Source organism: Rosa rugosa, chromosome 2, assembly GCF_958449725.1.
Source record: "Rosa rugosa chromosome 2, drRosRugo1.1, whole genome shotgun sequence".
Lineage (NCBI taxonomy): Eukaryota > Viridiplantae > Streptophyta > Magnoliopsida > Rosales > Rosaceae > Rosa > Rosa rugosa.
In genome coordinates, this window is record NC_084821.1 from 61,193,274 (window position 1) to 61,263,062 (window position 69,789).

At 37.9% G+C, this 69,789-nt stretch overlaps 9 protein-coding genes and 1 long non-coding RNA gene across 12 annotated transcripts in view; 5 read left to right on the plus strand and 5 right to left on the minus strand.

The window, feature by feature from the left end:
- Positions 1-1,413: 1,413 nt before the first annotated feature.
- On the minus strand, positions 1,414-3,668 carry LOC133729052 (patellin-4). The gene is made up of 4 exons (XM_062156530.1): positions 2,466-3,668; positions 2,257-2,381; positions 2,009-2,156; positions 1,414-1,917 (listed from the first exon to the last, which is right to left on the minus strand). The coding sequence occupies exons 1-4, from the start codon at positions 3,576-3,578 to the stop codon at positions 1,663-1,665; spliced, it is 1,641 nt and encodes a 546-aa protein (XP_062012514.1). The 5' UTR covers positions 3,579-3,668; the 3' UTR covers positions 1,414-1,662.
- Positions 3,669-4,854: 1,186 nt separating this feature from the next.
- Positions 4,855-16,817, minus strand: LOC133729053 (twinkle homolog protein, chloroplastic/mitochondrial). Its single transcript, XM_062156531.1, has 21 exons — positions 16,402-16,817; positions 16,188-16,306; positions 15,428-15,483; positions 15,286-15,343; positions 15,065-15,175; positions 14,847-14,936; positions 13,937-14,017; positions 13,546-13,611; positions 13,334-13,456; positions 12,659-12,706; positions 12,484-12,569; positions 12,328-12,391; positions 11,174-11,356; positions 10,036-10,167; positions 9,520-9,581; positions 8,515-8,598; positions 7,023-7,154; positions 6,431-6,527; positions 6,221-6,355; positions 5,950-6,017; positions 4,855-5,328 (listed from the first exon to the last, which is right to left on the minus strand). Exons 1-21 carry the CDS (start codon positions 16,670-16,672, stop codon positions 5,280-5,282), a joined length of 2,115 nt encoding a protein of 704 aa, XP_062012515.1. The 5' UTR covers positions 16,673-16,817; the 3' UTR covers positions 4,855-5,279.
- Positions 16,818-18,044: 1,227 nt separating this feature from the next.
- LOC133729054 (ATP-dependent Clp protease proteolytic subunit 4, chloroplastic) lies at positions 18,045-20,331 on the minus strand. The gene is made up of 2 exons (XM_062156532.1): positions 19,844-20,331; positions 18,045-18,785 (listed from the first exon to the last, which is right to left on the minus strand). Exons 1-2 carry the CDS (start codon positions 20,248-20,250, stop codon positions 18,302-18,304), a joined length of 891 nt encoding a protein of 296 aa, XP_062012516.1. The 5' UTR covers positions 20,251-20,331; the 3' UTR covers positions 18,045-18,301.
- Positions 20,332-29,449: 9,118 nt separating this feature from the next.
- Positions 29,450-31,224, plus strand: LOC133734069 (uncharacterized). Of its 3 annotated transcripts, none has more exons than XR_009858034.1 (4): positions 29,450-29,602; positions 29,686-29,752; positions 30,340-30,417; positions 30,932-31,224. It is a non-coding gene; the product is annotated as an uncharacterized LOC133734069 (long non-coding RNA). The 3 variants fall into 3 exon arrangements; XR_009858032.1 differs by having other exon boundaries at positions 30,348-30,417; XR_009858033.1 differs by having other exon boundaries at positions 29,450-29,598; positions 30,348-30,417.
- Positions 31,225-32,853: 1,629 nt separating this feature from the next.
- LOC133733024 (disease resistance protein RPM1-like) lies at positions 32,854-35,646 on the plus strand. Its single transcript, XM_062160632.1, has one exon. It carries the CDS (start codon positions 32,872-32,874, stop codon positions 35,626-35,628), a length of 2,757 nt encoding a protein of 918 aa, XP_062016616.1. The 5' UTR covers positions 32,854-32,871; the 3' UTR covers positions 35,629-35,646.
- A 1,051-nt stretch (positions 35,647-36,697) lies between these two features.
- Positions 36,698-42,067, minus strand: LOC133732729 (primase homolog protein-like). The gene is made up of 13 exons (XM_062160314.1): positions 41,714-42,067; positions 41,497-41,633; positions 41,297-41,352; positions 41,153-41,204; positions 40,936-41,043; positions 40,287-40,382; positions 39,494-39,574; positions 39,313-39,378; positions 39,113-39,226; positions 37,987-38,034; positions 37,832-37,917; positions 37,310-37,370; positions 36,698-37,051 (listed from the first exon to the last, which is right to left on the minus strand). Exons 1-13 carry the CDS (start codon positions 41,871-41,873, stop codon positions 36,959-36,961), a joined length of 1,158 nt encoding a protein of 385 aa, XP_062016298.1. The 5' UTR covers positions 41,874-42,067; the 3' UTR covers positions 36,698-36,958.
- A 12,048-nt stretch (positions 42,068-54,115) lies between these two features.
- LOC133729154 (transcription factor bHLH53-like) lies at positions 54,116-55,584 on the plus strand. Its single transcript, XM_062156638.1, has 3 exons — positions 54,116-54,217; positions 54,323-55,011; positions 55,098-55,584. Exons 2-3 carry the CDS (start codon positions 54,340-54,342, stop codon positions 55,281-55,283), a joined length of 858 nt encoding a protein of 285 aa, XP_062012622.1. The 5' UTR covers positions 54,116-54,217; positions 54,323-54,339; the 3' UTR covers positions 55,284-55,584.
- An 8,266-nt stretch (positions 55,585-63,850) lies between these two features.
- Positions 63,851-65,922, plus strand: LOC133728094 (probable LRR receptor-like serine/threonine-protein kinase At2g23950). The gene is made up of 2 exons (XM_062155502.1): positions 63,851-65,317; positions 65,402-65,922. Exons 1-2 carry the CDS (start codon positions 64,081-64,083, stop codon positions 65,767-65,769), a joined length of 1,605 nt encoding a protein of 534 aa, XP_062011486.1. The 5' UTR covers positions 63,851-64,080; the 3' UTR covers positions 65,770-65,922.
- A 173-nt stretch (positions 65,923-66,095) lies between these two features.
- Positions 66,096-69,367, minus strand: LOC133729056 (alpha N-terminal protein methyltransferase 1). Its single transcript, XM_062156534.1, has 8 exons — positions 69,015-69,367; positions 68,762-68,909; positions 68,470-68,528; positions 68,189-68,308; positions 67,911-68,012; positions 66,841-66,895; positions 66,568-66,668; positions 66,096-66,436 (listed from the first exon to the last, which is right to left on the minus strand). Exons 1-8 carry the CDS (start codon positions 69,240-69,242, stop codon positions 66,311-66,313), a joined length of 939 nt encoding a protein of 312 aa, XP_062012518.1. The 5' UTR covers positions 69,243-69,367; the 3' UTR covers positions 66,096-66,310.
- The window catches only part of LOC133729055 (pentatricopeptide repeat-containing protein At4g20770), a 3,348-nt gene continuing 2,925 nt past the window's right edge, over positions 69,367-69,789 (plus strand). Inside the window, exon 1 of the mRNA XM_062156533.1 lies at positions 69,367-69,789. This exon is cut by the window's right edge and continues 2,474 nt beyond it. Coding sequence (XP_062012517.1) covers positions 69,370-69,789 — 420 coding nt within the window. The 5' untranslated portion in view covers positions 69,367-69,369.

The window sequence follows — 69,789 nt, forward strand, 5'->3', positions numbered from 1 at the left end:
GCTAAATAAAAGACTAAATTAATTTATTATCGTTTAATGTTCAGATAAACATCTTATATACATACGGTTAAGGGTGTGAAATAATATTAACAAACCAATCTTTTAGATTTAGTTTATCCAATTTAAAAATTAATCTTCCCTTATTTGCAGAGTATTGCAAAATACCTATAAATTCCTTTTTTTTCTATTTAAAAATTTATTTGAGCTTTTCCTATCGATAATTAATCTTGCAAAATTACTCAATACACTGCCATTTTGTGCACAGCTGCACACTGATATCCGTATTCATTGTTCATTAGGCATGGATTTCTGTATGAAGGCAAAACAAAATCGATTTGACTACTTCTGCTATTTTAAGATAATAAAATCACTTTTACATATATTCCGTATAAAAAACAGACAAAATAAAATAAAATCAGGAAATTATAGTGATCATGTGTGTGTGAGTATGTTGTGTTGTATAACCGTATAATGATGGCCTTCCATTTGCTAGGAGAGATTTTCATCCAAGTTATGAAAACTGTTTTTCGTCTTTCACTTTCAGATTTGGCTTATTTCTCTCAAAACAAAAATGATGAAGATATGGCTTCATTCTTTGATCTAATTTGGCAAGGCGAGACAACAGGGCTGCATTCTCCTCAACTATACAATTGGTTCTCAATGTCAAGGGTATGTTCTGCTGCAGCCTATTTTCATTTTACCTTTTTCTTCCAAAGCATTCCTATTGCAGTCTACATATACAGCTTTGTGGTTAAGTTTTAGACTTTTAATATAAAAGAAGGAAAAAAGAAAAAAACGTGATTGTCTTCTTTGGTTCACCTCAAACGAAATTCTGCAAAAACTCGAATACATAATTTCCAGCAATATATCAATCCAGGTCTCTATCAAATTATTAGTAAACTGCTTACTTAATTGGATCAGGCACTTTGTTTACCTCCCCAAGATGATGACTTAATTAGGTAGGGTTATCACCAACTATATAATTTAGAAGATTGTATTGGTAACCATCGGTGGAGTGCCAGTTTGAATGATTGCATCTCTCTTTGATAAGGTCGCCAAGTCATCAACCCTTTCTTCTTGAAAATTCTCCTCTTAAGCAAAACTTTCAGTCAATCAGATAAGGAGTTCTCTCATACCTTCATACTCATAACAACATTCCTTTTTCTTTTCTTCTTTTCATAACTTAAAATGAGGCCCAAGTGTGTTGTAACTCAATTCTTGCCCTTACTTTCCAAAACATCAAATGAGGCCCAAGTGGGCTTAACTCATCTCAATGGAGGAATTTTCAAGTTTTGAATTTGTGATGGTATCTTAGGATTTGATTAATTCAGAGCTCATCTTCAAATCCTGTTAAGCAAATCAAATGGTATTCAACTAAAGAAAGAAAATCTTGAGTCTCCAAATGAATAAACCAATATATATATATATATATTTCACTCTCAAAGTCTGCAGGATGAAAATCCCAAATGAAGGAAATGATACACTTCAAAACATATCAAACACAGGACCATAGTGATTCTGCAAAGAATGAACTATTAATTTCTCTATCTTCTCACACTCGCTTATTGTTCCCAATCTGCAAAAGAATCAATTCTAATATGTATATATATAATGCTCTCCCACTATGTCCCATGTTTCTTCCTCAACCCTCTGCTCCAATTCTCAAAAGCACTTGTTGGACTTGTGCCGGTACAGCACCCTCTTCTTCTTGCTCGAAGTGTTCTCGATTGTCAGGACAACCTTTCCAGGCTCATTGCTTCGGAAAGTGTTGCGAATAGGCCCTTCATTAGCTCCGATCTTCTTCTTCTTCTGAACAATAATGGTGTATGACCCTTCATCACTAGGAACAAACTCCTCCTTGTAATTCACTTCCCATCCCAAAACACTCACATCCCAAACCAATGTGCTATTATCAACCTGTCAACATCAAAAACAGCATTTCAATCAATCAATCTGTTGAAACCCTAATAGGACTAGTAATCAAACAAATAAAAAAAATTACTAGTACCTCAGCTACATCAATCTCTATCGTTTGGGTTGATCCGGCCTTGAGAGTTAGCTCAGAAACAGAACCATCTTCGGAGAAGAAGAACTCGGTGTCATTTTCTCTCTTGAAGCCACCATACTGAATTGGTATCTCCTCAGCTGGAATGTACCTGAAAATATACACAATTTTAGTTCATTTCTCAAATTTCAAGCTTATAATGGAGTCAAAATCAGATCTTTAATGGCTAATAATGGAAGAAAATGACTTACTTGAGAAGGGTCTCGGTGACCTTAGCGGGGCGAGCCACCACAAACTTGCTCTTGGTTCTTTGAGTCAAGAATGGAGACAACAGAGCATTGAGTGCATAGTACCAGAATGGAACATTGATGAAAATCTACAATCAAACAAAACCCATCAATTTAGAACCAACTATCAAAATTGGTAAAGTAAATATGTTAGAAAAGTCGAAAAAGCTTACATTTTTGGCAACCAATTCAGGGTAATTGTCCTGCAGGAGCCCAACAGCTTGCTTTGTTGCAACCCTAAGCTCCTTCTTGATTGGCCCAGGCGAGTTCTTGAGGTCATTGATCTGAAGCAGAGAAGTAGCACCACCGGGCCTCAATTCAAGCTTCTGGATACTCTTCTCCATCAATTGAACCCTCCACCTCAAGAATTGGCCTCTCTTCTCTTCATTTCCGAACGTCTTCTGGTAAAGCTCTTCGTTGTCAAAAACTCCGAAGATGTTGTAGCAAACAGGGTGGCCTTCGCGATCCACGCCGTTCAAGTAAGCAGCAGAGCTCAGATCAGAGCAGATCTCCTCATCCAAAATTGAATCAATTTTCGACTCCTTCCTCCACTGCAGAGTCTTCTTCAGCATCTCGAACGCTTCGTTCACCTTGAACTCCCTAGCCCTCAAGAATTTCAAGAGCACCACATCAGTTCCCTCAGATCCTTTTCCAGGGAACAGAGGCACACCCCAGAGTGAGATATCTGTGTCGACGACTTCGCTGGATTCGGGTTTCGCTTCTTCCTCGCATACCGGAACTGCTACTTCTTCTTTCTTCTCAGCCAATTCTGGTGCCTTTTCTCCTTCCTCTGTTTTTTCAGAGCACTCTTTTTTCACAGCAGGCTCTGTTTCCTCTGCTTTCACAGCAGGCTCTGTTTCCTCTGATTTCACAGCAGACTCTGTTTTCTCTGTTGTTTTCACAGCAGCCTCTGTTTTCTCTGTTGTTTTCACAGCAGCCTCTGTTTTCTCCTCCTTCTTCTCCTTGACCTCAGCTACGGCCTTCTCCTTCTCCTCAACCTTGTTGGGCTCATCTCTCTTGAAAATGTTGTTGCCCAAAATCGCTTCTTCGAGCTTCGATTTGAGCTCAACCAAAGCCTTCTTCTCAAACTCCTTGAGATCAGAGAGATAGTTGCTCTCCTCCTTATAAGAAGTGCTCTTCTCAACAGTGGTTGGCTTGGACTCGGATTCCTCCACCAAACCCTCAACAACAGCCTTCTCGCACTCCTTCACCTCCTTCACCGGCTCCTCAACCTCCACGACCTCAGCCGCCACCGCCACCGCCACCTGGGTCTCCTCCACAGTCATTTTCTCAATCAACCCAAAAAGCTAAACACAAATTGGATTGCAGAGAGAGAGAGTTGCTTGCTTTGCTTTGGTGTGAGAGAGAGAGAGAGAGAGAGAGGAGAGGAGAGGTTGTGAGTTTAAGGGTGAGGATGGTAACGGCTATATACTTCGAAAGGGGTTGGGGCCCACTAACGGTCACTTAGCTGGAGTCCACCGCAGAGGAGGGAGGGAGGAGGAGCCGTTGAGGAAACAACTGGGGGGCCCACATTTTGCCAGGGAGAGAATGATTGTGTATGGTCGAGCTCCAGTGCCTTTAAGCCTTTTAACTTCATGCGGAGCATCTCATTGGTTGTGAAAGAACGAATATTTGCTTGGTTTTTTGACCAAGTCTTCGTTGTGCCAATGGGGACATTGATATTGTTGCACTGGCAAATATTAATTTTTGATTTCTCTTTGTTTGTTTTTTAATTGTACAGCTAGATTTTCCTTTAAATTTCGTTTATAACCGTCATTAGCGTTCCCAACAAGAATAATACCTAGACTGAATGGCAAGGCAAGAATAATGAGAGATAATTTGGCAAGGCAAGAATAATGAGAGATAATTTGACAGCTTGGAGCCTCGGAATGTCATCTCTGTACAAGTCGGTTTGAGAGAGGTTATTCGTATTTTAATTATCAGAGTGATACTCTTTTTATCTAGCGAATAGTTAACTCAATGTCATTCAAATGTGCTGATAAAACACAATAGGCTTAAGGGTCTTTTAAGCTTGGTTGATTACTCGCATAGGTCAACTTTGTGTAGAATCCACAAAATAATGAATTGTGATCATTGAACTAAAGGAGAAAGTGCACAAAAATGAAGATTCACTATGGATTTCACTATCTTTGCATCAAATTTAATATAAGAAAATGACAGATATTCCATGCTCACAATCCTGCTTTGTGATCATTAGACATCTCATATGCTTAGGTTCTATTGTCTTTTAAATTCATAGACAAAAAGGAATGCAACGTCCCAGTTCTTTATGAAACCAGCTACTACCCATGAAAAACGGTCCAATTCTTTTTGGTTCTTTATAGAAAGAAAAAATTATATTCGTCTGTAGGGTCCAATTATCTAATTCCCTTTTTTCTCAGAAAAATAAAATAAATTCCTGATTTCCCGGATGCCCTGGCAAAGTAAATTGGCTGATGAGGTGCACCAACTCTGTTTTTGACTTGGGCCTTAAGCAACTGATTATTGGGTTAACCTGTAGCAGCATGTGAATTAGATAAGAGATTATGGTCCACTAATTGATCGTCAATCTAGCCGTTTTTGTATACCCACCTCCAATTATGCTGTGTCCACCAACTACACAGCAAAGGTGAAATCCCCATTGATTGAGAGTTTAATACAAATTGAGAGAGCCTGGTGCAATAATAGTTTGATCCTATTACATTGTTTGAGTACCACCTAATAAATCAGTAAAACTCACATCTCCCATAGTTGGGAAGAAACTAATATACAAAATTTCAAGGTAACCCCCCGCTCAATCATCTACCGTTAATCATGGCCAAAGCTGTTGTTCGGTTGTTGTCACCCTCATGGTGTTTCATCAAATGAAGATGAGCTTACCATAGGGCATAAGTAAGCTCACCAGACACCCCAGATGCTAGAATATTCCCACTGTACAAGCATTGATCACGTAATTTGCTATTTCCCCTCATTGGTTTCGGAATAAGCTATTTCCCCCCATTTGGTTTCGGAATATCCACGTATCGACCAGTTGCCCTGCTCAAGCACAACAATGAAAACATCACGCATATTCCAAGGATGCTCATACCGTTAAATTTCACATGTAAAGCTGACGGAGAGCAAGAACAATATAATTGCATAAGAAGAAAACTAAACAAATGGCTTGACAATAAAATAACAATCTAGTAGCATCAAAGTATGTGTTGGAATCACTTTTTTCGGATAGCTATTTGTCTATTTTCTTTAATCTTTTCCTCTTTTTTTCTTTCAGGTGATGATACAAGTTTGACATATAATTGACACAAATGGGATCCAGAAAGCAGGTTCTTGCCCTCACAGAAAAGACTGGAGTAGTTCCCATGTTTCCCCTTTTGATCATAAAACAATATTCAAAATCTACAATCTCAACAGAAGTATTTAGCTAGAAGACTTTTATACCGAAAGAAACTTTGTATTACAAAGTCTTTCTTTTTTGATTGAAAATTAAGGAGTCTTTCAAAATGGTTGCTTCCAACCAAAAAAAAAAAAGTACAACTGGTGTGCTACTATAGATATTTCAAAGCTGGATAACATATAGCAATTATGTTTCATGAGTATAATTCATCCTTGGAATCAAACATGAATCTATAAAACCACAATCTTAACGTTTTACCATACCTATCATATGACAAATAGGCGTCACCTATGGTTCCTGCGACTTTATTCCGTACCTTACGAACACAGACCTGTGAATTGCAGTTTATAAATTAGATAGCAACACTTAGCATCAATCACACCAATTAGGAAAAAAGAAGAAGATAAAATTAGGATCACAATTCACAAGTGATGGCCATGGTTTGTTAAATGCCAGGGGTGGGATTTTATGGGAACAGAGGAAGAATTGAATTGTGTATGTGTAATTGCCCGTGGAAAATTTAGGTATACTCACCTGTACTTGATCAAGGGCCCCAGCCTCTGGATCCCGATTACGATGAATTACAATTCCATTGTCACATTTGTTTATGAAATGTGCACTTCCACTTATATCATAAAGATTAGGAGGACCCCCTACCCAATGGTGCAACTGTTACAAGGTACATAATTAGAGAAATAACATGAAAAAGAAAATTGAGCATGGTCATGGTCAAAGTAGCCCAACCTGTCTGGGATGTGCTACAAACCAAACATGACAAGCATGATGCTGAGCAAACCGTTTGACATTGGTAAGCATCTGACTTACATACTCTGTTTCTGTCCTGTTACAAGTATTGGTAATAATCTCGTTAAGCTAACCATAAAAATTGTTCAAAAAAGAAAATACAGTAGAGTTATGGCATGCAGCTAAAGTAAAAGGAACTTGATGAGCACCATAGTAAGCATGGTAAGAGGTACCTCCTAAATTATGTGAATATGATGGCTATTCCCAATTTCCTATTTCTTTCCCAATTAATCAATAAAGACAAATACCAATGCTTAGCTGTACTTATAATCAATGCAAAACAGTTGGAAAGAGTCCGTATATAAATACAAGATTTGGCTAATCACCAATGCATACAGGTCCATAACTCAATTCTTTGAATGTCCAATGGTTTATACCAGCAAAAATTCCACCAATACTAGGAAGACTGAAGAATAGAGTAAAAACTTTAAAGTATGAAATTCAGCATTATTCCTGGCTTGTTCACGTGTACATATATAAAACAGCAACATATTAGAAAACACAAGACACACAATGTATTGAAAAGACTCACTGGTTTGGTGGACGTTGATGATCAAGCTCGTTGTAAGGATCAATTACAAGTCCACGCACCCCATGCCTAAGTACTGCTGCTCGTGCAAGATCAAGAACCCATTTGATATTTGGAAGGGAATCATCCTCACACCTGTAACATGATAGGAGTAAAATCAAAAGCGCCCCAATATGATCAGAACTCAGAAAAAAGGAATCATAGACTTTTAATCCAGAAGGTAATTTTTTGCATGAAGTCTACAATTTATAATTGATTGGTAAATCAGAGATATAACCTCATGGTTCTCAAAGAAGACCCAATGCATAAACATTCTACGCTCATTCAGTAGTTCTTGTATCATTGCAGCCATTCAAACATGATAGCAATCTCAAAATTTTGTTCTAGTAACCAATAGAGTAAATTCTTCCCAAAAGAAATTAAAAGACTGAACAAAGTTTCTCAACCATAGCACCAAAAGATGTGAATGAAGCCAAATAGAATAGATCAGATCACCAAGCCGTTGCCAAAAAAAATAAATTGTGATTTCATTTTTCACCTTTTCCAGGTCCCTGTCAGCTAATTTCCATTTCTATTTTTATTTGAAGTTCCTCATGGTTACTGTTGTTGTAGACCACGAGGATAACTTGCCCCATGCAAAAGCAGCTGTGGAATTTGGATCTGTAGGTGGACCAAAGGGATTCTAAGAACATGACAGAAAACTAACTAGTCTAGGGATGGCACCTCCCAATTCCTAAGCCCAAAAGTGATGGTTGATAGACGACTAAGCCCAAGATATGAGATAAATCTAGTGCAATTGTTAACCTCTTGATAAGTATGATCACAGTTCAACCTCCCATGCCCTGTTCCAAAAAAAACTACAGTAAGCAAGGATTGGAACTCCATTTGCATGGAAACTGTGTTTACAATTTAATTTCTTTGTCCAATTGTGTTGGCAATTTTTAAAAAGGTGATGACAGTCATTGATTTTATGCTAACACAACTCCTTTGAATCCATGATCTCAAGCTAGCTGCAGCCCATTGAAGACTCCACAAAATTAAGCCAGAGTACAACCGAACTGAAACCAAGCCAAACCATTACTAGTGTTCCACACAGGAAGAGAAGAAAAACAAAAGGTCAGAAAGTAGAAAGTTACTAGATCCAAATGGGTAGATAAATTGCATCGAGTTGTCTTAACAAAAAAAACCCATTTAAAAGTAACTGTGCGGATAATTTTTTAGTTTAAGGAAAGAAGTGTTAAGTAATTTAGATTCTGATAAAGTCGATCTTCCCCAAAATAATAGCTTGGTTTTAACAACAGTGAGATAACAAACTTATGTTGACCCTTCTAATGCTTGCATTGCAATACAGAAGCCCTAACAACAGTACAAACAGCAGAACAATGATACAATCTAGGCTAAATTAGGCACAACTCATGAGGTACATTTTCCAGAACAATAATTGATCATAAAATCATGCAAGGTCCAAAACAGTTGACTTGATACCGCAGCCTACCTTATGAGGTGAAATGTGTCATTTAACCATTGTTTCCCACGCTCAAATTCTTCAACACTCATTCGTTCAGCAGGACCACCATAGCTATAGTCAACCAATGCAAAATTGAAATTGACAATGCATTAGAAAAATAATCTTAAGCTACTGGAAAAGCACCATAGCACCGATTTACACAAATAAAGGCAACTTATAAACTGTGAAAATACTAGAAGATGTAGATTGATGAGTTGCAATAAATGACAAAAAATAATAATAATAAGAATAACAATAATAAAAATTCAAGAAAGAATCACTGTTAGATAATCAATTTGTAACTATCTAGGCAGACCCACCAGGACAGAATATTCATACTATATATATATATATATAAGTCAAATTTATTGACCAAAAGAGAAAATCATCATTTTATAGATCATATGTTCACATCTGCATGCAGAAGTTCTTAATGCTTCACTTGCTTTCGGTTTTTTTAAGGAATTGGATGCTTGGGAATAAAAAAAGCCAGACATTTATATCGGATTAGTTTCGTTTTTGGCCATGCCAAACCTAACCAAAGTGTTTGGTTGGTGTAAAACTGCAAAAACTGATCAGAACTTGTCAGCATGAAGAGAGGTTCTAAATCATTTTTCAGACCTTTGTCATTGAGGACAAAACAGATGACAATTCATGAGATATTTTTTTCTTTCCACCCTTTGTTTATGCTATTTTTTTTGTTTTAAATGTCAGTCCAGCTTTACTCCCAACTTTATTTTTCAAAATGTTGAAGAACATAGTCTAAATAAAAAATAGCTTGCCATATGGGATATGACAAGTCTAATAAACTGAAATAGAATAAACCTCTTGTAACCAATAGCAAGCTGAAAGCATAAGAACTGAAATCAGTAAGTTCTTGGCTCCACTCCTAAACATGCCCTTCTCGGTTAATATTGTCCATTAGTAAAATAGACAACAATCACACCCCTACAACATCTAGAGCAATAACAAAGAATGTTGACAAAAACTCACCGTCCATCAAAGAAAGGCTTCTGTATGTGTTTCTCCAGCAGCTTTCGTGCATGCTCCCTAACCTTTAAATCATTAATGAAAAAGATTGATATGAAAGAGTAACCAAAAAAAAAAAAGCTGCAACTATGACTTGAGAGAATATGGTTAGAAAGAAATGCAATTACACCTAAAATAGCTCGCACAGGAAGACACCCCTAGGTGGTCTAAAGAATAAGCCTCAGACATAATTAGGATCACAAGGTCACAAAACCAGTTCCAATTTTACCTTGTTATCGGACAATGAAGGATACACACTTTATATGCAGGTTAGAAGACAAATTTAGAGTTCTTGGAAAAGGCCACCAGACAAAAAAAATCCAGAATTTCTTACTGTTCTCAATTCAAAAAGTTTTAACATCTTTCAAATTAAAAGCATGTCTAAGCGATTATTTTCTCTACAAATCACATATCCAAATCAGAAGGAATAAGTTCCATATAGGAGAAAACAGAAAGTTCAAATATTTAAATAAGCTTTACCTTGTTTTCCATGGAACAAAGTGCAAATTTCCAACCATATCCTTCATAGAGATTGCACAAGAGAGCATCAATCCACTCACTCTTGCCTGAATTAGGAACTCCTGTTACTATAGTCAACTCACCCGGGACAACCTTAAAATCACAACATAAACATTAGGAACAAAAATATATTATATACATTTAAAATGTATGGGTGTGTGTATTTGTGCGCGCTTTCTACACTAGTCCTCAACTCCTGGCCAGCATAATTTTCAAAATATAAGATAACAAAAGAACAAAAATGTAGTACTGACTATATAAATATATTCTTGACAACTAACGATAATACTAAGAAATATAAAAAGAGTACCCTTTATCAGTTTGCCATCTATTGAGAGAGAGAGAGAGAGAGAGAGAGAGAGAGATTCTGCTTTAGGATTACCGCATCACATAAGACAATTATAAGTATGTTATCTAAGAGGACATCTTCACTTAATTTATCAAATTAAAATATGGTCAGTGCACATTTTTATTTTATAGTTTCATCTGCTTTACAATGACTATGCTTCGGTCATTGGATGCGCACTATGCCTAAATTGTGAAGCACACAAATAATATATTTATGGGCCTGATTTTTGTTATACAGTTGCACAGTCATAAGTTCGAAAAAGATCCTAACTCAGATCTGCAAAGTGTACTTTTACCCACCGGCTACTTCAAAGAAAACAAAAATTAAGAGAAGGAGCAGGGAATCTGTTTAAGTTTGTGTTTTAAAGCTATTGAAAGCATTGATAAATTGTCAAAAGCAATTTCGTTCTCAAAAGGAGATGGAATAACCAAGACAAAATTGTATTTCTAATAAGTATACAAATCAAACTTAAGTTTGTGTTTTAAAGCTAAATTTAAGTCATTTTAACCGACAGAAAAGGCAAATTAAATTAGTAAAACAATAGATCATATGATTTAAGTGCAATAAAGTAAGATTAGCATGTCTTCCAGGAAAAAAAAAAGCGAAGTTTAACAACTGGAGCAAGTTCATCTGATATTTATAAATTCTAATGTAGTCATGTTCTCGTACATTTTAGTATCACCTCAACTTAAACAAGAATTATGTGTCCAGTATTACATATCACTTAGAAATGCATAAGTGTATCCTTACATTGTATAAATCATCCAGATCTCTCCACCCAGTTTTGACACCGCAATCATGTTTATATGTCCGATGGTAATATGCATTAATTTCATCAAAGTAATCTTGAAATCTGAACAATCCACGTATCGGATATAATTCAGCATTCTCAATTACTTCCTTCAATACAGCAGGTCCCAAATACATGAGAACCTGCACAGAAAAATTATGAGGGATGGTAAGGATTGCTACAGTGATCTCAAAGTAAAATATCAAATAATATGTCGGATGGATGTTCAGAAAAAAACATTGACATGGCAATGATAAGATCATTTTCAGTTCCAGAAGAAGATGCATATAATACAAATCTTCGCATAATATGTTTCGCCAGATTTGGATACTTAATCTGTTGCCTCTACAGCATGTTGATTGAGGATTTGTATCATGCATATTAGAGATAATATCACAACTCACAAGAATATGCTATTATGAAACCAGAATTGCACCAGCTTCATATGAATACATATATGTTGGAACATGCACATGTTTGCATATTGAATGTTAGAAACTATTCTAAAATGATCTTCTCTTAATCATTATACTTGTATATCAAACAACAAATTAGAGAAAATAGCCTTAAATGTTCATTTTCCCGCTAAATTCTCACTCAGTTATCAATTTACCCCCTCACAAAAACATTTTGTTCAATTGCACCCTAACTTTCTAATTCTGCCACTGTCCCCCTAACCATCAATTTTGATGATGTCATCCAATTTCTGAATTTCACCATCTATTTCACTTCATCTAAGACTATTTTTGTATTTTACATATTGCCTAGGCCCAACATGTGAGAAAATTGAATAATAAAAAATAAATGTTTGATTCATAAAACTTGAGGCCTTATGTCTTTTTTTTCAGCTTTCCCTTGGAGGTTGACCTTTGGTGAAATGAAATGGACAAAAGTACCTTCTAGTGTAAGGCACATGAGGTCAGCTTAGTGGCAAAATTGGATGAAGCCATCAGAAAATGATAGCTAAGGGGAATAATGACAGAAATTAGAATAGCTAAGGTGCAATTGAACGATTTTATTGTCAGGGGAGAAATTGGCCACTAGAACGAGATAATATTAAACAAAAAATGATATTAAACTAAATCTGCATCAGTATATATGCTATGTCTCGGACCTCGTTTGCATCTTTGAAGTGTTCAACCTGATCATTTTTCTTTGGCCAGCTGACTCGCCAGCATCTGCAGTAACACGGACAGGGGAAAGTCATTTCTACCAAATGCACATGAAGATTGCTTCAACTTAACCAAAAGATGGAGACAATCATAGAAACCTTTCTCTTCCAAGGCGGCGGGCAAGTTCTTCAGCTAGGGCTTGACCAGGCCCATCTCCATCAGTGGCAAGTATAATGCGTGATTCCTATCAAAATCAATTAAAATTAGGAGCCAAATCCATGAACTCCTGTACTGATGTGTTTTAATCCAATAGCAGGAAATGTATTTGCCAACCTTCTTTAAGTACTCTTTGCAGTTCCACAGAAATTGATACTTTGTATCCTAGCTTTACAGAAGAGACAAAGGAGCATCAGATCCAAATAGTATGAAGATAAGAAAAAATAAATTTGTCTAGTGAGTAGATTATTCTCTGCCGTGCCTTAACAAATTATACAAATAATAATATAAACTAATAAAAGTAAAGAAATAGTAAGAAAATAACGCCAAATTTTGGTTGAGAAAAGTCATATTTGAGTTTGCAAGGATATATGGCATGATCACTATCTTTCCAATCTGTGTTTCTTTATGCATATTGGTAATTATTGAGTCAATTACACTAGTGTCCTGTATAGCTCCTTTTTCACCTCTCGATATAATCCCTGGAACTACCATGAGAATATAGGGACCTGACTGAAACAGAACTTTGGGATTTGGTGTATTGGATGATTTGGATTAACAGTAGCCACTGAAACCAGTCCAGTCCAACACAACATGTTAAAATATTCAAGTTATCAAGATCTTTTCATGTATATCCAGTTTTTATGTAACATGGAGGAGGTTCAGAGTTAAACTTGCTTCGGATGATAAAAATCAGGTAAACATCAATATATGTGGAGCAACCCAAACTGCATATCCATTCGTAAATAAGTTACATGAATCAAAGTAAGAAAAGGATATAGAGACACAAACCTGCTCTTCAGGTGGCACATCCTTATCGGGAGGAGAAGCCTTGGGAGGAGCACCATCAGGCACACTCACGCAATTACGATAGCCAGCTTCTTCCATTGCAAGCTTATCCATCTCGCCTTCTACCTAAATTATAAAACAAAGAAAATAGATATAAGGTGGGGCAACAATATTCTTTAAGGCATCATAAACTGACAAGACGATGGAAATCATACAATGATGATATCATTTGTATCCTTTATATCATCCAGCCCGTAAAAAATCCTTTCAGTATCCTTCTCCTGAGATAAAAGCAAAATGAACATGTAAACATCACTGAAACTTGATTCTTCTTAAAGCGAGGAAAGAAAAAAAAAATAAGCCAGACAATATCTTATGTGGATCATATCTAAAAGTTCAAAATCATCCCAACATAGGGGCAATGATATCAGCCCATGTATTGTTATGCTATATGCGTTAGTGTTCATGCGCATATAGGCTCTAGAAAGATATATTGTTACTGCGAAAGAGAAAAATATGTTACGAGGATCATACGAAGAATGACTGCAAATAATACAAGAAGAAAAATATACAACGTATATATAAAGTATCATTTATTGCAAGAACCTGCCAGAACTTCTTGTTGATGTCCCGATACTTGCAACTAATCAGCTTTCCATTCCTCCAATAAGTAAATGCAATAGAAATCTGCATATAAAAATTCAGAAGCAGTTAGGTACCACAGAATACTAGTAACATTAGGTTTAAGAGACAAGGATGGAATATTTGCCTCAGAAGTCAGGACTGAGATAATGATTTTCTCACCTCAGGTCCCCAAGTCTCTTAATTCATATTATAGAGATAATTGAAGCTCAGTCTTTTATTAAAGGGACAGTTAAACTTGAATGCAACTTTCTGCAGTTATATGTCGTAGAGTACACTACATCAGCACTTTTTTTTTTTTTTTGAAATTCATATGCTTTAGATTGAACAAATGAAAGTCAAATATGAATATTTGTAATTAATTAGAATCAATCAATCTTTGCAACGTGACTTATCAGAATTGTAACCATAGGACGTAGCTGGTTCACAATAATGACGCATACAGTACAAATTATGAGAAGAAATGTCATATACACGAAGTGCAAAGCCCCAACCATTATGAATCCTTTGTTCGATCCATGACAAACTTAAGTGAACTGCCTGACATATAGAAAATTTTGTGCCCATTTTCCTTAGGGTATGCATGTATTAGGAAATTTATTGACATATGGAACTTAAAGTCATAATAGATAGCCCCATTAGGTACTATTATTTCATGTTTATCAACAAAACTTCTGATCCCATTTCATCAGTGCACTTCAGTTTTGATGGCTGCATGAAAATGGTGATACTTCTACAGTCTAATAATCCAGATTACTGTACTACTCAGCTATACAGTTGTTCTAGTCATTTAGTATACAAGGCAAAGATCATGAACATCCAAATATAAAGCTGAAAAAGGAAAAATTTGTTTTTTCCCTTTAGCATCATGCACCTGATCTGTTATGGAACAACGCTTTTGCATTACTTTATTCCTCTGTACTGTTTCCCTTGATATTCCTCGCTCCGAAAAAAATGCAAGAACCTGAAACAAGGTAAGATAAATATAAATCCAGGTTGCAGTAAGAAAGAAAACCATAATTTACTGATAATAGTGTCGGTATTAGTGTCACACAAGAAGCAGTCAAACTTCAGAAAATAATAGGTCTTGACCTCCTCACAAAGTGGTTCCAGTCCTAAACTTTCCACTGCGATTTCCCTTTTTGTCTTATCTGTCGTGCTATTCTTTGATTTTTTATAAGAAGACTTGCTTCCTGCAAATGCCTGCAAGAAAAGCGTGCCAGTAGCCCAAGTGACTCTCGCATCAATTGATTTGCAATATATTGCAATACACATTTATTTTGAACAGAACTTGGATACAGAAACCATCATACCATTGTTCTACCTTTCCAATCACATTTTCGGCGATGGCACTGCCAAGTAGCATAACTCCTAGGAAATCAAAAGTGCCAATATAAATAAGACTTGCAATCAGTTAAAAAATAGGAAGAAAACACTAGCAGAAGAGAAGCATACCAATCTTTTTCAATAAAAATGGATAAGCTCTTTTCCTCTGAATCGCCACCTTTGCACTAGCATAAGAGAAGTCAAATCGATTAACACTCAAACTTTCGTTCTTTATTTTACTCAGTTAAAGAAAACAAAATATATATACTGTTCCAAGCCGATCTGTAGCACATCATGTCCACTCCAATTCCCTAAGTTTCTCCACTAGAAAAATCCCAAGAAAATCAAAAATCTCCTTAATCTACTCCCCACTAATTTTTTTCCCCTTTTTTTATGGCCTGTTCCACCTGTAAATGTGTCTCCAGCCCTGAGAAAAGGAAATGCCAAGAAAGATTCCTTTTGTTCTTCTCAAATGCCATGGTTCTATGGCAGAATGGGACAGAGAACTTTTGAAGAGTGGATTGCGGCTGGTCGCGAGGACTTATGAGTGTTAAGTTTTGGATTTCCCTTTTGACATGGGTCATTTCTGAATTGAAAGGTCTCTCTTACCTGGCTATTCCTAAAAATTGGAATTGTATAGGCTTGAACACAGTAAGTAATCGACAGATTAAGCTTTCATATACAAGAAAGTAATAACTTCCCGCTACTCTGAAGAATTACCCTATCCTACATTGTTTGTTTCTGTTCTGTCTACTCAAAATCAACACTGTTTTTTAAACCAATACTTGTTATAACATACCATTGGACAAATTAAGATGACATAAACTTACATTTTCGTATCCGAACCAAGCTAAACTCCAAAAGATTAGCTGATAAAACTATAACATACCATTGGACAAATTAAGTGGCCATACTGCGCTGGTTCGCATATTTCATCATCAATGCCAATCTCCTTCAACTTTTTCGTCAAAGCCTCATATCTCTGCTCATCTGTTATCTCCAAATCAGCTGCACACAATCCACACAACAAAATTAAACAACATCCAAACCACATACTACTGTATTAAGCAAAACTAAATGTAGAGAATTCTCAAGGGCCGTACCTAGTTTTGGGGTTTTGACATTGGCATGTGAGACATAAGAGTACCCATTAGTCCTGAGGCAAAAGGGCCGAGCTTTGGACCTGGGTTTAGGCGGAAATGCAGAGAAAACGAGTCTGTGAGAGTGAAAGGGGTGTGTTTGTGAAGAAGGAGGAGATGGGTTTGTGAAAGGTGTGGACTTTAGTAGCTGCTTGGAACCCATAAGAAGAGCAGTGCTTGAGGATAAGGCTGAAAGCTTATGAAGAGGTCGATGAAGAAGAAGAAGAAGACGCATAGTTCTGCAGAAAAGCAACTGGGTTTTTTGGAAAGAGCTTTATGGTTTCAAGTGGGTCTTCTTCTTCTTGTTGAACTGGGTTCCATGGCTCTTCAAGAAGAGAGAGAAGGGATAGGAGGAGGAGGGGTTTAAGGTCGATTGGTTTATTTGGTTGCGCGCCCCTGTTCTAAAACCTTCACCAAGACCCGGTCCCCAGTTCTCTACCGACAACCCGTACCCGAGCCCAACCCGGAGATTTTTTCTTTTTTCTTTTCTTTTTTGGCAGAAGTGCAAAAGCCCCTCCTACTAATTTGGACAGTTCATATTTTTATATTCTTAGAAATTGCCTCAGTTACTTTTGGTGCAAGTTGTGATGTTAAAGGATTGGTATCCGATTTAGCTTATTTCTCATTTAATTTCTTATGGGATGAAATCTGCTGTCCCAAAAACCCTCTCCCAACACTATTCCCATGTTTTGATTGGCTTAGAATGATTAAAAAAATCATTATCTTAATCTTTCTTTCATTTTCTAATCTTAATGGACCAATCAGAATATGGAAACAGGCTTGGCACATGGTTTTTGGGGACAGCAAATTTCATCCCAATTCTTATGTAACTTGGTTTTACCTCATCTTCTTTTGCGAAATCAAGAAACGACTAGCAATAACAAAAAAATGTCTTTGGTTCATAGGTGTTATTTTCTACTTCAGAGAGACCATGTTCGGTTTGCGGGTGGGAAAGAAAAAATCATCTCAAAGATGCAAATACGAAATATGCTAAAGGATGAGCAAATCCATACACAAATCTGTAAACCATATGGCGCCTAAGTTAAGACTTAAAGAGTGAAAGGATGTGCTGTAGACTGGCAGACAACAGCCTTTTCTTCTTACCATTTGACTGATTCGAGTCCTTGACAAGAAATTGGATAAAGCTTTCCGGATGCAAATTATGATGGGACAGAGCCTATAGATTTTAGGTTTATATAAACCTTAATTGAAGTCTAGACGAATGATGACACCAAACCACGTACTGTAACCAACAAGTATCTTTGCTATATGCCGATGCAGTTGAACGCCTGCATTCTATCACTCTGGAATTGGAAGGAAATAAAGCGAATCTGAAAAAGTTTCCGCAGCAACTCATGAAGCAGATGATCAATCTCCCATTTTTTTATTAAAGAAAAGCTTGACTTTTCTGGTGTGTGATGCTGCGAGTTTTCATATGCACCACAAGTTTGTTTTTCTACAAGTCTAAAACCCAACGAAACCAATTTGAAAAGGTATCCCTGCTTCAAAGACCATGACTTCCCAAGCACTCTCTACCCAATCCAGAATCTTCAAATCTTCAAATACATAAATCAAAATCATCTTTAACTCATCATACTCACAGTAAAAAGCGTAAAAACAGGAGTTGCTGTGATACTCAATTCCAACAAAACAAATTAAGGTTATCATGTAGCAGTTTTATTAATGATAAAAACTGAAATTACTACTGAAACTTTGGAATGAAAAAGCATAAATGCTTTAATTACATAAATTTTGGGTTCTCAAATATCAGGCCTAGGCACAAAGTTATATGCAATTAACACATAATCAGAAAGCCGTGAGACTGGTGTAAGCTTGGTGTACCTCTCAATCAAATATTCCAAAACTAATATATCTCGTCATCAGGGACGTCTGGTGTCAAGAACTTCATTGGATCCTTACTAATTTCCTCATAACTCATTCTTGGTTTTACCTTGTCTGGGACAGGCTCCAGAGGAATAATACTATCTCCGTCAATAACTCCGTCAATTATTCCATATTCTACTGCTTCTATGGGGGACATATAGCGATCTCTGTCAATATCTTTTTCAACTTGTTCGTATGAACGACCAGTTACTTGTGAAATAATTCTTGTGACATTGTCTTTATTGTGCATGACTTCTCGAGCTTGAATTTCTACATCTATAGCCTGGCCACTAGCTCCTCCAAGAGGTTGATGAATCATAACCCGTGTATTTGGCATTGCAAAACGCTTGCCTTTGGTGCCACCACCAAGGATTATTGAAGCTGTAGATGCTGCAATGCCCAGCGCAATCGTGGAGACATCAGCCCTCACAAGCTGAACGACGTCGTATATAGCCATTGTGGCACTGACATAACAGAAAAAGGCAAGTCAGAAATCAACAAGATCATGAAGCATATACAGCAGACAATGTTTAAGATGAAACTAATTAAGCAAGATCTTTAGTCACTTCGTTACAGGTTCATGAGTTCACCCAATGCAATCAAATTAATTTTGCATTCAGTGATTCCAGTGAGTGAGTCACCCAGTTGTGCATGCGTGTGAACAAACCCATTCATCTGTTAAGCACATAAATTTTAAGGTCGTGCTAAATGCAAACAGCACCATCATAGCATAGTCATCATCCATCCCAACTTTAGATGTCACCCTTCACCAACTTTTTCTCTCTACATTCCAACTGAGGTGGACTACAACTGCTAAACTATTCTGAACTGTAAGTCCCAAGGGTAATACAAATCCGACAAGGTATACCATATTTGATTAAGCTTCAGTCTTACGCATCTAATAAAAGATAAGAAGCCATCCAAACTATTGGATCATTACTTTCAACACAATTGCATCACCTTACATCGGACATCTTAGGTTACTTCTCTTCTAGTGATGAATGACAAGGACAATGAATAACATAGAGTTATGTGCACTAAATTCATGTGTATTTATACAAATAACTTTGACCGTTAACAGGCAACTGGGAACAGGAAGAGCTAGCGTGGGATGGTAAAGTGTGTCATTGCCACACTTCCCTGACTTATTAGAACCCTGCTTATGCCAACATCAAACTCAACTGTTCTTCCTAGTCTCACCCCCATATAAGCGCCTTACTCTATTCTCATAAAACAAACAACTAGCACCACACCTTCAAGTCTTCATTACACATGAACAACACTATCTCAGTAGTCCTTTTTATCAAACATTTCAACACACCCAGTGAAGAAACTAGTACACCAATTAGTAACAATCAATAACTCATGATGTCAAAATCAACGTCCACCCCCCAAATGAAACTAGTCCTTTTTACCACTCAGAACTGCAGCTAAGTCTAAAAAAAGCTAACATTTTTATCTATATTCAAACAACAAGACACAAAATTGAAAGAAACCCAGATGCGAAAAGAGCATGTAGAACCTGAGAGAGCCACCAGTGGAGTTAATGAAGAGCTTGATATCCTTCTTGGGGTCCTGAGCATCCAACAAAAGCAACTGGCTGATAATAGCGTCAGCCACAAAGTCATCAATACTACTACCCAAAAAGACAATCCTCTCCCTGAGCAGGAGCCCCATGGCGTCGCCCTCGGCGCCTCTCATGGCCGTAGCCGGCGTCTGAGGCGCGGAGTTGAGAAGCAGCGAAGGGTTGGCTGACTGGGGCTTGGAAGAGGCGAAAGAGGGTTTTGGGGTTTGGAGAGAGACGGATTTGATGGTTGGGAGTCGTGAAGATGAAGAAGTGGGGAAGTAGGAGATGGGTTTTGGGGCGAAGGAGTGGGAGAGCTTGGGAGTCGAGGAGAATAGAGGGGATGAGATTGAGAGAACGTCCATGGTTGCAGAGATGGGTAGTGTGTCTAAGAGAGCAGCTGAGATTTTGATAGAAGAAACAGTGAAATGAGGGCAGGTATAGAGGTTACAGACCAATTGGGCCTAAAATATCTATCTTTTAAGAGCAAGTCCACCGGTTTCTTCTTGACCAGCCTCCACCTAGATTTGGTGAGGTGGTGACCTTCAAAGTTCAAACACCAAAACCATCCTTCCACCGGGCCTTCCTTGACCAGCCAAAACATGGTTTTTCATGACCTAGTTGAAGAAATAGGGCAAGGCCTTGACAAAATCCTGACCCAAGCGAAGAAGTCTGCCAGCTCGGCCCATCAAGGATCGTGGCTGACGTAAGCGGAAGGGGTAGGGAGCATGACGCGATGAAGACGCGCGTGATGGCCATTCTTTTGTCACGTAGCGCCAAACGCCTTCTGCATCGCGGCTTTGTCGCGTAGCGACAATCAATGGGACAGAGAAGGGAACATGGCAAAGAGTTGTTGGCTTGTTTGGATTTTCGAAACCAACGGTCAAATAATCTGGGTCGTTGGTTTCAATTAAGATGGAGATCCGACGGCAAGCAATTAACAAACGGTAACAAAAAAAAATTCTTTAAAAAAACCCTAAAAATTCTCTATAAATACCTACCATTTATTTTACATCTCACACCCAAAAAATTATATTTCATAGTTACACAAAGGTGTTCTTCCTCCACTTCCTATAGCTCTCATCTTCCAAATTTTTTTATATCCAATATAGCCGAACAAAGGGGAAACACACGTCCAGTGGCCGGATAAGAGGGAGATCAAAGTGAAGATGAAAATGCGGAATCCAGGAGGAGATGGACAAATGAGGAAGATGTTCAATTGTGCAAGTCTTGGAAATATGTAAGCCAAAATCCGGCTTTGGGCAAAGATCGAAAAAAAACCGAGTTATGGAGGGGCATGAAGCAACACTTTGCCGCAAATTGGAGTGGAAATGGCCGATCAAGAAATTACAATTTTGCAATAAACAAATTTAAAAAAATTTCAATGAACAGTAACTGACTGGTCAAGAAATAGGACGGGTGGAAACTCAATGTCACGCCCCTGATTTTTTAACACAATTAAAAATCGATATATAACCCCATAATTATATATGCGTGAACGTTCAGTCATCAATACAAATACATGGAAACCTTTTTCCTTTTTAAACCAAGTACATACTGATGCCCTGAACCCTCAAAGTTAATATACACTCACTCCACATAGTTATATATTACATAAGCTTACGAATTAAATTGTCAACAACAAAATAAAACGTAAATGCTCCTCAGAGCTCACTACAAGCGGAAGTCTTTATAACGGTAAAGTCACAAAATTGGCTTCCTACCGTAATGTTACCAGCACGCCACCTCAGGTTCAGCCACGATTACCCTAACCTGCAGGATTAACCCCTACACCGTTTGAATGGTGCACCGGGTTGTCACACAACAAACCCGGTAAGCTTTTGCAAGCCCGTATGAGTAACTCAAAACAACTCACACAAAATCACGGGATAAAAGCCCGCACAACTCACGTCAAACACGAGGAAAACCTTTCGACTCGAGAATAAGGAAAACATACCATGCTTCCCAAAACAATACTCTTTTCCCAAAAGGAAATCACAAAAGTCACAACGTGGCAAAATCATATAAATCGTTAACCTAACAATTCAAATATGATTAATCGATCCAACCTGGATAAAACACATCAAATCGGTCCAACCTGGACAAAACACATCAACTCGGTCCAACCTGGACAAAACACATAATTGGTCCAACCTGGACAAAACACATAATCGGTCCAACCTGGACAAAACACATACGCACATCAATCATACATATCGTTAACCTAACAAATAGCATATGATTCTTTTAGTTCAACCTGGACAAAATACGTACCCAGTAATCGTAAGTAACCTACTTAGATCCATGAGGTACCATGGCAGACAGACTACAGCTCTAACTGAATATATCGTAACCTGTCACCTCGGCCAAGGTTCAACCTTACGATATACATTGCCTGAGGATGCAACCTGCAACCCCGGATCCTTAGGTCAACCTAACCTTCAGACCAAAACATTAAACGAGTCGCACCGAACCCCAAATGTCAAATCAAATCAAACAGAGAAATCACAACCTGTGACTCTCACATCCTCAGACCACCGGTCGTTGGATCAAAACATTAAATCAAATCAAAATGAGAAATCACAACCTGTGACTCTCACATCCTCAGACCACCGGTCGTCGGATCAAAACATTAAATCAAATCAAAAGGAGAAATCACAACCTGTGACTCTCACATCCTCAGACCACCGGTCGTCGGATCAAAACATTAAATCAAATCAAAAGGAGAAATCACAACCTGTGACTCTCACATCCTCAGACACTTTTCAAAACAATAGAAATACAATTTCCCACCATTTGTTTTCCGAAAAGCCACAACCCAAAACAATAAAACGCATCAATTCATGCATATTGTTTTCATAAATCCACAACCCACCAAAACATATATATTTCACGTAAATATATATATACGTAGTCATTCACTCAGGAATACCACTAATATCAACTATAGTTCATTTCGAAAGCTAATCAAAATCAACCAATTAAATCCGTTCATAATTGAACCTTGTGAGATTACTCACCTCGAAACTCCCGCTGCGTCTTCAATACAGAACAAAGCAGCCAAACCACAAAACAACCGTCCAAGAATACTTCCCAAGTACCAAATCACATACAGTTTCAACTTAGTAACGATTCACAAACGATTTAAGTTCGAAACCCCTATTTTAAACTAAAATCCCCAAAGTGGCGCCAATCGAGGCGAAACCACATTCGAGACCTCCCAAAGTCTCCGGAATACATCCACGATCGATACGTCCCAACCACAAGTCGATCGGACGCTCGGATCCTCACGGATCGAATAAATCAACCGGTATGAAACCGTAAAAATCATAACAATTTCATACGAACTACAAAATATGCGTATTTTATATCAAAACGCTCGTATCGACGAGTAGAAGACATATAATACCAGAAACAATCCCATACATGGCCGGAACGCCGCCACAGGCAGTGGCGCACCGTCGCCGGCCAAAACTCAATATTTCACAAAACTCCCAACATCAAAGTTCTTCATAACTAGCTCGAAGTCAGAAAACAAGCATAAAGGGTCGAAAACTACCTCACAAGCCGTGAACAGTAATCCAATCTGAGTTTATCTAAGTTTTACGTGAATCGATCCAAACAACCACCAAGGATCGATCAAGGAGGCTGCTCTGAGCTCTCCAAGCTCAACTTGAAGCCCCGCCGACGTCGGAGATCGGAGAACCGATCGGGTCCGAAAACACCCAACTGCGCCGCCTTCTACCGCCGCTACCACCGTAAATCGGTGCTAGATTACACCACAGGGACGACCAGACGGAGGAGACGATCCTATCTGGAAAGTTTCGTCGCCGGAGACCGCCGCAGTTCGCCGGAAAAGCCGGGTCGGGTCGGCCGGGTCCGGGTCGGGTCAGTCGGATAATTTCGTTTCTGAAGGTGCAGCCGAGAGAGAAGAGAGAGAAGGGATGTCAGTTTCCGGAAATGGAAACCAAATGAAAATAGTAAATTTCCCATTCGGGAAACTTCTATTTATACCAAAATGGAAATTCCTTCCAATGGCCATAACTTTCTCATACGAACTCCGATTATCGCGTTCCACATGCCCACGAACTCGTATCGACGCGCTCTACAACTTTGTGAAGGAAGTTTTCAGAGAATCCCAACGAATAAAAAGTCAAACTTCACACGACCCCCTAAAGTCATACTTTCCGAATAAAAATTCATCCGAAACACTTCCGCTCCATCCACGAGCCACGAAACCGTCCAATAACCACAAATTAGATTCCGGAAAATCCTCGGAAAATAAATACGAATTTCTGGGGCGTCACACTCATGTCCAATGGCAGTGAACAGTTTCTTGACCGGTTGACCCAGTGACCCAATGACCTTGACATTTACCCCCAACGGGTGAACTTACTCTAACCGGGAAGTTGGACCTCTGCAAAGGGACACAAACATAACCATGGAGGGGTTTTAGCTTTGGTTTAATCACTTAGGCCTCGTTTGGTTCGCTGAAAAGAAAGTGATTCTTTTGTCTTTCTCATGGAAAAAAAAAATTCAAAGAACTTTCAATTCCAATGTTTTGTAATATAAGAAAAGTTATCAGAAAAGTTGTTAAAAAGTTTATAATTAATCCAATAAAACAATGTGTTGTGAATAATAAATGCAAGAAAAGAATGGGGAAAGTGATTTCTTTGGAGTATGGAAGTAACCATTTCCCCCCTATTTTCCTTTGCTTCAGGAAAGTATTTTCTTTCCTTTTGCATCCCAAACGCAAGAACGGAACAACTTTCCTTTCCCAATGCTTACTCTCTGCGAACTAAACGAGGCTTTAATGTAACCCAATTCAAAAAAAAAAAAAAAAATCACTTAATTTAACCTTTGAAGTGACGGTTTGGCTTAGTTTTAGTTCGTTCGAGCTCAATTTGTTAATGAAACAACTTATGTTCGAGCTAATATAGTATGCTCCGCTCATAGAGCTTATAGATAGCTCGCATCTAGTTATGAGAACTCAAATTGAGCTTAAACTCGGCTTAACCCATCGAAGATTTGCTCCTTTAATAAAATTAAATTTTAAATATTTATAAAATAAATATTCATTAACCAAATTCGAAACAAGTTATGTTCGAGCTATATAGTATGCTCCGCTCGTAGAGCTCATAAACAGCTCGTATCTAGTTATAAAAACTCAAATTGAGCTTAAACTCAGCTTAACTCGTCAAAGATTTGCTCATTTAATATAGCTAAATTTTATATATTTATTTTATAATTTTCATAAACCACATTCTTATATAATTATTCTGTATAACATTGATAAAATAAGACATTGTAATCTTATCCCATAATGAGAAAAAAATTTCTTAATAAAAATGTTTTGTCACTTGAATCATTTAGACCCATACCATAAAATAAAGGGTTAATTACAGTTTATCCCCCTGAGGTTTGGGGGTGTCATCATTTCACCCCCTCTACTTTTAATTTTGACTTTTTACCCCCTAAACTTTCCAATTTCAATCAGCCGTGTCCAATTTCTCCTATTCCGTCCAAATTGGACGTTAAGTCTGACCCTTGAGGGCTAAAATGGTCATTTCAACATAAAAAAATAAAAATAAAATAAATTTTTTTTTTTTTTTCTGTTTTTTTTTTTTTAAGAGTATTTTTTTTTTTTTGGTCTTCAACCTATACACCACAAGTTTTTTTAGGGGAAAGACGACAGACTATATTAAATGATAACAGAAGGTTACATGGAGCGATGCAAAAGCATCGAAATGAAATAGGAAAGCATAACGAGATGCACAGACGCATCTAAAATAAAGAAAGAACAATAAAGGATAAGAAGATGCACAGACGCATCTAGAATGAAAGGTAACCAGGATGTGACTTGATGTCGAACGACATCGCTGCACTGCATATGTCACAAGAGCAGTGTAAATGTAATAGTAACCGTAACAGTAACCGTAACCGGTGATATGATCACCTAAGAGAGGTGATTCGCCCACCAGGAGTTCGAAAGTAACCGAGGGTGTCAAAAACTCGAAAATTAGCAAACGAACTCCTAAGAACCAGAACCAATAATAGGTTTATACACCACAAGTTATAATAGGTTTATAAAAACAAAAAAAAATACTCTAGGTGGTTGAAAGCCGCTCGTTGGTCTACGATATTTGTGATATATCTCCGATAAAGTAAATAATTTTAGGATATATCCCAAATAAAGTGAAGAAATATTTGTAAAAAATAATTTTACACTTTATCTGTAAATAAATATCTATATATCCCCAATAAAGTGAAGAAATATTTGTGTAAAATCATTTTTGATCTACATATTTGTGATATATCTCCAATAAATTGAAGAATTTTAGGATATATCCCCAATAAAGTGAAGAAATATTTGTACATCCCCAATAAAATGAAGAAATATCTGTGTAAAATCATTTTTATGATTATATACAAGTGGTATTAATAAATCCAACCAAGTTTAAGCTTGAGGTCGTCAAGAAAACAAATCAAGGTAAGATCAAATACCACTATTGAAACTCGACCAAAAACAAACCAAATTTGAATATCTCATCGGTGTGTCTCGACTCATTTACTCTCTGTTGAGTTTTTGGCCAGATTCTTGATGTTTCCTGGAAAATAGCGGGATTTATCACAATAAGTAAAGTTCAGAAAGCTAATCATTACAATTTAGGATTGTACGCTCTGCTCATGGTTGGGTAGCAAAAGAGAATATTCAAATGGTCTTGTTAAGGGATCTGGCTCTCGAAAGTGTTGAATGTGTGAATTTACTTCAACTTCATAAAATATGAACTCTCTGTCCAATCTAAGGGTCTTGACAATTGACACATCACTCTTCTATCATTTTTTAATTTTTTGTCTAAACCCTAATTAACTTGCTGTCAACTCTAGAAAAAAAAAATTGAGGATTTCTCGTCAGTATTTCTCCTCTATGTCAAGTTCCTTCTTTTTTTTAATGCAAGGGGCGTCAGTCCATTGATAGTAAAGTAGGAAACATTACAAGATATGACTCATCCAGACTCCGGGCAACTACAGAAGAGAGCCATGAATGAGAAATCTAAGATAAGCCCTAGACTGATCAAACATAATGTAACCATGAGATGAAGCTCAAGTGATGTAGAAAACCAGTTTCGACACATACTAGGATAGTCTCTGACGAACAATCAAGAAACCATCCCAATTTATTCATGTTCCCAAAGAAGCTACCCTACTCTAGGGCACTCATGAGAGTGCATTCCTCCATCTCAGGACCTTTACCAGAAGACCAGTTATCCTCCCCAACAGAAAGGGATACTGTTGCTATAGCCAAACCCGAGCTATCCTCTCCAGAGGACAAGAGAAGCTTTGCAGCCTTGAAACTTATCTTGCGGCGAGGTTTGGGACCCTCAGATATCAGCTTTTTAGGTTTCAAACCCAAAGGTTTGGGATTATTCTTGCGACCAGGTGGGCGTCCAAGCTTTGTTGTCTTGGCAGGAGAAACTAAAATGACTCGATTGCTACTCTTCAAAGAAAGTTTAGGTTCAAAGTCTAGGGCAACAGACTTAACTGGAGGGGCAACATTTGCTGCCTTCTTACTCTTAGTGTATTGCACTAGGGTCATTGAGGTCGTTCTCTTCTTCCCACTGGGTTCCATGGCAGGTAACGTGACTGGAATCAGAATCTTACCCAACTGCGCAGCTAAAGTCGAGGCCGAGATGCCTGGGAAGGAGCCTGAAATCGACTTGGGCATTGAAGCAAACATATTCGGTGCTAAGGACTAAGCTAGCACCTCCGCAAGGCTCGGAGCCGGTTGGTTGGGAGCCTTAGCCAAGTTAGGGTGAGGGTTAGCTCCAACAGTGACCTGCACTGCTTCTGGAGGTCCAGCACAACCCGACCTAGGATGTTCCATCAAAACCCTACAAGCCTTTCATACCTGAATCTTACGGTTGCATATGCTCCTGATGTGAAATCAAAGGTGGAGGGAGGGAACAGCTATTTCACCTATGACGACAGAGCATGATGGATCCAAACTTGTGTGCCGTTGTACCCTTTCTAATCCCTAGCTTTTCCAGATGCACAATCTCCCCTACAATGACTCCAATGAGTGTCACTGACCCTTCAGTAACAAGGGCCGGTGGTAAACCCATGTCCTCGACCCAAACAGGGATGAAGGAGTTCGGCACCTGCGCCACATCATGTAGCCCATCGAATCCCGACATAGCCAAAGCCCACTTTCCGAAGAACCAAGGCCCGCCCTCGACGATCCTCTGGATTGGAGAACTGGAAAACAAAGCGATCCTTATTTGCACAAGCAGAGAGGCGGTTCCCAAGTCCCCAAAGAGAGGTCATGGTTCCCAAGAAGTGTGAGCCCCGAGAAAAATTTAAGGAATTAAGGGGGGTGTATTCATTTAAGAGTCTATAAGATTTTTTTGTATTTTGAAAGTCTATGGGTATTCAATTGGGATTTTAAATAATCCTTTAAAATCTTGATGTATTCAATTAAGATTTAGAATTATCCATTCAAATCTGCAGATATTCAAAAGTATACGGATTTTTAAGGATTTCATTAAATGCTGGATTTTGGAGGATTTTATAGTGCTTTTTATACATATCAAAACTAAAAAACAATCCAACCACTTCCCAAGAGATTTTGATGGATTCTTTCCCACTCAAAAAATGAAGAAGCTATTCACAAAAAAAAAAAAAAAAACAGCTCTCAATAGGTGACACTCATCCATTTTGTCTTAGACCTATCTTCCCACTATCATCCTCTGCCTCTGCTTTCATCTAATTTTTTTTTTTTAATATTTCTAGCTAATTAAGCTCACTTTCAATGGTATTGTTAAGATGATACATACACACATGTTTCTTTTGTAAATTAGATATGAAATAAATTATGTCATTAGTTTATTACTTTATTTTTTGTGTAACATTTTGGCTGATTAGTTTTCTCTTATTATTCATATATCATTATACACAACATAAAGAATGGTACATTGCCACACACACACACACACTATTTTGTCATTGATATAACATTATAGTTGGATCCATACATCCATTGCTTTTAAAGAAAAAAAAATTAACCTACCAAAAATATCATAAGGACTTGTAAAATCAAAACAAATACCAGTAAATCAATCTATTAGAATCAATCAGAGTCCATATAGAATTTAAACAATCCGTGGATTAAGTAAATCCATGGATTATAAAAATTCAAACAAAATCTTTTAAAATCTGAATTGAATACACCCCCCTAAGATGAGATTAATTTTTTATTTTTCGATAAGTGATAACGACACTCGGGGAATTTTTCGGAAAGTTTTATAGAAGTGAATCTTCAATTTGTTGACTCGAGTGTAGCGTACGCGTCACGACGAGTTTGTGGTAATTTTCATGAAATTTTCCGGACGTCAAAACTATTAGTTACAAAATTTGAAAGTCGGGAATTGAGAATTTATTTTTCAAGTAAAGGATTTAATTTCGATGCGATCTAGGCCGTTGGTTTCACGCTGCTTCATCCTTGCCTTCAATCTGAGTTTATAAATTACTGAGGTCAGATCAATATTCAATAGGTCGTGAAGGCTCCAGATTTTCAGAGAATTGGTGACCCATTTCTTAGACCCGCGACGAAGACCCGACAATATCTCCTCCGTCCGGCCATTTATAGACGGCGAACCACTGGCGCTAGGATCGTCTCGACGTCTCGACGTCGCGACTTCTCAAATTTGAAAACTGTAGGTAAATGGTTCTGTCCTTGATTATTTGGGTTTTGAATATGTATGGAAGTAAATTATGACGTTGGCCTATGTTTCTTTTTCAAGAAAGCTGGAGGTTGGAATAGCCAAGGTCGTGCACATGAGGAAAATCTCCCTCTGATAACTAGACAAGGTGAGTAAGTATTATATATATGTTGTATTAAACAACAACAACATGAGGAAAGAACAGTGAGTTGAGAGAGAGGAAAAGAGTATGCACTGTGATATTGGTATCAAGTGTAGTTATAAAAGTATAAACTTGAATTATGTATTGGAAATGGATTCATTCTAGTAATGGTTGTCAAAATACAATGAAGGTGCTGGGTTTGAAATTTATGTCGTTAAGGTGAGTTGGGTGTTTGGATTAATTGTAAAGCTTGAGTTTGAAACATATTTGGGTATTGAGTAATAAAGAGAAAGGACAGATTTAAGTAAATGGTTTGCTGGGCATAAGCTGCTTTTGATAATATAAAGAAAGAAAATGGTGTCCAAAGTGGTCTAGTATGAGGAGATACATATGTACCGACATATGTTTTATCTTCTTGTTGATCAAAAGGAAGTTATCTTAAATAGTCAATATTTGGGTGTCCATAGTAATTGGAAGAACTACACCCAACGAGAAAACTGATGTACTTTCTTGACATTGATCTAATGGAATTGGTTGCCTTTCGATAAGAGTTATTGGTCAGAAGTGCTAACACTCTAGTTCTATCGGACTAGGACTCCAGTTACCCAAAACATGAAACGTGGTGGTGTTGGCCTAGGAAAGCAAATGGAGTCAAAGCTGCAATATTCTAGGTAGGGAACTCTGGATTTGCCTCAGTTAGCGGTTTTCTATTTTCTAATGTGTATGTATGAGTAGTTTTTATTTCAAATTGAAAGATATGTTAGTGCACCTAAGTGACCTAACTATGCTAGCAAATGAGTATGTTGTGATGGCTTGAGAGCGAAGGGTGGCATTGACTTCCTTGGGTTTGATCCCCTTAACCTCCGGAGGGTTAGTTACGCCAGTCGTCCGGGTATTCCGATCGTAATGACGGACTCAGTACGTGTGTGTAGCTAGGTAGCGGACGCTCTCGCTACGCTTACCTGGTGATTACTTGATATGAGGTAAGGTTGTGTAGTTGGTCTATGGGACCGGCCATCAGGTTTGTCTTTCGGATCTTGGTGCACTAGTGTTATATTTTATAAAGAAAATTTTTCTTATAAATGATTTTCACTACTCGCCGGCACCTATGTTTAAGTTAGTTTTCAAACCTAGCTGGGTATAGTCTTAATGAGCAGCGAGGACGAAAGCTCACCCCTACAATAGTTGTGGATGCAGGTACTGTGTACGGAGACGGGACAGCTGGACGAACGTTGAGCGTGGCTTGGTCACTTAATTCCTTAAATTGTGTCATTGTCGGAGTTTGTTCCGTGTGACAGGTTCCCGATTTTCCCTAGTTTTGCATAACTCATTTGAAGAGTTCTGAATTGTGCGTAAATTGTATCTCTTCTGAAATCTTGGACTTTCGACTATGAACCGGACAAATATTCGTGTATTGTTGTTTCCGGTTTTGAATGATTGGTGCTCGTTTTATTAGAACTTTTAACATTTTAACCTCATTTGAAGTTCTTCCGCTAGCTAAAATTTGGTAATTTAACTACCGAAGTATCCAAATTTTATTTCTTTTGCCTGGCGGCTTTTAGGATCTAAGTTAAGAATATCTTAGCTTGGGTTCTAAGAGTTCGCGACACTATAATGACTTTGATTTGGTGAGGTGCAAATCGGGGTGTTACAAGAAGGTCTTGGGATTGACACGGCGCTTGACCGTAACAGAGAGGAGTTTCCCCACCGTGAAGTGGTGGGTGGACAAAACAGCAGCACCAACCGGACCGAACAATGTTCGACCATCTTTAGAGATCGCCAATGCTGCTGCTAGACGAGCGGTGACATGATCAACGTCCATGGTGCAAGAATGAGGGATGCTGAGAGATGAAGATGGTTGAGAAAACTCCGGAAACCCTAGCAGAAAAGAAAAATCAAACCAATCAACTATTGACACGTAATATAATATATATTATATTATATATATATTAGGAAAATCAGTCAGGTCGGTTTTCAAACGGTTGGAAAAAAAGTCCAACACCGATTTCGACCTGCATACAGTCGGTTTCTATTCGACAATTTTGGGTTTTTTCTTTCTTAATTTGGTTCGGAAACCGACCCATATTTTTCAGTTCGAAATGGTCGGAAAACCATTTTGCATTCGGTTATGCCCAGCCCTAGCAGAGAGAAAACCCTAGCACCGTAATACACTCTCCGTCAAGTTCCTTCTTTGTGTTTCCTTTTCTATTTGTCTTTGCTTCCATGGTTGTGTCACTAACCATGGAATCACTTCTTGCACTTGTGTAAAATTCATAACTATTTTTAATCAAATAATCAAAAGCAAAATTCAGATGCAAAGTTCGATTCCAAATATAGTAATCACAAAGCACGTAAGAAGCATATATGATATAGCTTACGAGAGATTTCATATATTCAGTTTTGTCTTGTTATTCATATTCAATTAAATAGGATCACAAAGTGAATTTGGATTGAAACGTGGTGAAATTGATGGGTTAGCCATCGAGTAGGAAAGTTATAACTGATCTCGTGGTCTATATGTTTCAGTCTAGGGCAAAATCTGCATGTTTCAAACCTCATTAAATCAATCCAATATCCTTCTCATCGAGACTAATATGAAATGCCAACTACTCCCTCTACCTAATGTATGCCGGCCTCCAGCGTCATGAATTATTACTTAATAAATTGTTTCTGAGCAATATAGAAGAGAGCTTGACTCATGGACAATTACGCGTCAACAGTATTGGTTCTGACTTTCTCTACTATGATGATCAATATGTATCATAGAAAACTACATTATAGCAAAAGCTGTGCCTGAAGTCTTCTTGAGTTGATTACTAGAGAGAGAGAGAGAGAGAGATTCAGTTGTTGCTGTTAGATCGAATCCAGTTCTTCATTGAATTCAAACAGGTCACTGTAGTTCTTCTGTGAGATTTCACATCTTAATCAGCAAGATCAATCCACACCTAGTACGTAGTTCAACACCTATCATTCTTTAAAAAGCAAAGCCAATTTATTTCAGTGTTAGTTTACAGCTTCATGCAAATACTTGTTACCATTACTTGTTTAGTTTTGGATTTTATAAATTGTTGTTGAACCTGCTCTCTTCTTTACAGAGAGATCGACTATACTGGCAGAAGGCTACCATGGCCTTTTCTGCAACGGATCTCTTAATTGGAAAACTTGTGACAATTCTTGAGAACGAAGGAACAACAATAGCTGGTGTTCGTGATGAAGTTGACAAGATTAAGCTGGAGCTTCTAAGCATGAAAGCTTTCCTGGAGGATGCAGAGGCCAACAAAGCAAAAACTGAAGGAGAGAAATTGTGGGTTGCAAGCATCAGAGACTTAGCCTATGGTGTTGAAGATATAATTGATGAATTCATGTATCACATGTATGAGAAGCAAAGTGGGAGAAGAGTACTATCAAGGAGGCTACACATGACCATTTGCATTCCAAAAACTCTTTGGTTTAGACGGAAAACTACACAGAGGTTAAAAAAAATCACTGAAAAGATCAAAGACATTTCTGAGAGGAATCAAAGGTACGATGTTGGCCATGTAGGAGGAACAAGTACTTCTGAAGATATTCACAAATGGGTGCAGAACCAAGCCGACTCTTCTTTTTTCATTATGGAAGAGGAACTGGTTGGGATTGAAGGCCAGAAGCAAATACTAGTGGGGTGGTTGATGGATGAAGTGCAACACCAAACTGTTATCTCTGTGGTTGGGATGGGAGGTTCTGGAAAGACAACTCTGGTTGCCAAGACCTTCACCAACGAAAGGGTAAAGAGACATTTCGATTGTTGTGCGTGGATTACCGTCTCCCAAACTTATGCTGTGGTAGACTTGCTTCGAAGCTTGATTATGGAACTCCACAAATCAAGAAAGGAAGGTTTCCCTGAAAATTTGAATGCGATGAGCCACAGAGAATTGCTAGAGTTACTGACGAACTACTTGGGGTCTAAAAAGTACCTTGTTGTTCTAGATGACGTGTGGGAGATAAGAGTTTGGAGAGAAATAAAGGTATCACTTCAAGATAGACAACTTGGAAGTCGAATAGTCCTGACAACTCGAAATGAAGAAGTAGCATCCAACTCTTTTGGAGTTGAAAACTATGTTCACCATATTCGGCCCCTGCAAAATAATGAGGCTTGGGAGCTCTTCAGCAAGAAAGCATTCTCAACTAATCAGCACAAAACTTGTCCACCTGATCTTGTGCCATTAGCTCAGAAACTCGCGGAAAAGTGTGAAGGCCTTCCTTTGGCTGTCGTAGCTTTAGGTGGTCTTATGTCTTCCAAGAAGTCCGTGGATCAATGGCAACAAGTCTGCAACAGCTTAAACTGGCATCTAGATAACAATTCATTGCTAGACCCTGTGAAAAACATCTTGTTGCTGAGTTTCAATGATTTGCCATCTCAATTGAAACATTGCTTCCTCTATTGCTCTCTTTTCCCAGAAGATTTTTCAGTTAAGAGAAAACGGCTTATTAGATTGTGGATAGCTGAAGGATTTGTTGAAAATGTGAAAGGTGTCACACCCGAACAGGTTGCAGATGGCTATCTTTGGCAACTCTGCTTCCGTAGCATGTTAGAAGTTGTTAAAAGAAATGGAACAGGAAGGCCAAAAAAAGTTAAGATGCATGATCTGATGCGAGAGCTTGCTTTGTCGACATCCGAGAAAGAAAAGTTTGGACTTGTATACGAGGGGAGAGAAGTAATGGAAGACATCTCAAGCCGTCGCTTGTCAATTCACAAAATGGAAGGAGAAATTAAACCATGCCCGGGTATGTCAAACATTCGTTCTCTTCTTGTCTTTGCCACTGACATGTCCTCATTGACTTTCTCAAATACACTGGTTTCTCATTTCAAATTGTTGAGGACTCTAGACTTGGAGCATGTCCAAATTGATAAACTGCCAGGTGCAGTTGTTTACTTGTTCAACTTGAGATACTTAAATCTGATGGGCACTTTAATCGAGAAACTTCCAGAGTCCATAGGGCGTCTCCGCAACCTTCAATTTCTAAACCTGAGGCGTACTAAGATAGAGTCACTTCCGCAAGGAATTGCAAAGTTGCTAAACCTGCGCCATCTAATTATGTTTCGCTACAGTGGAAAGTATCTGGACTTCAGACTTGTAAGGGGGACAAGAGCGCCACCAAATATTTGTAAGTTGCAGAAATTGCAATGTTTATCAATTATTGAATCAGAAGGGGACACTATTAGACTTATCGGCAACATGACTCAACTTAGGAGCATCGGCATCTCGAATGTGAAAGAAAGAGATGAGATTGACCTTTGGGTCTCAATTAAGAAGTTGACTCCGCTGCAATCTATGGTTTTAATAGCAAGTGATGAAGAGGAAATTCTTCCGGTGAAAGCACAATGTCCAGCTCTTCCGCACCTTCAAACGCTTTTTTTGTTTGGCAGACTACAAAACGTAATACCTTGGTTTTCTTCACTGCATAGCCTCACAGCTCTGGTTCTACGTTGGTCTAGACTTGAAGACGATTTACTGCCTCAAATTGAAGCACTGCCCAATCTGACAACGCTCTCTCTTTGTAATGCATATGTTGGGGAAGAGTTGTGTTTCAGCAGAGGATTTGTAAAGCTGGAGAGGTTGCAGTTGTTGAAATTTGCCTCGGTGAAAAAGATAACTATAGAAAAAGGGGTGATGCCAAATCTCCAGATCTTAAGGGTTGACCACTGCATGGAACTGCAGGCAGTGCCACAGGGCCTTGAATACCTTTCTAATCTACAATCTTTGGGCCTGGCAGATGTTCCCATTGAAGTTATACAGCCCATTCGGAAAGGAGGTGAGGATCGCTTTAAGGTACAACACATTCCTGAGATTATACATGTTTTCGAACAATCATCCAACTTGGTCTTCGAAAACTTAGCCTAGCCCTAGCATCTGCATTTCTTTCTCCTGCAAGGTAATTAGTTTCTTATACATACGTGCATGATACATTTAACATTTTCTCATATTATACAAGAAACCTTGAAAACTAAATGTGTCCCCGAGCCCAAGAATATATGCAATGAAAGAGTGATTAACCGCATTGTTTTTTCTCTGGTATGCAGCGATTGTTGAGAGACATTTTTCCAAAAACTATAGCTCATGGCCAATCCTTACCCTGGAGTTTGAGTGGTAAATAAATCTCGTATATACAAGAAGGATGACCCTAGAGCTAACGTAGCATAAGATTCTACCTTCATCCCGGTGGTTAGCATTTGATTCACCTCGTCAAGCAATACCGGCCGGATTCGTTTGGACACGTTCATCCTTCAAGTGATCTCTGGCCATTATCCCTTATTGCATTACACTATGCAAAATCCTCCGTTCTGAATCCAAACCACTTCACATCAAGTGGTTTAGGTGACGGCAACATCTGCACTCTTCCTGGACAAGCATCAAAATTAGCCAGCATTAGCATAGCATGCAACCTCGACCTCATCTCCCTCAAGAAGAGCAACTCTGCATCATCTATTCATCGGGCTGTCCATCTGCTTCATCACGCACGGAAATCGCTCCGCAAACCCAGACTCTTTCCAGACTATGAGCATTAACATCTCGGTCAATCAACAATATTGTCTCTACTTTCATGTCACGATTTCCCAATTAGATTAATTAGGATTGCTTAAGAGTTGAGTTTTGCTCCTCCACACTCCTACCTTCTTACCAAAGTAAATTTTATTCTAGTTCCCTTGCTTGATACAATATATTGAATAACTACAATCTCAAATTCGATTTGAATATATTGTCTTTAAACAGTGATTTAGAAAACAAATAGTTCTAGGAATACTATGAGATAGAAAAGATGAGAGAATGTGACAGGTTAGGTTCAACCTGATTAATTAGGACCTAATTAATCCAATTTTTGATTGGTAGGGTTTTCACAAAATCGAAACTTTTGATTTGTTAATTAAGCAAATCCAAAATGAGACTTAATTCAGATTTCCAGGGCTAAGAGTTTCATTTCCAAAATGATTTGGGTGTTGAGTCCCATAACTTTAATCTATTTCCCAGAATCTGGTAAATTCTGTAAAGCAAGTTCCTTCCTATACAAACTAAGCAATGATTGTTAACCTTTTCTATCCTTCTCTTCAATTAAATCAAAGGGATCCCACAAGTCAAATCTAGGAAAAACTTTACAGCCTTCAAGTTCACTTTGAGTGCTACGAGCCAGTGTTTCTATCTGTGCATATACCTGATCTGAAGTTTGAACTTTATACTACTTTGTCTCAGTCTCTGAGATGCATAGCTGATATGGTTCTGCACTTTCAATTACCTTTCTCAAAGCATCAGGTCCCATATATTTGAGAACCTGCAACCGCAATCCAAACATTAGGTCCAAGGCATGCCAAGGATCATAAGAAAATCATTGCTTTTCCAGATTGTGAAAGCAAATACATAGACATTATTTGGTAACACCAAACAAATTCTTCTTCCTTGTGAACAGAAAAGGATTCAAAAAGAAACCACATTTAGTGAACCACAAAGAAATCCTGATATTTTGAGATAAAATGCAACAGTAGTAAGAGCAATTGAGTAGGAGTACAAAAAAAGAGTGAAAGCAGAAAACCTCATTAGCATCTTTGAAACAGCTGAATTCGTCTTTCTTTGGCCAGCTTACTTGCCAACATCTGACAGCCAACAAAAGTAAAAAGAAATAAGTGGACACATATATATCATCCATGGTTAATACAGCATAAACCCCTTTGCTATTTATTTCAAGGAATACCAGAGTAAGCATTTCATGAAGCACATCTACAATGGTGTGGCTGTACAGAAATGAACATCAAGAAACCGAGAAAATTGTTTGCATTCAGCGGATGTCATGAATTTTAACAATTAATCCAGTGGTCTAGAAACTCGCATTCCGTAGCACTATTACAGTAAGCAAGAGTGAATTGTTCTGATCTGATCACCTAACGACATGCACTTCATACAATTTCAGTTCAGTGCCATGGAAGTTTTGGGTTCCAATCAATAATTTAAAATGAATATAAAAACCATTCTTCTAACAAGTTGCATACAGAAATATTGGGGTGCATTCAGATTGATGGATTTATCAAATACAACACATTACAGAAAGCTGCTTAACCTGTTTGTCCCGAGGCGGCGTGCTAGTGCTCTGGCCAAAGCTTGGCCTGTTGCATCATTGTCAGTTGCCAGGATAATCCGAGAAACCTAACAGGTAGCGTGTAAAACAACAGTTCATAGGAATTTTATTTGAATGACATATAACAGTTTACATACCTTATCCAACTCCTGTTTGCAATTCCACAGGTACTGAAATGTAGTGTCCTAAATCCGGAAAATATGCATGCAGAGAGGAATATGTAAATAAGCATGTGACATTTGAAAGAATGTTAACAAATCCCATTATGAAAAGCAAAGCTTGTATGAGGAAAAAGAGGGTGATAACTGTTAATTTATTTCTTTCCCTGATCATAAGAAAGTTTACTAGTGACTTGCACTACACAAACTAACTTGAAGGTAGGACAGAAAAATTATCTTTCTTTCCCTGATCATAAGAAAGTTTATTAGTAACTTGCCCTACACAACCTAACTTGAAGGTAGGACAGAAAAACTATCTTTTAGACAAGGCCTTTCTCTTTTAATGTTGAAAGCTCCTATCGTCCTGTGGAATCGAAGCATGCAGTGCATACTATGCTGTTCTTAATTAGTAGCTTTAATTACAAAACAGAGGTTGCAATCATGCCACACCAGAATCATTCCAATTGCCAACTTCAATCCTCAGATTACATGTTAAGCTCCTAAAAACATTACAAAAGTGGAAACAGACTCAGTGCAAGCACATATTACTATCTGATTGTTCTATAAGATATTTAATATAAGGCAATATATGTATACAATCAGAAGCTAACATATTATGAGTCCTTTCTTAGTATGTTGCCTACTTGCATTACATTATTGCCGAAGTCTGACTTTCACAATTGAAATCTAAACTGCTGTAGATGAAATTGATGGCTCAAAATTGAATACCAAGTTTACATCCGGTCCCATACGGTATTCCAATTCAAGAAAATATGAACATTATGAACATCTCATGAATGCCATAGCAGGTCATGCACATGCAAGTAGTCTATGCATATAAACCTATTCAACTATTTGGTGAGGAAAAAAATCATCCACATTTTTTTCTTTCTTTTCCACAGATTCGACATAGAAACACAGTTTATTATCAAAGTTCTAGTTGTTCAGCAGTTCACTTGGGGTATGTCATTCACTTGTTACAGGTACAAGGCAGTTCCATCTACCATGTTAAATTCCCCACTTGAAATAACCAAAGCAAAAAAAAAAAAAAACAAAACAAAAAATCTCTAGCCTACAAGCAGGCTCTAGAGTAGTTAACCCACACCTTTTCCATAGATGGCAATATAGGAGAATTCTTTCCTGCTCCACCCCCAGGAGCACTCACACAATTGCAGAATCCAGCTTCCTCCATAGAAAGCTTATCTATTTCACCTTCAACCTATGAGCAGCATATGAATCACAGAACTAAGGTGGGGAGGGGGAGAGAGAAGAAAACCAGCACAAATAAGGGGAACTTGAACTCACAATGATAATTTCAGCTGCACCATTTATATCATCAATTCCATATAATATCTTATCTGAACCCCTCTCCTGAATATCAATAACAGAAATTGAACATTTCCAATTAGAAGGCATTTATATTTCACTCAGTTCATAGCAATATATTCTATAATCCAAAATTCCAGGAAAATTTAGGTGCTTTTACCGTCCAAAATCTTTTTTCTAGGGTCCGATACTTGCAACCGACAAGTAGTCCATTGTGTCTATAAGTAAATGCAATGACATCCTGCAAAATTTCAGCAGTTTTAAGACCAACCTCTCAATGATGAAGTTCTTGAAAGCTGAAGTAAATATGTGTTGCATTGGTTAGTGCTTGAACTGGAAAATATAAAAGCTTCCAAAAATGAACAGGGTTATTCTGTTGATAATAATAATAAAACCATGGATAGCAAAACCATATTCTCTTATTCCCTCAAAGAAATTAAAACAAAATCAGATATTTCCTCTGTATCCCGAATATAGATTATATGATTTGTGCTACAAACAAAACAAATTAAGAGAAGAGTTCTGAGTGGGTGCAATTTAGAATCTTTAGATTATTATTTTGTTGGAAGAAAAAATCTTAATTAAGTAATGGTCAAGAATATATACTGGTTAGAGAAGTGGACTTAACAATCTTTTGCCAATGTTCCTGAATCAGGGTTTTATGGGAATTGGTTTCTCTTGGAAGGAAATGCCAAGCTTGGCAAGAACATAGTAAGTTGCTAACTCGCAGTTGATTAAAAAAATCAATGACTGAACGCCATGAAGTGAAAGACATCAGGGAAAAGTTTCTGACAACCTAAAAAAATATATAACTATCCAGGGTTGCATGGACAAATAGTTTCATTGATGCTCCCGTGTGCACAAATCTTGGTAAATAATTAACAGAGTTTCTTATTCAGAGTCGCTCATCAAAAGTGATATAGTAATTCCAGCAATTGATAAGTTCAGGGTACCTCCTTAGAGCGTTGCACATCATTAGAGAGTTGCATTACAGCATTTCTCCGCAGAGTTTCCTCAGATATCTTCCTCTCATTGAAGTAAGCCGTTACCTGAAACAATGAAAGAGTTTATTTATCTTAGAAAATAACATGTCAAAGATAATACAAATATGGAATTTGAGCAAGATACAGAAGCAGAGAGAACTTGTTGAGGAAAAGTAAATAAAAGATTATAAACTGTTATTTGGACACAAAGTGTATCTTATATCAACTCAAACTTTAGGACTGAGACAATTCTTCAATTGTCTAGACACAAGGACATTGAATCATTGCATGTCTTTGAAGTAATTAAAATCATGTGGTTCTCCATGTTTAGGCATATGTTTACAGCAGGAAACCATAGAAACCCAATGATGAAGACAATACTGTGCTATGTCTGCTGACCAAACTGCATAAAATTCTAAAAACTCTAGACATGTCTTATCCAAATGAAACCCTTAATTTGTTAATCACAAAAGTCCGACAAAATCACTATTGTATGACAGAAAAGGACTAGCCTTCAGAATAACTCTAATATGTATCTGAACAGGCAAATTGAATTATGCATCTTTCAAATGCCAGCTTGAACACGCATCAACACAAATTGTTAGGTCAGTTCAAGTACCTTTTCTCCTATTGGTACTAGCCTGAGGCCTTCCTCTGTCATTTGCCTAAATGGCTGGAATTCTTTCTTCTTCACCTCATTGTGTCCTGCCTTGCCTTCTAAAAACACCTAAAACATTGGTAAGTCAGTATAAGCACCTTGTCTCCTGTGTCATGACTTCTAAATTCTTGAAATGGTTGGTATATAAAAACACAAGTACATAGTCATATTGTGTTACCTTGTCAGCCCAATTACAATCGGTTCGAAAACACCTCCACCTTGCTAAATCCCTATGGCATTAGAATCACAAAACCAATTACAACCCACTTGTTGGAATTACATAGTATCAGATATAAAAAGGCTAGAAGAATCGGCATTATACCCTTTTTGGACAATGTAAAGAGACAAGCTCCTCTCCAGTGACTGCCCACCATTGCACTGTTTAAGCGAAACCATGGAAAATATTCAAATGCCATTATGTATGAATATCCATATGGAACCAACATAACTATTTCTAACAGTATTACAGAATACTAATCCAAATACACAACATAATCATACTTGAGTCTTAAAAGACAATACCTTGGGACAAAGTAGATTACTATAGTGCCCAGGCACACAAGAACTATCACAGATTATCCCAAGAAGCTCCAATTTCTGCTTCAAGACATCAACTTTAGGCACACCAATGCTCTGCTCCTCATTCTGCTCCACATTAGCTTCAAAAACAACAACAGCCCAAGTCATATATTGGAACAAAAAGGCATTAGATGAGGCTGTGACAGGGGCAAAAGTGAACCTGGTGCAATTTGGACCTGGGTGGAACTAGAGGAAGAGCAATAACAAATATGGAGTGAAGTATTGGATGATATGGGACTGCTTAGCAAGTTGTGGGTGGAGAAGAAGAGTGCAGTTCGGAGAGGACGATAAAGGCAGATACTTGAGAGACTGGTGAGCATTGTTGGGTTCTGGGTTTGTTTCTTTCTTTTGAAACAAGGAAGAGAATTGGTTTCTGGTTATGGGTTTTGGAGGTTTATGGGTTCCAGCTTCAAGCTGCAAGAAACAAAGCGTTTCTATCCCCATGTGTGTACCAGATGAGATTTTTTTTTAATCTTTTATCTTTTTCGTTTGCCATAAGAAGGAAGAGAATTTATTCAGAAAAAATTTGGACACTTCTGGTTAGTAGGAGTTGGGTTTTTATATATCCAAAAGTTGCAGAGTCAAGCCAGCTCTATCTTTTACAAAACATAAAAATAAAAATTCAGTGAACATAAGAAATTAGATTTGATTACAAAACTAGACTATAAAGATTAGTGACATAGTAGCAACGATCACTACTGTTAACTATTGTGCCTGAATCCATGAAGTCTTTTGAGTTTTGACGCAGAAGTCTATTAAAGAGGGAGACTATGAGACTATTTTCGATCAAAGAAAAATAGCTTGCATACAGCGAGAAAAGAAATACATTAATTGGGGTTTTTTTTTTTAAATGTAATTATCTAAATAGGAAAGAAAAGAAAAATTAGCAAAAGAGAACTTTTGCCGGGACTTATGTCGCACAATATGCTTTAGATGCTTTAAGCGATCAAACGTTTTATGTGAAAGCAAGCAGATAAGTAAGTATTTTGCCAATGGGTACTTGGTCGACAAAAGTGAGTCGTTGTTTTTCTTATTTTTTTATGAGAGGCTTTGCGCGATGAATTATTTATCGATAAAATTGTGTTGTAAAAATAAAAATGGAGAGAATTGGTCTACTCATTTTATTAGATAGTCCATTTATATAGGATGAGGATTATAATGGTAATAGCAATTACAATAATGACAATAATAAATGATTGAGCTGTAATCGCTAATTCTCTAATTCACTCTTCGTCAATTACTTTGACGAATTGACGAAGGCACATAATGTGTTTTTCCTTTAACAGCTGTCTCTTTTTATTGTAATTTTTTATGAGAAAATTTTGGCAACGATAAAGGACTAATCACTATTTATTGCCCAAAAACACTATCGTTAGTAAGTAACTAGCATTAGATGGGGCATTATCGACATATAGATTTTTGTGTACAAAAAATCCATGTTGATCACTATAGGAAGGAACAAATAGACAAGTTCCACAATTCGTTAGAGTAAAATCGATTTTCATAGATATTGGCCCACATAACGTATGTGTCTGTATTAAAATAAAGGGGTTGTGCCCGTTTGCCCAAAACTTCATGGTATTTTGCCCAATCAATCCATCAACTTTGTATTTTGCCCATTTACACAAACTTTAGGGGAGAAGACTTATAAGGGTAGTCATTTCTAAAGTAGTGCCTAATATATCCTATGCTGACTTTTGGGTCCAAAATTCACATTTTCTTAGAAAAACCTGTTCAAACTCTTGAGAAAAACAAAACTAGCCTTCAACATGCCTACATTTTTCACCTAACGGCTCCCTGCCTAACGGTTACTTTAACAGGCGGAATCACTGCTGCTTGTTTCTATCTTAAGCTGAGGTAAATCTTCCTTAGAAACTAAAAATCTAGACTTAAGGTAGTACATGAATAAGGCCAAACACATATATAAATAACATAAACTAAAAATTTAAAGTACTGGACGAAGTGGATGAGCAATCTGAAATTATTTAGTTAAACATAATTACAAGCTAAGAATTCAGAGCCTCATTCTCAGGTAAACAGCTAAAAATCTGTTTAGCTATCCATGAGAATGATTACAGTACTTACTTGTAATGAAAGCACACTTCACACTAGACAGGAAAGAAAGATCACACTGCTACTATAGCATTCCTCTTTCTTAAGAGAAGACTCTTCTGCTCAAGTTTTCAAACTATTTAGGGTGGTGGAAGTTTTTTATCTGAGGAGGATTTTTCGATGCCTTACAAATGAAACCTAAAGCTCCTTATATAGGGAGAGGAACTCAAACTGGAATTCAAAACAACAAAATGTACAGAACAACTCCGTGAATTTATGATTTCGTGAGTGCTCCTGATGATGGAGGTCGGTTGGCAAAAAGCAGATTCCCTTAGGTGAAAATGTTTTTCACCTTGTTCTTTTCTGAAAAGCAAAAGCAGCTTTTGGGAAGAGTTCAAAAGTACTTTTCGGTGCTTTCGACACCTGCTGCTTCACATGTTCTCGTCCGTTTCTGAGTTGTGGTCGAGGACAAAGGAGTTGCTGTCCATCCTGGCCATTATGGCAGTAGTTGCATTTTCCTCGACATCTGTATCTACATACATCTTGTAGTGGTTGTCATTTTCAAGCTTTTCAACCCACTGTAAGCATGTCAGTGTCGAGTCTATCTCTTTCCTCGTGAGAGATATGAAGAGGTCACTGCTGATTGCTTCAGGATGATCATAGGCAGTGATTATTGTTTTTTCTCTTGCTGCCAGGAAAGTGTTTCTTGTATCTTCTTGGATGATCTTCTTAATGTATTCTAGAGACATGGCCTTCATCCATAGAATACTTGAATTTGGCTGGCCATTTTATCTAACACAGGCGGGCTGAAGATATCTTTTTTGAATAATTCTCACATAATGATAAGGAGAAATATATTCAACTTCACCGTTTGTTCTGTGAATCCATTCTGGTGGAGTAGATCTGAACTTCAGTCGAAGAGTACAGTCATTTTTTCTGACATTTTTGACTGTGTTGACGATGATAGGGGGCAGGCCTTTGAGATCATCATTTGTTTTGGTCCATAGATTATGGAAAAAACCGTTTTCAACAAGCCAAAGCTTGTGTTCTTGAGGATGTTCACTCTGAACATTAACTCTGTATCTTCCAACTTAAGGTCCTGCAACAATGAAGAGGGTTGGAGGAATACAGTCCTCAGAATTGTGACTTCCTATCAGATTATGGAATTCAAACCAATCTGTTTCTTTTAATGTTATGATAGGAATTCTAGCACTTTCTGGATCTTCCAGATAGTGAATTTTTTCACTTCGAACAGCACTCTACTGAACTTCTTCATGCTGCAGTCTAGCATTTTCATGGAGTTCCTCAGCTAAAGCGAACAAAGCTGGGAACATGATACCACTGTTTCTTTCCTGAAAAGCAAATAAGAGGTTATCTAAGATTGCCTTCTGGTTAGCCTCCTGCCAGTTCTGAACACAGGATCAGCAAAGGTTCTTAATTCATAATTAAAAACATTTATAACTCCAGTTGGAGTTGGTTTGCTTGTTGGCAAAGAAACAGCCATCAACGGTCTTGATGAGCCTTTACCGTCTGCCGTTTGAGACAGGCTAGCCAATCCTTTACCCTGGGATTGATCAGTTGTGGCTAGTCCTTTGGGACTTAGCAGGAACCTTTTGAGGATTTTTTTCTTTGGGATCCTCAGCTGTTTCATGTTCTTTCCCAGATCTTCTGCTTCTGGGATTGCGACCTTCGTCGTCATCTTTTTGGCTGAACATGGCCATTTCTCTGGTTAAGGCGTCTGGAAGATAATTCTTGTTTCCTGCAATTAATTCAACATTATAATCATATTGGTTAAGAAATAATTGCCAGTTTGCTAATCTTCCTCTATCAGCAGCTTTATCAAGTTTAAAATTTTTTAAGTTCTTTACTCTAGCACAATCGGTGCGTACAGTAAAGGGTTTTCCAAGAAAAGCTGGAGAATTTAAAATTGTTTTCTTGACAGCCAAGATTTGTTTTTCCCCTGTGGGATAATTTAGTTCTGCAGGGCTGAACTTGCCGCTACAAAATTTGCAGATCTTTTCGATGTTAGTTTTTGGCGTTTTTGCCAGAACTACACCAGACCAGTAATTATCACTCGCATCTATTTGGAGGATAATTTCATCATTTTCCTCTGGTTGTTGTAGAGGAGGGAGATTTTTGCAGAGATTTTTTATTTGCTTCACAATTTTTTCATCATCTTCTGTGAAGTTCCATTTTCTCTTGGAACTTGTTTTAGGAGATAACATTGTTGTTAGTCCTAAGATTTTGGAAATGAAATCTCTCCCATAATTAATGACTCCAAAGAATCTCTCTAGACTCTTAGCATAAGGAATTCTATCTGGGAACTTCCAGATCTTCTCAAGGATGTGAGGTTTGAGTTTTATTACTCCATTCTTGATGTTTATTCCTAGGAAATCAACTTCATCGAGGATAAAGAAAATTTTCTTTTCACCTAGGATAATTCCATGCTGAAGTATCATCTTTACAACCTCGTAGAGGTGTTTCATGTGTTCTTCTCTGTTTTTGGAGAAGACAAGGATGTCATCAATATAGACGACGCAGAATTCAGCCACATGCTTGAAGATGTTGTCCATCTTTCTTTGGAAGATTGAGGGGGCTTGCTTTAGACCAAAAGGCATTACCAACCATTCGTAATGACCTTGTGGTGTTCCAAATGCAGTGAGAGGAATACTCTCAGGATGCATCTTGACTTGCCAAAAACCCGACTTTGCATCGAATTTTGAAAAGACTTTAGCTCCTCTGAGTTGATTGATCAGTACTCTTACTTGAACAATTTGATAACCGTCTTTGACAATCTTCTTGTTGACATCTCTGTAGTCAATCACCATTCTAGCTTTTCCTCTGAGGTTTTGTGCGTGGTTTCTCACGTAGAATGCTGGAGCATGATGAGGGCTAGTGGATGGTTGAATTAATCTCTTATTCAGGAGATCTTCAATATCTTTTCTGAATTCTTTTTGATCTTCCTCTTTGTATTGAGGAATGGCTTTGACATGACAGATAGCATTCATGTCATGTAATCTTAATTCACAAACCACTGGGTCTTTTTCCCAAAATTTTTGAGGATCTACATCGATATTCAGTTCGAGTAGTTTCTTGATTTTTTCAAGAGTAGGAATTTTCTGAGACTCAAGCTTATTCTGAAAGTGCTTGAGGTTATGTTCATGGAGAAAACTAGCTTCTTCATCTTTGCTAGTTTCTTCTTCTTCTTCAGAAGATTCTTCAACAAGTAATTCTTCTTGTTGTTTGATTTGGAGTATGGGTTCGAATTTAGGTTTGTAGGGGGTAAGATCACCACTATTCTGTTGCGATCTCTGATATTGTGTAGTAAAGTTTGGACCTACTACACTTTTGGCTTGTGTAAGCCTGTCTGCCCAGAACACCCGTTCTCATTTTCTGAAGCCTATTGCTTCTTCATCCTGGATGAATCTCTGTTGGAGAATAAAATCATTTCCCAACAAGAAATCAGATCCTTGGCCTTCAGATTGCCAAACATTGTGGATGATAAATGTTCCTCCACCAATAGTGATACGAACATTTTTTGCTACTTTGTTCATGGTGAGGTGACTTCCGTCAAACGTGACACCAGTAGCAGTTCTTTTCTTTTCTTCTTTCCAGAGTTCTTATGGAATTGCAAATCTCTTTGTAATAGTGAATCCTGATCCATTATCTACAAATGCATGTAGATGATATTTCTTGTGATCAAGGAATTTGAGTCCAATCTCTATGTAGTTGTTGTATCTACTAGTAGAGATGACTTTCGATTGTTAAAGCTCATTTTCTTGAGCTTGTTCCTGTGGTATGAATGGTTTGCATTCTTTTGGAACAATTTCTGGTGGTTCAACCAGTTCAATATTTTCATCGATTTTTTCTTCATCGATTTCTTCTTCCTTTATTTTTGAGGAAGATGGTTCTATGATTTCTTGGAACAAAGTTTCTACTTCTTTCTCTTTTTGCTCAGAGAAATATTCTTCATATTCTTTTTCAACCAATTGGCTGATAAGGCCATGCTTGGTTTTTCTTCTTGCTTCAGCTATGAAGCATTCTTTGTGATAAGTCTTTTTTGACTCTTCACAAAACATAGGGAGACCATTCTTTTCGTGACATAGGCAGTAGTCACAAACGAATGTACCAGGGTTCACCTGATAAGAAGACATTAATGATTCTGTCTTACTTTCTTCCCAGTTTTTGACTTTTAGGACATTCATCTGTCTAGATTCTAAGTACTCTACTTCAGAATCTGTCTCAGAGTCAGATGATTCTTCTTCGTCAGACCAGGCAGAGTAAACTGACCTGTCGTCTTCTTCATCATCAGAATAGGCTATTTCGTAGCCCTTCATGTTTGTTGTTTCTACTATATGCTCATATTCTTCAAAGAGAGCTTTAGTAGATCGTTTACCCTTTTCCGGGCATTCATTGGCATAGTGCCCTTTAGCTTTACATAACCAACATCTGCAAGCTTTCTTGCTCTGTTGTTTATGATTGACTTGGTGATTCTTCTTTTTCTTGAAGAATTTCTTTTTAGGATCTTCATCTTGTTGTTTCTTAAAATTGGAACTTTTCTTGAATTTCCAATCTCTTTTCTTATTACTCTTTTTGAATCTTTTCGAGTAATATTTTTCTTTTCTTTTTCTGTGGAACTTGGATTCATGACATCCCCAGTTGGTTGGCATATCCAATATTCCATAACAGAAATTCTCAACTCCTTTGAGTTGTTTCTTAGCCATCTTTGCTCTAAGATTGGCTTTGCATTATTCTTTCAGTAATTGCCTGATTCTGTCGGCAATTCCTCCAACTGAAAATCTTTCAATTGGTTTTTCAGCTATGCTTTCTCTCACAGCTGTTCTCCATGGTTCAGGGAGTTTCCTGTGCAACAGGTTGACTAGATCAGTATTCTCTAGTTCACCAATCGTACAGTATTATTCTTGAAATTCATTCAAGTATTCTTCAAAATATCTCATGTCACAAATTTTGAGAGTATAGATATTTGATTTGGCCGTTTCTTTAGCCTTTTCACTCAGATTTGAGAGATCTCTACAGAACTGATCGTACAGAGGTATTGCAAAATCATACGGAGATTTCGAAGTTTTGATTTCTTCCAGCCATTCTTTTCCTCTGGCAGTCTCTTTGAAAGAGAAGTAATACTTTTTTGCTACTCCGGTGAGAGTAGTTTCAAAGTACATCTGAAGATCTGGTGCTTCGAATTTTCCAAGGGTAAGAGCAGAGGCCATCATCAGGCTGTCTACCCATTGATCAAGAGTTTTTCTCTTATCTAGAGCTTTGTCTAGATCTAGCCAGATACCATAATTGGAAATTGGTACTCTGGGTATTTTGTCCTCTGGGACAAATCTTTGAGAATTTCTTTCTCCATTTTTTCCCGTAGGGGCTTTCTGTATAGGGAGTTTCAGTTTTCCCTTTTCTCGTATGATGAAAGTTTTGGAGCTATCTCCTTCTTCCATTTCAACATCTTGATAGGGAAGGAGTTTTCTTTCCTTTCCTGGTTTGAATTTTTTCATTTCTTCGATTAGTTTTTCTTATCGTTCAGGGTTTTCACAGGATTCTGCTTCATCATAGAGATCATAGAGCTTTTGTGCTCTAAGCATATTAACTGGTCTGTTCAGATCGATCAGCTTCTAATTCTTCTTCAGTGATAGGTTCTGTTGGTTCTTCAACAGAGAATTTGGTACCACTGCTACTAGCTTCTCTAGTGCTGTAGCTTCTTCTAAGAAGATTGTTGTTTATCTTGATATTTTCAGGACAGGTTTCACTTTTTCTGTGATCGTCGAATTTGAGACTGATATCTCCAGTCTTTCTACTTTCATAAATTGCCGCTTTGGCATTTTCTGCTGGTTTTTTCGGACCAGATAATTTCCATTCAATAGGAAAAGTTACTTCATTCGAAGTAACCTTGTGAATCTGTTGTGAATGGTTCTTCTGACTGGTGAGGAACCCTGTAGTAAGACCTGGAATATTTGATATTCTTGTCTTAGGTTCTACTGTGGTACTCATCAGCTTATAGTATATCATGTATACTATTGCGAGTTCTTGCATATCGTTTTTCATAGATATGCCATCTGTCTTGACTCTCAGTCTTAGACAGTGAGCTGCATCTTTCAAGCTGGTTGAGAAATTTGGAAAGCAGTTGAAATATGTCACTTGATTGCATAAAGATGCTTCAAGGGTTCCCAACAGACTAGCTTGAAAATCTGTCAGTCTATTGTCTTGTAGAACACATAGAACTGAACAATTTATGCCTTCTCGGGCAAGAAGTTTTATGCCAACTTGGACTGCTCCAGTGTGCATAAATTGATAATTTTTTGTTCTTGCTCTGGCAACTTCTGCATGAGTGATTAGTAGTAAATTTGTTTCTCCTGTTGTAGAGGGGGTTGTAAATTCCAGTAGTTTGAAATGATGGCTATCCATCAGGTCAAATGTTCCCCTTTTGTAGATTTGTTTAAAATCTAGCTTTGGAATTGAGGAGTTTTTTACCTCGTGTTCGATTTCATTGTATTCGAACTCTTCAGCATTTAGGAGTTGTAATCCTTTCTTTTTCCCGAAGATGCTCATCATTTTGACATCTCGAGTTTCTTTCAGATTTTCATACCGAATACTAGTTGATGGTTCCAGAAAAATCATGTTTGGAACATTATTCTTTGGGGCCGTGACCACTTACCCAATTTTAGCCTAAAAATTGTCCACTTACTCCACCTAGAGTTTTTTAACCCCATTTACTCAATCTAACAGTATTTGACAGTAATACCCTTATTTTAATTAAAAAATTACTCTCCTATCATATTCTCTCTTCCTCTCAGACGTGTCCCTCTCTCTCTCTCTCTCTCTCTCTCTCTCTCTCGACTCCGGCATGGCGTAATATTTCCAGAAGTAGCGGCAAATGGAGGAGGTGCCAATCGAGTGGTTCTGCGTCGCCGGAGAAGGCGCCGATGAAGACCGAAACAGAGGAGGTGTTTTCTGGGTCGCTGATGAGGCCTCGACGGTGATTGCGCGACTCATCGTTTGCGGCGGCGAGGGGCGAGACGGTGGAGGTGGCGTTTGACTGGTGGAGGATGCCAGATCTGAGCAGCAAGTCGAGGTCGCGGCGGACATGTTGAGGTCATTCTGCATGTAGAGCTTCCCGCCGGTGAACGACCGGGGCTGAAGCACGAATTGACCTTGATTTGGCTCAGGCGGAGGTCACCTGTTCGTTTGGCCGGACCCGGGCCAGGAAGGCTGAGAATGAGCTTCCGGTGAGCGATGTGGTGGATGTAATGAGCGACGACGAGCCTAGAAACGATGTGGCGGAGTCGAAGGTCACCGAAGACGAATTGAAGAACGGTGTTGTGGAGATGGTTATGGATAATGAGCAAAACGTTGGGTCTGTTGGTAACGAAGATGAGGCAGTAGACACATTATTGGCCCCCAGTAGACTTTGAAATGAGGGACAGGGATCACTATAGTGTGGTGTATTGATAAGTTACCTGTTGTTTTCTGTGTATTAAAGTCAAATTATCTGTGAATCATACAAAATGGTGCATTTTTGGTGGTCTATTGGGAGACAGTAGAGACATTGGACTTTGTATTGGGGGGCAATAATATGATTATTGGGAGCCAATAATATGATTATAAATTGATCAATTGTGCCTGTAGTGTATTCATTTTGGTTTTGGGAGTTCATACAATTCACTGGACAGCAATAATATGATTTTTGAGAGGCAATAATATGATTACTGGGGGGCAGTAATATGATTACTGGGGGGCAATAATAGCCGGATTCCGGTCATCGGTCGCCGGATTTCGGTTACTGGTTCCCGGAATCTGGTCATCGGTCGCCGGAATCCGGTCACCTTTCGCCGGAGTCCGGTCGCCGGAGACCGCGCCGGCCACTGGTCACCGGAGCACAGCAAGGTGGAGGGTGACTTCTCTCTCTAAGTGAGAAAGAAGGAGAGGGCAAAAAAGTCTCAAAAAAAAAAGAAAAAAGAATTAATTGGGTAAAGGGGAAATAATCCCTTAGAGTGTTTTGGGTAAATGGGGTTAAAAAACAGTTGGTGGAGCAAGTGGGCAATTTTTAGCCTAAAATTGGGTAAACGAGCATTTTCCCATTATTCTTTTCTGGTCTTTCTAATGGTTTGAATCCATTAGCTTTCTTTGTTTTTACTGTAGGCACTTTCTTGTCCTTCAGTATATTTTTCATAGAATCCAGCGTTTTTTGCTGTTCATTGATTTTTCTACTAACACTTGTTAGCTTTTCTTCTTCCGTTTTTGGAAGTTCCTTGATATAATCCAGTTTGTTTTCCAATTTTTCTAATTGGTGGATTATAGCAGGTAGCTTTTCTAGATGATCTTGACACCTAGATAATTCTTGCTGCAGGTTCTGATATTTCTCATCAGAAGATTTTTGTAGAGAATTCAACTTCTCTAATATTAAATCAGACATTGTCCCCATTGGGGATTCCCCTGCTGAGCTCTTTACAAGCTCTGATACCAGTGATTTGCGGATCTAACCAGTGCTCAAATAATCAAGAGGTTTTTGTTCCTTTTTAAGAGTATATAAGAGATTTTCAATATTCTGCCTCTATTGCATAGTTTCTTGTTTGAAGTCTAAAGATGATATCTCAGTAATCGGGAGTTTCTCTTTTAAGACTTTCTCTATAGTCTTTCAACTTTCTCAATCTTTCTTCAATTCTTTGCACGTAATATTACAGACAGCAATTAACTCAAGTCTGTCAACGATCGAAATTATGAATAGTATAATTTAACTGTTCACCTTTGAATACAGAGGATGAACTTTAGCTGTAATTACAATTTAAACAAACAATTTCAAAATTGGGCCCACCACGTTCCGTCAAAAATAAAGAAAACTTATTGTTCACTGTAGTAATAGTAAAACGGAAATGATAAAAAGAAATGATTGTGAAAGAGAAAGGGTAGGTAATGGAATAAAGCTTAAGTGAAAGGAATAGTTGGGAGAAAAAGGAAAAACTTTTGGGTGAGTGGGGATAAATATAAGTTGGTTGGGTGTATGAGATGTATTGTGGTATTTTATGGGTAAGTGGTCATTATCCCAAAAATAAAAGAAGTATGACACGTTTATATAATTTATATAGATTGTAGATGAGATGAATTGACGTAAACTCTTGAAGATCTCAGAGTTCAAATACCTACCTTCCACCGAATGATTAGAACATCTAGTTACTTACGGTAACTTTTTGGATGACTTGCTCATTTGTTTTCATTTCTTATTTTGCAAGATAGAGATGACACCAAAAGAGGGATTTGATTTATAATAGTAGATATCAATGTGCATATGCTAGAGGAGACATATATAAGGACGTTGTTCTTGCCATGTACTACATGGTAGCAAAAACAAACAACGTCCCGGCGTTATTTCCTCACGACTATTACTTTCACAATGAAGAAGGAGATCGAATACATGTAATACCAAGACCACAATAGAAATAAATGGTTACAGTTAATTATTCATGATAGATTGCCTATCTTCATGATTCATTGATTATGAACCAAAGGGTACCTACTAATCCCATGTTCCCATCACATGTCCAAGACCAAAGTCGAGTACTGATTTTCTATGGTCATTTCTGTTAAAATTTTAGATTTTGGCTAACAAACCCTCTTCTCTTAATAATTGTGTGTGTGTATATATATATTTGTCATTGAAAGTTTAAAACTTTTGTCGCAAAACGAACAAAACTGTTTCCTTGATACTTGGTAATTAAAGGCCCCCTACACAAACATTGAAATGGTGAAGACTATTTGTTTGCCAATGGCATATCGATCTACCAGGCTACCAGCTCTTTTTTGTTAGCGATCGACCTCAGATCTTTTGTTAACGATCGACCTCAGTGAATCTTCAATGATATTGAATTTAAGTTACGAAAAAATATCATAAAAGGAAGGTTTTCCACCTGCGATCAACGTACAAAAGTACAAATATTAATACAATAGGACGTTAAGAAATAATTGGGTATATACAGTGATCGAATTAATAGCCCTAATCAAATAAGTAATCAATCATAACGGTTATAGCGAAATAAACCCTAGAAATAAAAGGGAGTTAGGGTTTAATGGGAGGAATTATTAGGTAGTCTATGTATTTGTGATCCGAAACAATCTGATTAGTCCACGTGGTCTTATTTTGATAATATGAATCGATCTTGTCTTGTCTTTTTTTTGTTTAGCCAATCGCATCTGGCCTTTAAAGAGGTGTCGCTATTCTATTGGCCAGGATCACAGACACGTGGTACTCCAACACTAGATAATTATTACTCAAATCAGGGGTTAGTGTGTGCTAGTAATTAGGAGATGGTGGTTATCATCATCGCCTCCTTTATCTGCGCCTAAAGAAATGAAACTAACTGCCCACCTTCCGCATCTCTCTCTCTTTCTTTCTCTCTATCTCTCTCTCACTGTTAACAGTTGATGAGCGTGTGTCAGTGATATATAGCGCAGAGCAGTAGAGTAGTCAGCAGGCAGGTGTTTGTTTTAGTTGGTTAGTGTTTGTACGTATACTTTGATAAGGTTTGTTAATTTGCTAGTCTTTAGGTCCACTGCAATTCAAAAACCAGAAAGGTCCGCAGACACAAGAATCTAATTCTCTCAGGTATCTCTCTCTCTAGCCTCTACCTCAGAGAATGTCTTAATTAATTTACGGTTAAGTTTCCTCTTTTTTCATGCTTAAAGTATAAAGTACATTTCTTAATTTCAGGTTCTAGTTTAACTTCCATGGCTGCTATGAGTACCACTTTTTGCACAGATTGGGGGTCTCTTCAGCTTCTCAGTAACAACCATAACCCTAACCCAGACTATGATCACATGTTTAGCTTCCAGACCCAACAGGATGAGCTGGCAGCAGCAAACATCTTGGGTCTGGACTACAGTTTAGCTCTTGATGATCCAAACCCACTACTTCTCTCCCAAACATTTTTCAGTGACCAAGAATTCCTCCTTCCTCTTGACGATCATGAATACTATTATCATGATGAGTACCCAAAACGTCAAAAGACCCATCAAAAATTCCATTCCAGCTTCAATGGTTTTGTACCAAGTCCAAGTATGATACCGGAGTTCGTGCAGCCTCAGCTACCTTTGCCCCCTCCTGAAATTCAGATTCAACAGCAGTCAGCAGCCCAATTGTATGCTAATTGTAGACTAAGCAATAAGGATATTAGTACTGCTGCGAAAGTGAAGGCCAACAGTAATGGAGGAGAGAGCTTGTCTCCACAGAGCATTGCGGCCCGCGAGAGGAGGAGGAGGATAACAGAGAAGACTAATGAGCTTGGGAGGCTGGTTCCTAGTGGAAGCAAGATGAATACTGCTGAAATGCTGCAAGCTGCTTATAAGTACATTAAGTTCTTGCAGGCACAAGTTGCAATGCTCAAACTCATGGATTCAACAGTAAGTTGTTTTGTTTACCACTTAATTTATTCTTCCTTTTTATTGAAGATCAAATGATTTATACATTAATTAATTGGTTATTGCAGGAAAAGAAAGGCCAACGGTTGCATAATCAGGAAGGTCTTCAAGTTCTTGCATCCCCAATTGTTCAGGAGAAGTTGTACTCAGAAGAAAAGTGCTTGGTTTCAAGAGAATTTGTTGAAACCCTAGCAAATAATCAAGACATCCAATCAAAGCCATTGCTCAAGGACAACATTGCTAAGTTGCTGTGAAATATTGGCTGATAACAAGAGTCGCTGATTCTTCTAGCTAAGTCAAAGAAGGGTGATTAATTTGTTTCTTGACTTAATTTGTTGTTGCTAATTTAGTTTTGATGTAGTAGGTTTTATTATAGGGTGCCTAACCAATTTCTTGTAAATTTCTTGTTTCAAGAAATATCTCAGTGTCTTTAGGTCTTGTTGTGTCTGTCTTGCTCTTTCGGTTGAACGTGTAGGGTGTGTTCGTTTTTATTATGAATTGTTATTTATTCAATGGCAAAAAAGAATGAAATCAGCTTCTTGTCAGATTTTACGAGATTTTTGTTTTTGTTTTTATGAGATTAGCATCATGTTTTAGATGGTAAATAATAGCTTTGGTGGGTAAGATTGTTTATCCCTACATGTACTCGAGATTCTGAGTCCAAATTGGTCTCCTGCAATATAGTTAGAGAGCTGCTCTATAGACCCAACAATGGCAACAAATTATTATTTCTAATCTCTAACACACACCCCAGTGTTTTCTTTCCAAATTTCCTTTAACTAAATCAACATCAACCCCGAAAAAAAAAAAATTGTTTAAGAGGAAGTTGGTAACTATGAAATAGTATTAATCTTTTTTTTTTTTTTTTTTTAAGTCAACAGATTTATCCCAATATATACACACACACACTAATATGAGAAGATGAATTCAGTAACAAGATTTTTTAAGAGGAAATTTGGTTTTCCATGCCATTTGGGTTAATTTCAACTCTCACATTGACCCAAGAAACATTATTACATTATTTCAATCTGACTTCATTTCATGTCTATAGTGTCAAATTCATATAGACCGCTGTTATGAATAACTATTAAGACACGTTATTTTGAATGAGGATGAGAATGAAGTAATTGATTCTAAGAAAGTCATTTTAATAGACATCTCATTTTAATTTATTAAAAATGGTTCCTCTCCAACATCCGCATAGCACATAGCGGTATATATACATATACTCCCAAAAGTTAGCTTCAAGCCATATTGGAATTCAAATTTCATGGTCTGAATAATTTCAGTGACTTGCATATATATACCCCAATGAGATATGAATTTCATCTTGCTCTAATGGTAAATAGTTACTTCTAGGTTTGTAACTATAACTCTTTGTAAGTGACTGATAAATTTATAGCCCAAGTACTAGAACTCTTAAAGGTCTTATTAAAATCTCAAATTTACCTCGAGGTATGTTGAACTCCCCGCTGCATGTTGAACTGCTTGCCTTGAAAAATGGACTGGAATTGTTGCAGGCTATGCAGATTACTCGAGCCACTGTCGAGAGTGATTGTCTAGTTGCAGTGCAGGCTACTGCCTCTATAGCCCCTGACTTGTCTCCTTTGATCGAGTGCACTAATCGCAGATATTCAAGGTCTCCTAGCTGGAAGTGAGGACCTCACCCTCCTTTATGTTCCTCGTCAGGCCAATATAGTGGCTCATAGGTTGGCTAACTTTAGTTTTGATTCCAACGTCCATCTTGAATTAATGGTTTGTTAATGCTCTAGAATTTATCCTGAATGCCCTTATGTACGATTTTAATTGTATCTCGTAATAAAATTTCGTCTTTCGTCAAAAAAAAAAAATCTCAAATTTGAATCACATAGAGAAAAATATAACACAAGGAATAAGATGTTTCCGGACAAGACAGGTAATAAGCTCAATGTATCACACAACTAAACAACTGATTTGATATATATTATTAATGATTAAGTTCAAATGTATGATACAGCATAAAAGAAAACTACAAATCAAGAAAACTAACTTGAAACTCAGATAGAGGCTTGCCGTGTTCTTTAGACAAAATTTCACCCCTACCCGTACTGAAGTGCTTCTAATCTTGCAGGCGTCTGATCACCAAGATACGCCCATCCTAAACCAAGTCCTCGTAGCACCAGGCCAATAGAGAGAGCTCCAACGAATGTATTAAGTGTAATTCTCTATGAGAAACAAGAAAAAGGAGCTCGGCCGACGGCCGGTATAAAACGTCTAATGATGTTATGTTATGAAAACGAACCATTTGTTCTATATAAAGACTCCTGCAACCTTTTGAAATTCAAATTAAAGAGATATTTCAGCAGACTTATCCTTTGGCTTTGAATTCTATTTAAATTTCGAAATTCAAAAATTCAAAAAAGAGAATATTATCTGTTTTAGGAGCATGGCATGCAGCAGCCTACAACCCAATATGACATGAAGGATCGATGTTACTAGTACAGTAATACGTTACGATTGATCAAGTTCTCTTGGTTTGAGAAGCGTCCAGATATATCCACAAGTGTTGGGTTCTTTCAGTGATTTTGTTTCAATCATTCTTAAGTATTTAGTATCGCTAATTAGTATAGCATTTTTTTTTTTTTTGATATAAAGAGTTCATAGCATTAATATGACCCTGAATCATGGGTTAGAATAGTACAAAGGACTACTCTGTATACACATTGATAGCGCAGAGTAGTCTATGCTAGCAAAAACACCTCGCCTCGTAGGCAATCTATTCTACCTGACTCCAAACGCCGAGCACGCAATTGTGGTACGTTGAAACCAAGTACTTCTACAGAGGCTCCTAAAGGAGCTTCAACGAGCATAGACAAGACAAACCCGATCGAGCTAAAAATGATCGAGATTTGTCACCTAACTAACGACTCAAGAAGTAAAAAGTCTAGACCGAGCCGAAGCCCACTAAAACAATCCCCTATAGAACAAGGGGTTTATTGACAAATAAAAAACAAGCAAAACTAATTAAGAGCAGCAGCCCAAAAGCCTAAGAGAGGCCCAGCCCAGACGCAAACCAAAATTTGGCCCAGCCCAGCCCAACCCTGCTTCGCTGCGCAGCATCATCAGACCCTGCGACCGTCGCCGCCGTCTCACAGATCGGATCACCATCAGAGCCAGATGAACCTCGACACCATCTCCAGAGGGCTTGCCGCAACAATCCTCCCAAAAACCGCATCCCGATCCACCGCCTCCGTGGTACCAAACACAGCCGCCGCCGTCTGGTAACCACCCTACGCCAACACACAGCCGCTGCCGTATGGTGAGACCATCCCACGCCGCCTAGCGCCGACCCATGAAACCGATCATGACCATACCGCCTCAAGCGTTGCAATGAGACTAGACCACAGACTGATCACCACCATTGATACGCCTCCAAGCAAAGCCATCTCAAGCCCGAAGACAAGCCAAAACACCACCCGTCCGGCAGCAGCTCTATAGCATCACCGCAACCAAGGTCGACACCGACGCTGAGCCGCCGCCGGACGAGCGACACTAGAAAAAGAGGAGGAGACCTGGACGGCTATGGGAGAGAGAGAAAGCTAGGGCTAATTAGTATAGCATTGCTAGTGAGGATTAGGTAAATCTGCATCCCAAGGCATGTGATTAAGCATGCTAATATAAACCTCAGGATGCAGATTACCCGATCCTTACCCAATAATATCAGTACTGATCAAAGCGTAATCGATCTCCTCAGTAGTAAATAAAACCCAAAAGATTTCCTACAGATACAATAGAACAAAAAGCATGAATGACTATCTATAATAATTAAGTATAGCTTGCATTGTGTAGGTACAAGTTTTGATCAACTTGGTGTGTTGGCATTCCATACAAAACGAGAAAGTATTTTTGAGGTTTAATGGGTTTAATATCTTTTATTCATTTAAAGATATTTTTCTGTGTGCTAAATTGTATTATTGATTTCCTAAGTATTTTAGGATTTGGTGTCCTTAATTGTTTATATTTTGTTAACACAAAAAGATTTGTTTTTCCTTGTAGAAGGAGGATTAGGGTAAATAGCTGTTTTTGGTTGTTTTGTTTTGAGACGGCAGCTATTCCAAAAAGTGTGGAAAAACATACGGCATAGGAAGAGAACTTGGAACGCAAGAAGAGTTTGAGGCGTCTTGCATGTTTGCTATTGAGTCTTCACAAGAGTCAAAACACTTGGTCCATGTTTAAGTGTTCTTGATCATTGTTTCATATGCATAACTTCTCTTGAGATCAGTAGAGGAGCTGTGAAGAAAGGAGAGCGATATTTGGTGATCGTTCAAGTGAAGAAAGAGTTCAAGACGGAAGACAAACTTGGTATTAGTTTTCATCTAATCATTGTAGCCGAGCTAGTGCTATTCAAGTTTGTAAAGAACATATCCTTAATCATAAATTAATTCTTATTTTGGGTTCTCAAGAGTAAAAGCCCCGCAGTGTTTTTAATCTCATATTTGAGGTTTTCACTGCGTAACCAAAATAGTGTTCTGTTTGTTAATTTTGGTTTCTGCTGCCCAGTAAGAATTGATCCATAGCTTGCAATCCCCATTTTCCAGAAAACACATTATGTCCTTGTATTTTCACATTGCCAATATGAGGATGAGGAAATCTGCATCCCAAGGGCTAGACGTACGCAACAGATATATGACAGCTGCCCTACACCTCAGGATGCAGTTCACCTAATCCTTAAGCAATACGAATACTACGAAAAGCACTAACTAAGATCGATCAAGTGAAATAGTGAAATATATTAAGAAACGCTTGCATATATTGTTAAGGAAATTAGAATCCTTCCCGTCAAGGCTCACAGAGTAGACTGATAGAAAAGTAACAAACCACAAGACAAGCAACAAGAGAACACCGAGATTTAACGAGGTTCAGCATAAATCTATGCCTACGTCCTCCCGAGAGATATCCGTTCTTCACTATGAGAATAATTACAGTACAAGATACATTGAGCTAAATCACCATAACCCAAACCCATAACCCTTGTACACCCACACTCATAGAATTTCCCAAGAACTCACTCTCACCCAAGAGCTGTATTCACTCTTGACATCTCAGCTCCCTTACCCAAGAGATATACACTCTCTTGTTGATGATCACATGCACCGACCATGCCTTGGTTTACTACCCATGCCCTCTATATATAGGCACCCCAATTATAATCCAATTGGTAGTAGGAAAACCAAACCTTCTTGTACAGGAGAAAGATCCTATTCCTTATAGGAATAAACTTTGACATCAACCATGTCCAATTAGGAAGACTAACCAAGTCCAACTAGGACTCGCCTTTCCTAATTAATTCTCATCACATCCTAACATATATTTGATAAATAATTAGATGATTTGTAGCTAGCTAGGTCTGAGGAAAATCTGCATGGTGGTAGTTAGTATATATAATATATGGTTCTTAAAGTTTTATTTTTTTTGGTCGAATATGGTTCTTAAAGTTAAATACTAAAGTGGAATATATATACATCGGTACCATGAATATAATGATTATAATCAAAGCAGAAGAGAGATGTCTTGTGCATGTTGGCATCGCCACGGATGCTTATCGATACTAGTATGATCACTTTTAGCCTTTAAGAACTGATCGATAAGATCTTCGACATTTTTTCGAACTGTTCTAATTAAGCCCCAAGGGATCAGAATGAAAGCATCAATTTCTTTCTATTTCGATATCATTTTCATGGTCCTAGAGAGAAGGCAACTAACTAATTAATAAGATTGGAATACATTCTGGTTCATTATTACTTGTGGAAATAAAAGTTTTTGATATCGGTATTGTTTTCGTGGTTCTGTAGCTGTGCACGGTCTAAAAGTTGCATCACAGAAACTGCATACATACATACATACATACATACATACATATAAGGGCTCCCTCACTAAGTGCCTAAATCCATAGTTCCATTCATTGATTCATATGACTGATCAGAAAGAGTTTTAATGTGTTGGAGAGGAAAGATCCCACATTGGAAAAGTGACAAATAAAATATAAGTGGGTGGCTCTTACCCAATTGTACCGAGGCATTTTGTGATTAAAACCCAACACCTAACAGGTGGTTAAGTTTGGACAATATCGGTACAATGGTGGGTCACGGGTCACGCTTGTTGCTGTTTAACATGGTATCAAAGCGGGTCCTTCTCCAATTGCGTCTCCACGTAAGCACGTATCATGAGCCCAAATTGGGGTTCCTCGTATTGCCATCGAAATATTCCGATTGGATATCGAAATATTCGGATTGGATTGAGTTAGATTGCACGTGAGGGGGTGTGTTGGAGAGGAAAGATCTCACATTGGAAAAGTGACAAATAAAATATAACTTATAAGTGGGTGGCTCTTATCCAATTGTACCGAGACCTTTTATGATTAAAACCCAACACCTAACAGGTGGTTAAGTTTGGACAATATCGGTACAATGGTGGGTCACGGGTCACGCTTGTTGCTGTTTAACATAATGAAGGTTCCTAGTTTAAGTTACTTGCTCCGAGAGGCAGTATATGACAATGTATAAAACAAGGTACGTACTTATATGACAATGTATCAAACAATGGAAAATTAATAATGGGGTTATGCTTTGCTTGGTTATATATGACCATGTAACCTGCATGTATAACTTGTACGTAGACCACAATATTCATTACATCAGAATGGATAAGTTGATTGGCCAATGTTATTACATTGAAATATCAGATCATAGCTGAATTTCAATACATCTGGATCTAGAGCATACCTCCCTTTACAACTCTATCTCTTATTTTCTATTATGAATAATATTTTCAAACAAAAAATATCAGCATGTAACCATAAATTCTTTCACACATTATGCAAAAATTCTTTGAAGTACAAATAAAAACAGTCGGCCAATGAATATATAATGGTAATCTAATGCAAAATCATTTCTTATTAACTGATCTTAGGTAAATAAACATCCTTGAAAGATAACTTCAGTTCAAAAGCTGCAAGACACAAGGAGAAAGCTTGCAAAACCGAGGTCCTAATTCAAGTACAGGGAGTACATATATATAGAGGCCCGTTCTAGAGGACATCCGGCCTTAAATTCCAAATTCGAGTATTTTTACTAGTTTCCGTATCATGCAACCTAATTCAACAATTTCAACCGTTAATTCTTGAGAGTTTATGGAAGAATTGTGTCTAAAAAGAATATATATATTTATTCATATAGTTGATCTATAAGTATCTTGCATGCATGGATGGTATCGGTTTGCTTCTTGTTCAAGGATTTGTAATTCTCCAATTGTATTGGTCTATGCATCATTAATCCCCTCATCCAACAAAACAATATATTAAATCATCTCTGAGCTGGAGAGTACAAGGTGATTGAAAGTTTATTCACATGAATGACTTCTTCAGATTTTGATTTTAAAAAAGGTGATATGGGGAAAAATTATTTTATTTGTTAAATTTTTATTGGAAATTCGGAGCAGGTTTGGAGGTCTAATTCCCAGTGGATCCATTCCTCGATATTTTTTATAGGAAAATAGGGTGGAGATGAAAGTGGAAAATAGCCCCGCAGATGGAGATGGTATTGTTATATCTATCCTGCCCGCCCCATTACCATCATCCCTACCGGATACATCTAAACGTGGAAGCCTTTCCTTTTCAGGCTAATCATCTTTGAAAGTGATCGAGAGCCACAGAATCCCACATCATGATCACATACGTATATATTATATTCTTCCCACAACTTAATGACACCTATGTATACACAATTAAAGACATGTTTTTGTAATCTTTCCTATTCTTTGATTCCAAGCATTACTATACACGTATGCATAGGACAACAATTTGGAGAGAGGATCTTTTATAAATAAAATACTTTATGATATAGCAGGATCGATCTTGTATTGTTCGTACGTAGTTGGAAAGCCAGAAAACAACGACGTCTTCTAGAAACAAATGTTGTCCCAAGCAATATTGTTCCTAGTTCCTGCCATTTATCAATCATTGGTTACAAATGCATAGAACAAAATCTTCGTCGATGCAGCCCCTTAACAACTTATCGATCAATTATCACTGTCCACACTTGGGAGAATCTATCGTTTAGGTTTAAGAACCTATATAAATACAGACTACTAACATGCAGTTAGCCTCAGATCTACCTTCTAATATATATATATTCATTAATTAGCTTAGTATGAAGTATATACACTGATATTGGGTAAGGATCGGATAATCTGCATCCTGAGGTTTAGATCAATTACTATGTGTTGTTTCTAGACCTCGGGTTGCAGATTACCTGGTGCTTACTGCAATGCAAGACCTGCCAGTATTAGCTAGTAAACCAGTTAAATCACTTGAGCTAAACTAGATACACATTGGCTTTGCTTAAATTATTTCATCTGTTGGAAATCTATGGCTTTACTAGCTAGCTTACCTAGGTAGAAATTCATCTAGATGAAGCATATATATTTTCACTTTTTCAGACATTAGAAGTCATTACTCATTAGTTTGTGGTGGGTAAAAATGCAAATTGCAACGTTAGGTACTAAATCCTTTGTGGCAAACACTTTAAATGATTGTCGGAATATTTTTTGCAGGTACACGCTCTTATCGAGCTCACTTGATGCTCCAGTCTGAGTCAATAATTGCAGACATTATCAAAACTAACATGACCTATGGATATAGGTCAAATTTCTGTTCCCTAATTGAATCCAATGCGTCTGTCTATCATGTTTACGTCAGTTTCGTATATATCGATATACTAGCACAGTACTATCATATGCCAATATTTTTTTCTTTTGTACATTACTCCTCTCCCTCAAAAAAAAAAAAAAAAAAAAAAACAACAGAGAGAGAGAGGTAGCTTTTCTCTAAGAATAAAACTGCTCTGAACGCTCAAGTGTGATGTGTAAACCACCAAAAGTTACCCTTGAACGTGCAAAAATGAACTCCCCACTTCTTTTTTCCCCCCACAATAACCAGCATATGCCAACCGTTTGAACTCGAATCACAATTTAAATATCAAAGTCACCTTCAAACAGCAACACAAAAACTTCTCCATGGCTTCCATTTCTGCAACTTTCGTCATCCTACTATTCACGATTTCATTCTCAGTTTCTGCAACTCTATCTGCATCAGTTATAGATGACCTTAAACGTTTAAAACCACCTCAAGATTTCAACTCCACAATCATGAAAAACTGTCTTCAGAACCCATCTCTCAGATACTGCAGTACTTCTTCTCCAATGGACCTTGATGAGATTTTCAAATCCACCATTGTTGCAAGCCATCTCTGCAACGAGTCCAAGAACTCGAACTGCATCGAGTCATTCCCTAAAGTAGATCTTCGAAGCCGCCCAAACATTGCACCACTCTACTTGTCATTCACCTTCTTTTGGAAGTATTGCCCTTTAAGCATCTTATCTATTGACCTGTCCAATGCCTCTTTGAAGAGCAATTTTCCCATTGATGTCCTTCACTGCACCCAAATCCAATCTCTTGATATGAGCCATAATGAACTGTATGGTGATGTGCCAATAGAGAACTTCTCTGCCCTCACAAATCTCACAGTTCTGAATCTGTCATATAATCACTTCTCAGAGAGTAAAATCTCTGATACGTTGTTCTTCAAAAAGTTTAACTCTTCCAGTTTTCTTCATTCGGGTCTCATTCCAGATCACCAAAAGTTCAGAATCAAGGCTATCGTCTTGTTGATTGGTTTTCCTATCTTTGTGATTCTGAAGGTGTGTTGCTTGTGGTGGCTCTGTTTTCGCAGGCCTGATTTCCTCCCAAGAATGTTTCGAAGAAAGCACAGGTTTACACCAGCAATACTCAAGGCAGCAACCAACGGATTTTCAAGACACAATTTGATGGGGAAGAGCGCATCAGTTGATATTTACAAAGGAACTCTGAGAGATGGTACTGATGTCAGGATTGAGGTTTACAGTAGCGAAAGCCACCCGCAAGTGATTGAAGAATGCAAGGTTCTTGTTCAGCTATGCCATAAGAACCTGGCTAATTTACTCGGTTGGTGTGATAACCGAAAGTTGAGGGCCATTGTTACTGAATGGATGGAAGGAGAGAACCTAGAGAGCTGGCTTTTGGGATCAAGTTTTACACCATGGAACTACAGGTTGAGAATATTGATGGGGATTGTGGAAGGCATGTGTTATCTACAGGAGCAGTGGCCTGAAGTTGGGTATGATCTGAGGACAAGTAGTATCATGTTGTGTAACTACAGTCTGGACCCAAAGATTTCAAGGTTTAAAGTTGGAAATCAAAGCAGTAGCAGTAGAAGTAAGTCACTATGAATCTACATCATATCTATCTGTTTGTTTTTACCCTACTTCTAATATGAACATCTAAACTTTGGCTTTTCAGGGATGTACAAGTTTGGAGTATTCCTGCTAGAAATGATGGTAAACAGGAGGCCACAAGAAGAGTTTGAGAGGGGCGAGGCTGGTTTTATAGAGTATATCAGAATGCATTATCCTGGAAACTTAGAGCAACTAATAGACCCGAAAATGGAATTGACTCAAAACACTGTCGACCAAGCTAAACAGGCAATATCCCTGGGGCTAATGTGCACAGAAGTATCTAGCAACCGGCAACCAAGCTTAGAACAGGTGTTTGATATTGTGAGTAGAGCCTACCAGTCATGCAGAGTTTTAGCATCTCATCATAATCATTATCACAGAAGATTTCATGCAGAAAGAGGAAAAGGACACAGGCGTGTGCAATCAAGATGATCTTTCAAAGAAAGAGGTGTCCATAACTTACTAACTGTACAGTTTAGGTGTTTTTTTGTTTTTGGTTTTCAATAGTTAATAGGAAGTTTTTACTACTGTTTATTTGATATATATGTATGCTAACTTATTACAGAGTGCACTAGTTATAACCACTTATCCAACTTCATTTACTATCTATACCTGCTATACAGCAACTTATTCTCTAGCAAATCAAGACAATAAGAAATCAAGAATATATAGCAGACAGATTTTGTGAGCTTGAAGACAAAGGCTTTCAATGTCTCACAAGATATTATTTTATGCTTTGCCACGGATACAAGACCACATAAGGGAGGACATATAATCGCATCACTACTAGTACGTTATATACAATAAAAAAGAAACAATGTACATCATCAAGCACATAAAGTACAGAATTTGTAGCTGAATACAATCTGGTTCTTACATACTTAAGGTAGCACATGCAGGTGCAAAAAATAATGGCATGTTACAATATCTGGCAAGGAAATTATAATCATTAGCAAGTCAAAGAGGAAACTCCTCACTTGATGATTGCTGGTATATTGGCTTGCACCTTAGATCTAGTCTGATGGACCTTCTTAGGTAATTCGGTGGTTAATGCATACATTTTCACTGCAAACAATTCCTGAGGCCATCCCTTTTGATCCTGTACAAAGCCAAAACCAGCATTATGAAAGAAGTAAACTTCGACACTAAAAACACGGTGAAATTCATCTAAGAAGACAATAATTTAACCAAGAATCTTTAGTTTAATGAAAAAGAGGCTTTGATTTTAACCTTTATTTTGTAAAGATGAAGTCCACACTGACGGAAGAGCTCCTTAAAGTACGAATCAGACCTCGTGATGCTCCGATCTTCTTTGTCTAACACGAATCCTCCTACAATTGAGTCATCGACACAATTAATCCTAAAATTTTGACCCTCACTCCCGAAAAATAATGCAGACAAATACACTTTTCATGGTATGGTAAACTTAGCAGTACTGGAAACAGGTGAAAAGAAACTTTAACACAACCAAAAAGACAGGGAGTGAAATATAAAGCACAGTACCGGTTCTAGCGATATTTTCCTTAAGGACAAATAAACCACCTGGTTTTAATCCAACCTAAAAATAATAGATTTGTTAGTACCAGGAAATCATAATAAATTGACAATACATTTACACATACAAACTGACAAGAATAGCATGCTAGGATTTTATTAATGATTAACAATAGAAACATATTATGGAAAAGAAATTGATAGTTAGCAGACAAAATGAAAACAATAATAGCAGTATTCCTGCAATCAAAGCGCCTCAATTACATATTGACAATAAATAGATGACTGCCCAAAGTTTCAGGCATTTGATACCCAAAAAGTGACATTATTGAGGACATGGCAATGGAATACTGGTTTTCCTTTTTTGGATTGCAGGTGGACAGGGAACAAAAATACTCTGAATTGAATACTAACTCAGGGCATAATGTCAGAAATTATGGATCCACAAGAAAGTCAAGTACATGTAATTACGGAAACATAAGTTGAGTTCGGTTGAGTTACTTGCTTGAGCCTGAGAAGAAGCCAGAAGTATACCAGTTTTTCCATTCCTTTTTATTTTTGGTCTAATACCAGTTTTTCCCATAGTTCAAGGGAAAAGTTTTACGTTAAAATTCTGTGCACAACAATTTTTGAATAAGAATAAACCAGGTCTACACAAAATATAAACTGTTACATTATGAATGAAGGACTTCAGTCAACTGGAAAAGAAATCAAACTTCTTCTTTGTAGAACTTGGAAGTCTGGAATTAGAAATTTAGAGGATCTTTTCGCTATAACCCTTGAGGTAAATTTCTACGTCAAGGAGCAACTTACAATTAGTCACTTGTCCAGCATTCAACAGAAGATTTTCATAGCATCTACTATAATGCCCAAGTTAAGGTATATTAGCAACATTGAAACATGGTAAGAGGTTGCAAAATTTCATAGATTTGTCAATCTAAATGGAAGATCATAGACACCAAGCCTCAAGTTTTCACTGTCAACAGTCTAACACTTGATTACGAAGCAAACTTCACAATTCCAGCAGATACCTTCTTCAACCCAACATTCACATTAAGATTCATGAAAAACAGCTCTACCTTTGCTCTTGTAAAGAATGACACAAAGTCATCATCTGTGAGATGCCCAATACACCACTGAACCCATATAATATCATATCTTCCTGCTTCTGGTGTGAATTCCTAAAAAGTTAAGGCAAGAAAATGTTCATGAAGTTTACAAAAGAATCAGCAAGAACAAGAGCTGGATATTCAGAGGAAGCAAAGGCACACCAAATTTCCAGTGGTTCAAAAAGCTAGATGACCAACTGAATCATGTGGCAGGTGTTGTCTCAATAACTCATTAGTCAGTACATTACCTGAAGAGGCACGCAGAAAAAATTAGTGGCTTTGTGCATATCAGAGACCATCTGATTTTCAGGAGCCAAACTCTCCCGAGCAGTTTCTAAAAAATGTGACACAGGCTCCAGAAGATCAACCTGGGGTTTCAAGAAAATGAAGAAATAAACAATCAAAGAGAGTAACACAAGATCAGTCTAACACCCCCGAAAAACCATGTACAGCGATCAAATCAATTCCTCGGAAACTGAATACTGAAATATGGCAAGAGAGAGAGGTTCCACACACAAACTGAACTCACCTCATTGAAGTATCTTATGAGAAGATTTTTTGTGATCCTCCCAATGCCAGAACCACAATCTGTCAAAAGTTCAACATTCATTAAAAATTTTGCATTGCCAACAAAACCCCACATTTAGCTAGCAACCCTTCTCATATTTCTATGTTCAAGCTTAACAGCTAAAACCCCAAAGCATTACTGACACTAAATGAGCATATTCAATCCAAACTCAACTTGTTCCTGCACAGTTCATTAGACACTTCTGAACAAAACCAACACACACAACCACAAAGAAAGAGAGAGCTTTGCATACCAAGAGCAACAAGGTGGCGTTGGCCATTAGCAGCATTGGGCAAAACCTCAGATATAATCCCATTAAGAAAAGCTTCACTATCCCTTATGTCAGTCTCACTCACATGCCCAAATCCACCCAACACTCCATCATTCGAAGCCTCCACACCCTTTTCAAACAAAACCAAAATCAAACACTTCTCCCAATGCCCACCACAAAATGACCAACAAAACAAAGCACTTACAAATAAAGCACTTCATAATAAAGCACTTACTTCCCAGTAGCCAACGCCTTCACGGTACCAATCCGTCTTCTTGCTCTCATCTCCGACCTGCTCCCTCCACATCTCCTCGGCGGTCTTGAATTCCCGGCCATCGGAGTCCAACCCACCTTTCTGCATCGAAATCCTAGCTGGGTTTTTCTGGGTTTTGTTAAAGGTGAAGTCTTTGGCCCCAAAAAAGGTGAAGCCTTTTGTTAATAGTAGCTCTGAGTATAAAAGCATGAAAACCCTAATTTTTTTTTTTAGGACGAGGACGACGACCTCATTTATAGTCCACGTGGCGTGTTGGGTAAATATTAGGGTGTAGCTGAGCAAGAAAAAAGAGAAAAGCTTTGAGCTTTGAGAAGCTATGGAAGGAGGGACTACCCGGTTAGCTAAGCTTTTACAGGGTTGTATAGACAAGAAGGCCCAATTGGGCGGGAAGGTTATTCATGGGTTTATATTACGTAATAAAGGCTTGTACTTTGATACGTTTCTATCTAATAGACTCATTGAGTTGTACTCAAAGTGTGGTCATTTGGGTTATGCCCACCATGTGTTTGATAAAATGCCTAAGCCAGATGTGTACTCGTGGAATGCTGTGTTGGGTTGTTATTGTAAAGCTGGGAGGTTGGGGGAGGCTGAAGAGTTGTTTCTGAAAATGCCTGAGAGGAATGTTGTGTCTTGGAACACTCTGATTAGTACTTTGGCCCGAAATGGTCAGGAGGAAAAGGCGGTGGGTGTTTATGAGGCGATGGTTTCAGAGGGGTTGGTGCCGACGCATTTTACG

Coding starts and splice junctions, on each gene's coding strand:
- LOC133729056 (XM_062156534.1), bottom strand. CDS start 69,242: ATGCTTTTATACTCAGAGCTACTATTAACAAAAGGCTTCACCTTTTTT. Junction 68,910..69,014: donor AAGGCGTTGGCTACTGGGAA/GTAAGTGCTTTA, acceptor TTGTTTGAAAAG/GGTGTGGAGGCTTCGAATGA. Junction 66,669..66,840: donor GGAAAATATCGCTAGAACCG/GTACTGTGCTTT, acceptor ACTCAATTGTAG/GAGGATTCGTGTTAGACAAA.
- LOC133729054 (XM_062156532.1), bottom strand. CDS start 20,250: ATGGACGTTCTCTCAATCTCATCCCCTCTATTCTCCTCGACTCCCAAG. Junction 18,786..19,843: donor TCCACTGGTGGCTCTCTCAG/GTTCTACATGCT, acceptor CTGTTATGTCAG/TGCCACAATGGCTATATACG.
- LOC133729052 (XM_062156530.1), bottom strand. CDS start 3,578: ATGACTGTGGAGGAGACCCAGGTGGCGGTGGCGGTGGCGGCTGAGGTC. Junction 2,382..2,465: donor CTGAATTGGTTGCCAAAAAT/GTAAGCTTTTTC, acceptor GTTTGATTGTAG/ATTTTCATCAATGTTCCATT. Junction 1,918..2,008: donor TAGAGATTGATGTAGCTGAG/GTACTAGTAATT, acceptor TGATGTTGACAG/GTTGATAATAGCACATTGGT.
- LOC133728094 (XM_062155502.1), top strand. CDS start 64,081: ATGGCTTCCATTTCTGCAACTTTCGTCATCCTACTATTCACGATTTCA. Junction 65,318..65,401: donor TCAAAGCAGTAGCAGTAGAA/GTAAGTCACTAT, acceptor TTGGCTTTTCAG/GGATGTACAAGTTTGGAGTA.
- LOC133733024 (XM_062160632.1), top strand. CDS start 32,872: ATGGCCTTTTCTGCAACGGATCTCTTAATTGGAAAACTTGTGACAATT.
- LOC133729053 (XM_062156531.1), bottom strand. CDS start 16,672: ATGCGTCTTCTTCTTCTTCTTCATCGACCTCTTCATAAGCTTTCAGCC. Junction 10,168..11,173: donor ATCTGGATGATTTATACAAT/GTAAGGATACAC, acceptor TGTGATTTTAAG/GTTGTCCCGGGTGAGTTGAC. Junction 6,356..6,430: donor TTGTAGCACATCCCAGACAG/GTTGGGCTACTT, acceptor ACCTTGTAACAG/TTGCACCATTGGGTAGGGGG.
- LOC133732729 (XM_062160314.1), bottom strand. CDS start 41,873: ATGCTCACCAGTCTCTCAAGTATCTGCCTTTATCGTCCTCTCCGAACT. Junction 41,353..41,496: donor GTAATCTACTTTGTCCCAAG/GTATTGTCTTTT, acceptor TCGCTTAAACAG/TGCAATGGTGGGCAGTCACT. Junction 37,052..37,309: donor GTTTCAAAGATGCTAATGAG/GTTTTCTGCTTT, acceptor TTGCGGTTGCAG/GTTCTCAAATATATGGGACC.
- LOC133729154 (XM_062156638.1), top strand. CDS start 54,340: ATGGCTGCTATGAGTACCACTTTTTGCACAGATTGGGGGTCTCTTCAG. Junction 55,012..55,097: donor TCAAACTCATGGATTCAACA/GTAAGTTGTTTT, acceptor TGGTTATTGCAG/GAAAAGAAAGGCCAACGGTT.